The following is a 66,605-nucleotide window of genomic DNA, read 5'->3' on the forward strand; positions in this document are numbered from 1 at the left end:
TAACTCCAATCTGCCAGCCCGCAGGGCCGTGTTTTCTTGACTCCTCACCCATGGTGGTTTCACCCTCCTCCTCCTGAACCTTCTCCCCTGTGCTTCTTCCTCCAACTCTGGGGAAACCTCAACCCCACCTATGTGTCCTCTGCCTAGCTTTTGGCTATCTTTATTTACCAACCAGAACTAACCGGGGGAGGGGGGTCACAGGTCTACATGCAGACTCCAGGTCTTGGGGTCCCATGCTTAGCATTACAATAGACAGCAAGGCTGCTGGATGTTAACCAAGGAAGGAAGCAAAGGGATGTAGGGCTTGGAATTTCCTGCCGGGCAAAGTAGGAACAGCTGGGATACAGGATGCACCAAAGCGATGATAATCCCTGAGCCTGACTCCAAGGTTTCTGTGTCCAATTTAAACTCTCAAGTCCAATTTCCCTGGAGTCACGCTGGGGGAAAGCAAAGTGGTTTCCTGCCCTGGATCTAATCACAGCCCATTGTCAGGCCATATCTTCTACAATTATTCTGATGAGCTGGCAACGAAGGTCCTATTGCTACTTTTCAGATGGGAGGGGCTGAGGCCTGTGGAAGAGGACTGTCACTCCCAGCTCCTAGAACTGGAATCTGTCTGACTCCGTCCCTTGTCCCTCAGTGGAACCTTTCTACGGGGACCTAAGCTGTGAGGACTCCTCACAGTGTCTCTTTTCTCCAAGGCTAAGCTATTTCCTCTAGTGGCCATTAGCCAAAAAGACCTTGCCAATTCTGCCCACACATACCTCAAAGCCAATTCTCTACAGTAGGGGCTAGGACTCCCATCTAGAAAAATCCCAAAGCAGAATACTCTCAACTATCCCTGCTCAGCCTGACCATGCAGCATCTGCCCAGAATATAGACACATAGGGTGTTGTCCCCTAGCATCCTGGGAGCCTGTCTCAGCATTACAGGGATCACAGCCCAACAAAACCTTCCCAAGGGTTTCCAGGCTTTCAGCCTGTAGGATTCACACCTTTGTTCTAGTTAAGGTCTGTGCTAAGCTATTCTCATACATGTCCCAGTGTCTTCTGTGTATGGGATGTTCAGAGAAGGAAGACAGGGTGTTTGGGAGCTCTTATGGCCTGCCTGCAGTGTGTCACACATAGATCCACATGGCTCAGCACATGTGTTCAGTTGTGTGTGTGTGTGTGTGTGTGTGTTTTAGTGTTTTACTGCTGTGAACAGACACCATGATCAAGCCAAGTCTTATAAATGACAACATTTAATTGTGGCTGGCTTACAGGTTCAGAGGTTCAGTCCATTGTTACCAAGGCAGAAGCATGGCAGCATCCAGGCAGGCATGGTGCAGGAGGAGTTGAGGGTTCTACATCTTTATCCAAAGGAAGCCAGGAACAGACTGGGCATCCTCAGGCATCTAGGAGGAAGATCTCCAAGTCCTTCCCCACAGTGACACACTTCCTCCAACAAGGCCGCACCTTCTTAATAGTGCAACTCCCTGGGACGAGCATATACAATACAAACCATCACAGTGTGTTTTCACACACACATGCAGAGGCTAAAGGGATAACTTCAGGTGTCATTGTTCAGGTGTCATCCAATTGCTTTTCTGAGGCAGAGTATTTCAGCAGCCTGATAACCAGTGTGCCTGTGAAAGTAGCCTGTCTCCACCTCGCGCAATGCTAAGGTTACAGGTGTGAGGCACCAAGCCCTGCCTTTCACATGGGTTGTGGGGAACACATTTGTGAGTCAGGTGCTTTATCAATCGGGTCATCTACCCTGCCTGGGTTTGGGATACCTGTGGTATCCAGAGGGTAACAGCTTCTATGTATTTCCTCAGGAAACCTACTCCAAACCATCTCACCATACACCCTATGTTAGCCTTCACCGCAATGCCAACATTAGATTTTCTTCCTAACAGAAACTGAAGCATAGAAAACCAAAGTCACAAAGAGCCACAGTCTCCAGAATCAAGGACAAAATTCAAGCAAACTGACTCAGAACCCCAGGTTGCCCGCTGTTCTCTATAGCTCCAGAGTTTGTACACATCTAACCTTTTCGTGGTCTGACAAAGATTTTACATCCTAAACATCTAGGGCAATTCTACTGCCTCCTGTGTAGCTTTGGACAAGGATTGCTCCTGTAGGTGACTGGTTTGCTGATCTGTAGAGTAAGTTAGCAGCAGTAACCTCCCTGGGATTCTATGGGAACAAAATTCGATAGTCAGTTCCTTAAATACATGAAAGTAGGGATAACATTTGGTTAATGCTAACAAGCAAAATTATCTTTTCCAGTACTGAGTCTGAAGTGGAATAGAGGGAGTCCAGGGATCAGCCTAACAGAGTCATCTTGGAACACAGGAGTTTTCTAGAAATATTCCCATGATAAAATTTCACATCTCCTCCCCTCCAGGACAGGTTGAAAGCACTCATGGGATATGTGGGTGTGGGTGAGGTTAGCTCTGGGGATATGGAGAGTACAATACACACATTTCCAGGCAAGAATCTCAACTCAGTGCTGTCAAATCCTCCAGTTCTCAAGGGGACATATCAGGGTAAAAGTCTTATATTTAAAATGTTCACAGAATTAAATGTTTCAAGTATCATGTAAGTCACTACTATTACCGCTACTCTTACACACACGCACACTCATTCACAGACAGAGAGTCACACATACACAGTCACACATAGAGTCACACAAAGTCACACATAGTTACACACAAAGTCATGCACACAGTCACACACATAAACAGTCTCACATATACACAGTCACACACATAAACACAGTCTCTCATCCATACAATCACACACATAAACACAGTCTCTCTCAAACACACTTACAGTAACACACAGAGTCACACAGAAACACAGTCACACAGACACACAGTCACAGACTCAAATACACAGTCACACACATACACAAAGTCACACACACCTATACACAGTCACACAAACCTATACACAATCACACATAGTCACACACACACACACACACACACACACACACACACACACACACGAGTCACACACACAGAACTAATTATTCTCTTCACTCATCCTGTCTCTTGTCCAATGAAAACCTGCCTTGGGAATCCTGAGGATGGGGTAACCTACCTTGGGTAAGTCTGTGGTCACCTGCCTGCCACCCGCTCCCAACCCCACACTGATTTCATTCTTCCTAAATAGGTCGGTTGTGAAGCTGTACCCAATGTCCTCTTCTGACATTCTCTAGTGACTAAGACCCTTTGATGACTTAACGGTCACATGCTCTTTGCCCACACTGGCACATCACCTTTGGAGTGCTCCATTTGACAGAAGATAGAGTTAAGGCCCCAGGGGCAAGCTTACATAGCTAGTGGGCATCTGGGTCCAGATCTGACATTTCCAGGAGCATTTCTTTTGTTTTTTTTTAATCCCCGAGTGTATGGACCCCATCCTTGCAGAGCTAGACCACCTCACTCCCCCAGTAGCTCCAATTAGATGACTTGTCAGAAACTGTGTCTTTTAGGAGGCCGTCCCTGTGACTAATGTTGTCACTCTCTGTGGGTGACTCAGGGACAGGCCCTTCACCTTTGGATCTTCTGCCCAGACTCCCAGTTACCAGGAATCCTGCCTATTTCTTTATCTTGCAATTGACCTGGGCAGATGCCCCACCCCCTCACCTCCTTCCCCCATTACCCCTCTAGTGCCAGCTGTCCTGGCTGTAGAGAAAAAAAAAAACCCTGCTTCTCAGATGCCTTCTTTCCTTACCAGATTGGCAGCTGCCTCCAACGCTCCTGCTTCTGATGATGGGAGATACGTGCAGCCTCTCTGCTGGGTCCAATCGATGAAACAATTCAGGCCATGGGAGGAATGTTGGGAAACAGAGCTGACTTCCCAGGGGATGGAAGCCAGACTCCTGCCCCGGTGCTTGCAGCTTGAACACTGAAGCAAGTCAAGCCCTTCTTTAGGACCCAGTCGCTCTACCTATTAAGAGGAGTAGGAGGGTTACACAGAGGGTCTCAGCAGCAACTAGTATTAAAATCACTTTGAACTGTTAGCCCGCCGCAGATGATATATGTGTGTTCTAGGGAGAATGCCAGGCACCGGTGCTTCTAAAAATCTCCCTAGGCTACTCCAGTCTGAAGCCAGGGTGGAAAACCACGGAAGAGGATGGCACCCACAACACTACCCACAGCTGGTAGATGTCCTAGGGTGAAGGACACACATCTAAGTGGGCATAAAGCCAAAACTAAGATCAGACAGCATCTCCATGGTGCCGATCACAGACCGGGCAGGTGTCTGGGAGCTCCACCTGTGTCGACGTAATATACCTACATATTCATCTCCACAACATCCGCAGGAGATAGACGCCATGTTAGCGTCAATTTCATAGTTGTAGAAACTGGGGCACAAATGGTTGCTGTAGGTCTCACTGGTAGTAAGTGACACAGCTAGGCAGCCGGTGGGAGTGGGGGAGGGCGGGCAAGGCAGGAGGAAGAAGAGCAAGGTAGAATAAGTACACTTTGGAGGGTGAAGCAAGACTTCTCAGGGCTGAGGAATGTGCCCTCCAGGCAGATGCTGGGTCAGGAGGGGAATTAACCAAGAACTGAAATGAAGCTTGGGATCAACCACAGGGGAAGCACGTGCATGGGGTGGGGGCAGGGCGGTGATTCCATCAGCTCCCACCCCTCTCTCCCTTCCTGCTTTTTTTTTTTTTTTTAACCTCAGTACTTACTGATAACCTGTAATTACTTCTCTTGTTTAGTGCCCATCTCTGAGGGCATAGGCGTGTGTGTGTGTGTGTGTGTGTGTATATGTATATGTATGTATATCTGTGTGTAAGTATCTCTGTGTGTGTGAGTGTATGTATGTGTGTATATGTATATGTATGTATATCTCTGTGTAAGTATCTGTGTGTGTATGTATATGTATATTTATGTGTGTATATGTATATGTATGTATATCTGTGTTTAAGTATCTGTGTGTGTGTGTGTGTGTGTTAGAAGGCTACAGCAAGGTAGTGACATGTCCCCAAGGGAGTGACATGTCCCCGAAGCAAAGTCGCTGATCTACCCTGGGAAGAGAGAAGGGAGCACAGGTGGTAGGGCAGACATGAGCACCTCCCATCCACCTGGCCTTACTCAAGGCACAGGGACACCTACCCTGGGCTACAGAATGACACAGATCTCAAAAGGAGCGGTTGGAAGCAAAGACTATGGTTCATCGTACCTGTGAGTCCATATGTGGATTTCATGGTCTCTCTGAGCGTCGAGGTTCTTACTGTCCGCTGAGAATAACAAAAGACCATCTTCACAGAATGACTGGAGAGCTTAGAGGAGCTGGTGTGTACCAGGCACTCAGCAGAGAGAGGGATTGACTTAGAATCCCATCCTACCCTGCGCCTCCATCCCTGCCCAACCCATCCACACCCTCCACCCCTCCCCACCCCTCCCTATCCCACCCCACCCTTAGAAATGAGGAGCAGGAGAACCAAATGTCGAGATATGCTCACAAGAAGTTTCTGGAAGATTCCATGCCACCTAGGATGGGAGAGCAACTGCTCCTACCTGTTACCTTCCATAGTGTCTCCTCCACCCAGAAGAACCCATAGTCTCCAGAGAGCTGGCACCTCCGCCATGCCCCAGCCTTCGGGCACTCCGTCAAAGCTTTCCATCCGGGCCTTTCAGTGCTATTGTGGAGAGACTGTGGGCTGTGCGCGCCTGTCAATCAATGTGGAAGACAGCTCTACTTTACCACACCCCGGGACTCCAGCTCCACATCATGGGATAGCCCGGAGCCAAGCAGCCCTTGGTTGACTCACAGTCAGCTTTTCTTTTTGCTTTGTGTTTCTTTGCTTTGCTATAGAAACTTATCCGATGCGTTCTCGAACTGCAGCAAACACTAGGCCTCTTTGGCAATAGACTCTTGCACAGCTAAACCTGAAATGAGTAATACCAACCATATTCAATAGAGTCACATCACCTAACAGAAAGGGGGCTGGGGAGGTAGCTTAGACACTGAAGAGCCACACCCAAGGTTGTCCTCTTGGTTGTTTGTGTGCGTGGATGTGTGTGTGCGTGCGTGCGTGTGTGTGTGTGTGTGTGTGTGTGTGTGTGTGTGTGTGTATGCGTGTGTGTGTGTGCGCGCGCGCTCGCGTGCGCCCGCGCGTGTGTGCATGTGTATGCGTGTATACCTGTGCATATGTGTATGCATACTTTCTCACACATAAACATACTCTCCTGCACTCACACACACACACTCATAGGTACATTCACACACTCACACACACACACACTCAACAACAGTCTCATACTCACACCCATACCCACTCCTGTACTCTACACACACACACACACACACACACACACACACACCACACGCACGCGTGCACACACACACTTATACATACCCTCACACACATACACTCACACACTCTCCCACATACTCTCTCACCATACACATACATGCACACTCACACACATACCCATATACAGTCTTGCACACTCCTTACACATACTCATGCACACTCACATGCACACTCACAGACTCTCATACATACTCATACTTATACACACACACACACACACACACACACACACCTGAAATAAACAGACTTGAAGAGGATAATGGGATGGAAATGGTACACACACAGAGGGAGTGAGAGAGAGAGTTTGTTTTGCCTCGACCTCTCTCCCTCAACTCCTATTTCTACATTAAGGAATCTTTTATTTATTTATTTATTTATTTAGGTTTTTTGGATTTGTTTTTTTTTTTTCGAGACAGGGTTTCTCAGTGTAGCCCTGGCTGTTCTGGAACTCACTCTGTAGATCAGGCTGGCCTTGAACTCAGAATTCCACCTGCCTCTGCCTCCCAGAGTGCTGGGATTACAGCCATGCGCCACCACCGCCCGGCTACATTAAGGTATCTTAACAAAAGAGAATCCATGACTCCCACACTTAACTGTACAGAGTCTCTCCACCATTTGACACTCTCCACAGAGGTACTGTGTGAAGGTATCTGCTTAGTGGCTACGCATTCCTCACCCACTTTCTGAAAGAGCTTAACTTAGAGGAAATGTAGGGTGGTTGGACAGCATTTCCCCTCTCTTAGGAAAGTGAAGATTTCTCCAGTGCCCCTCCCCTCCCAGTATCCCTTTCTCCTTCATCTATGATAATACAGGCCCTTCATTTTAACTAGACTTATAGTCACTGAGAAAGAAAACAACGATGCCTTCTCTAGGCTGGTTCTGCCCCAGGTGACTACTTTTAGCCAATAAGTGAAGGGCAGAATCTTCACACGGGTTTCTAGAGAGTGCCTCTCTAGAGTGTTTGTCTCTCATTGTCCTGTTCATCTTTCTTCAGGCAGAGATGCGGATGTGACTCAAGTGGCTCCCTGGTTCGTGAGGTGATGATGAGGGATGGGGACAGAGTCAGTTCACATGTGACAGGTGCCGAAAAGGTCTCGTTTTCATGGGGTTTTGTGGGCATCGGACTAGCACTGGATAGACATCCCTGGACTTCGGGCAGTGGCAAGAAATCAGCTGTCCTCCAGTTTTCATGGGTGACCCTTTGCGTGATCGTTGTTCATAGACAAAGCTAATTATCATTCATCCAGGGTGAGCCTAGGGCTGCCATGCCAACAGAGCCATCTTCCTGGTATTCCTCTCCTCTCTCCGCATTATCCCAGGCTCTTTGTGCCCTGTCCCAAGCACAGACTCGGAGAGCTTCCTCAGGCTGCACACACCCAAGAACTGCAACTCCCAGTCCCAAAAAAGAAATTCCCAAAGCTGTTGCCCGGTGTCATAGTCACCAACTGGGCAGTCCAGCTCCTATTCTACCACAGTGGCTTCTGGGAGAAGCGGCCCTATGGTTATAGACCTCCTAGGTCTCTGTTTCCCAAGGAGCTCGCTTTCCACTTAAGGGACAAACAGTATGTATCATAAATGTTCAGGACTGAGAGAAATGGGCACCAGAATACCAGACAAAACCTTCTCGATGAGACCACTGAAAGCTTTGCCCATTTAAGGGTCATTCATATTGCGAATGATCCTGTGAATAGAGCTATTCTCACACATGCAAAGGGAGCATCGCAAGGACTGCCTGTCAGAATCAGCTAGGTTAGGCTGCCATCTAGGTTTGTGTCTCCTTCATATCCCTTTTTGAGAGCCGGGACTATAACATTGATAATCATAGCAGACAGCTCAGGACCCTGCCTGCAGATTAAATGCTTTGAAAGGCATTGACGTTTTGATGAGTTTTGAGGTCATTGGATATGAACTGTTCCCACAGGCTCATGCCTCGGGACGCACAGCTGGTAGGGTGTTTGGGGAGGTTATGGAGCCTTTAGGGGCTCTGCTGGAGGAAGCACGTTCCCAAGGGGGCGGGACTTGAGTGTTATGGGTGGAGTCACTTCCTGCTGAGCTCTCTGAACTTGCTGGTGTGTGCTTTATAGCACACAGCTGCCACTAGTTTCCATTGTCTTAGCCAGAGCCACTCCAACCACCTTAGAGGATGGCATCCCTGAACCGTGAACCAAAGCCTAACTCTGTTCCTTTGCTTTGCCTCTGCTAGGAAATGGGCGAAGCGATGAGAAACCAGCGACCACAGACGGAGAAAACTGGAAATGCCCGACAAACACGCCCAAGGACAACCACAACACGTTTTCTTCAGCACTGTGTACCAGGTCTTGGTGACACAGCCATAAACGATTGGATTAAAGTCCCCTCTCTCCTCCCTCCTACCACACCCATGCCAAAGGAGGGAGAGAGATAAACAGAATTAGAGGTGAGAAATAAAGATCTCAGTGTCAAGTACAGGAGAGAGACAGTTGCCGCCAACGGTTAGGGAGGCTCCCCAGAGCAGATGAAATGTAAAGGTCCGAATGAGTCGGGAGGCCCCGGGGGACACTGTTCCTGTCAATGGGAACAGATGCTGCAAAGGTCTCAGGCGAGAGCATTCTTGACTCTTCTGTCTGAGAGGCAGGAGGCCTCTGTGGCTAAAGAGCTAAGATAGTGGGAAACTTGGCAGCAGAGAATCAAACAAGGTTGCTAACTGAGAGCTTACTTGTGGCCTGCACAAAGCTTTACGGCACTGGCAGCCATTTTAATTAGCAGTTTGATTGCTTCTGGAGACTCAGGAGAGCCAGGGTTTCTCCCTTCCCCCATCTCCATTTCTACCCTTTAGGCTAGATGTTTGAACATAAGCATACTGAGGAGAAAGGAATGATTGAGAAACAGAGTAGACCACGCCCCCTCACCAGAGCAGGCCACGCCCCCTCCTCACCAGAAGGCCACACCCCTTCTTCCCTTTCTAGTGGGTTCTCCTTATTTGTAGCTCACCACTCTCCCAGTAGCAAGGTTTAAAATCCAAGTCCTTTGTATGATGGCTCTTTCTCAACCCTGGGATCCTTCCAGTGACTCTATACACATCCGGTTCCTTTATCTGCAGCTCAACCTGCTACCAGAACCACTGCAAACTCCCTCTGCTGGCTTCCTGGGAGTGGGACTCCCATAATACATACTCCCCAGTGTGTCAGTGATGGGGCTGCGGTCTCCTTCGTTTCCAAACATTTTCTGGCTCTTAAGCCAACTCAGGACAAAGTCAAATCGAGTTCCTGATTGGTTCCTCTGTAGGTCCATCAGGTCCATCGACCACGGTCCTCTTAACCATCATCCATGTTGCCAATGCCAGGCACTGTATTAGTCAGATTTTCATCACTATGACAAAACGCCTGAGACAACCTGTTAAGAAGAAAGGTTTCCGAGGCTTCAGCCCACTATTTGCCTTTGGGCCTGTAGCGTGGCAGCAAACTTGAGGTAGGGAAAACTGCTCACCTCAGTTTCTAAGAAGCAGAAATAGGCCAGAAAGGATAGGGTCTCAATATCCCCGCCAAGGCCATTCTCGAAATGATGATGGGGTGGGCAAGCGTCATGACCTCACTGTGCAGACCAAAGAGATCCAGGCTTGACGTTCACATAGACTGGGATTGAGAATCCACCAAATTAGTTTTCTCATCTGTAAAATGGGGGTTGCTCAGAAACCTTCCCTTCCATTCTACCCATTATGGATATTTCCGAGTGCTATGACTTGTTCATGCTATGCAGGGTGGGGCAAACCAAACCCAGAGAGCATCCGCTGCTCACACAGGCTCTGCTGTGCCCCGGCATGTTACCATCAAGAACCCAGATGGAAGGGACACCCAAGCATGGTGCTTATATGCCTGAGGTGCGGCAGGCTGCAGATTCTATTAGTGTCGTCTTTAAGGCTTCTGGGAAAGTGAAGAGAGGGAAGATAGAGACACAGGTCGCCCTGGACCTGGAGTGTCAGTGAAGGTGGAGCGCCCCAGGAGCCCCCACCCCAACCCCCGCTTCCCCAGAGAGTCCTGAGCCCCAGGGCTGTGCTGGAGCAAGAGGGAAAATGCTCACTGGAAACCTGGCCTTTGAGAGACTTTCCCACAGTCTTTGATGATAGTGCTGGGATTAAGGAATGGGAAGATGTCAGACAATTACCTTGTCAATGCCTGTGTGACTACAGCCCCTGTTTTTGCCTCGGGGGGGGGGGGAGGGCGGGTTGGGGGGTGGGGGTGGGGTCCAGATCTGGAATGCAGGATGATGTCACCTTCTCCCTCAACTGTCTCTTTGGAAGATTAACTGTGGTATTTCCCGTGTGAAAGTTTTAAGTAGCTGGCAGGCAGGTGAGACAATGTTTGCTCTGGGTCCTGGGATCTAGCATCCTAATGCACACACTCACATGTGTACACACACATTTATACACTCCACACATATGTCCATATGTACATGCACATACATTCATACACTTACATTTACACAGTCACAAACATATATATACATATAAAAATACACTTATACATACATACATACTCACACAAAAACACACTCATATACACACTCACACATGTACACACATTTAACACACATTTATATGCATTTATATACACATACATTTATATACACATACACAGTCACACACATGTATATGTACATAAAGACACACTCACATACACACATATACACTCACACAAAAATAAACATTTATATACTCACACATGTATATGAACACATAAAAACACTCATATACACATACACACACAAAAACTCACATTCATATACACACATGTTCACGTTTCTACATTCACACATACACACACACACACATATAAATATACACTCACACACATAAATACACTCACACACATATACACACAAAACACACACTCATAGGCACACACGTACACATATTTATACACTTACACATATATACACTCATACACGCACTCACACATTCATACACATGTGCACACACACATACACACACTCACACATTCATACACATGTGCACACATTTTCACACACACACATCCAGAGTTTCTCCTTTTCTGGAAGAACCAGCCCAGGCTTCCTCCCTCTCCAAAGCCTCTCTGAGTCTGACCCCATGTTTTTGGCTGGTCAGTGATGGCCTAAGGTGTCTACTGACCGCTTTTCCCACAAGTCATCTTACATCTCAGTCACCAGGCTTAGCAGCTGCCTCGCTTCTCAATATCCTCAGGCAGAAAGCTGACCTGACCCAGGATGCAGTAAGATTCCAGAAAAGCATGCCATGCCAGGTGGTGCAGAGGAGCACTAGGCCTGGGTGATATTTTCCCTTCATGGTTATTGTGAGCAGTCTACATCCCATTGGCTGTGTGACCTAGAGGAGGTGTCTTCACCTCTCTGGACTATGTTGAATAAATATGAAGGTGGATGTTGTGAGCAGGAGCGGTAACCCCAGCAAATAAGAAGGCTAAGGCGGGAAGATATCAAATTCCCACCCAATCTGAGCCACATAGAAAGACCCACACACAGGGACAGGAAACTAGGGCTTGGTATGTGGTCAGTGCTGCGCAAACACGAACTGCGACTCTTATTTCAGAGAGCATGACAGCTGGGTCAGAGCCAATGGCCTAGGCTGGAATCCCAGCTCTGCCACTGAAGGTCACACAGAGTTAGGCAAGGAGGAGGAGGAGGAGGAGGAGGAGGAGGAAAAGGAAGAAGAAGAAGAAGAAGAAGAAGAAGAAGAAGAAGAAGAAGAAGAAGAAGAAGAAGAAGAAGAAGAAGAAGAAGAAGAAGAAGAAGAAGGCCTCTTAGAGCACATCCTCGGAACAGACTCACCCATAAATCAATACAGCCCAGCGGCACATTAAACACACAACGCAAAGCCCGCCCAAATCCACAGGCACTCAGCCAGAGACAGTGCTGCCCCCATCCCACCCATCGTAGAGCCTCGCCTCTGCACCGGCATGGTCCATCACACAGGGTGACTCCCCGCATAATTAGCTGCAGGCTCACTCTGCCCCTCCCAGCTGCAGCCTGTTCCCAGCCGTGACGTCAGCTTAGGTCTTCTGGCATGATGAGCTCATTCTGTGTCTTATTGAGGCCACCCAGGTACTGGGGGGACAGTCAAGTTAGGATAGTGGGACCCTCTCTCTACCGGAACAAAAGCCAAGGGTCTCAGCCCACCCACTCAGTACAGATCTAAGATTCAAACAATTAGCTTTTCCACCAGGGTTCCTGGCACAGGACATCTGTGTGCACAGGCCACCAATTTCCTCATCTGCAAAATGGGTTGACACTACCTAACAAAGACGGCTGCGAACATTTCCTGCCATGCCTGCAGCTTGCCACAGTGAAAAGACACACAGGAGCAATCCCTCTCAGTAATTGTTATTTTGAATAAAGTACCTCCTATGAGGACGGCTTTCTATCAAAATGGTTTCTCAACTGGGACTCAAAGTTCCCGTAAAGAAAGCAGCATTGGGACTCCAATACTCTCAAAGGGAAAATGGCAAGTCCCAAGCTATCCACCTGCTGATGATTGGAACCCCAGGCCCAAGGCACCTGTAAGTTAAAATATTCTGAATTCATTTTCCTAGCAAGATGGAGGAACAGAAGTTTCTAGAAATGGCTCTTCCTGGAGCTGGGCTTTCAAATATATCCCACCTGGAGAACAGTGCATCTAGATATTTGTTATTATTCAGAATAAAGATATAAACCCAGCCTGGTGCTGCTGGTCTGTCGTCCAGCCTGCACAGGAGGCTGAAACGGGGAACTCGAAAGTTCAAGGCCAGCCTAAGCTGAGAGTGAGATCAAGGTCAGTCTAGAAAGATTCATGAGGTGCTATTTGAAAATAAATACAGAAATAAAAGAGACTGTTTACTTGCTTACATAAACCCACTTACACACACATCATTCATCACACACACACACACACTCACATCATACATACATCAACACATGTGTACAAACACACACACATCATACATATATCAACACATGTGTACAAACACACACACACACACACACACACACACACACACACACAATTATAGATTAGGATTCCCTCATGAGGAATAGCGTAGTTGGACAACATAGTACTATTTAGAAAGAACATCAAGGGAGGGCCATATTAGGTAATGAGGAAGGACAGAGCGTAGGCAACGGACACAAGTCATAAAAGACATTAGAAAACATCTTTTTTCCTAGTTTCCATCCCATCACAGATTTTTGCTGTTTGGTTCTGTGTGGTGGATCTGTAAATAAAGATGTGATTGATAGTTAAAGTGTAAAGCGCATAGGAACGCTCCAACATGGCTGTTCTGTTGTACGGGGTTCACAAAGGGGGTGGGGCTCCAGGGTGCTGTTGTTCTGTGTACGGGGCTCACAAAGTGGGGGCTCCAGGGCGTGGCTGTTCTGTGTACAGGGGTTCGCAGAGCTAGACAGCATTTGGGACCGGGCAGGTGTTCGAGTTCAACCCACTGTGTGATGTTTTTATTTGTGAATCCATCACGTTAAATGCTTTTACAGAAGGAAGAGGATTAGAGGTGCAGCTAGCTCTGTGGTGAAAAGCTTTCCGGAATGTAAAAGGCAGTCAATGCAAAGAAAAAGTTGTCTGATGACTTCTGTTAACTCTCCTGCTGAATGAGACAGTCGTAGGGCTCACGGCTATCCGTGCGCGGAGGGGCAGGGTTCCACCGGCTAATGTTTATGAAGCACTTAAGAGCAAACATGCAACCGATAAACTGAAAGTTGAAAGCTTGAAAGCACAGACTCCCCTGCGAAGTTTATAACGTCATGCATTCCTGATGACAGGTGCAGAGCAGGCTCCTCTCCTGCCCCATTCCATAGGTGGAAAACCGGCAGCTCAGGCATGCCTTGGAAACTCTCATAGAAACTCTCATAGAAACGGCAGGCATGCCGCTCATAGAAACGCTCCCCTTGACCAAACTTCAGGCAGACTCCTCCTTGGAGGCCCAGGGGTGCTTTCTCTTCACCCAGTTCTAACTAGAACAAGTCAGTTTAGCCACAACCCCCATCATTCCATGTATGATCAACCCCTCCCATGCCTGTTGGCTGCTTGTCCTCCCATGGCTTTCAAAGCAAGGTCTGATCACCCCAGTCTATCCGTCCAGGAATCCAGTTAGATCAGTTTATCTGGATTTCCCTCTGATCCCTGGATCCCCCTCGGTCATTTCCCACCCGTTGACCCCCATTCTGCCTCCAGGCTGTAAATCCCCAGTGGCTCAGGCTGTACTGGGAGTTGTGCCCGACCTGTTTTCTTACCCCAAGTCCTACCTATCCCAATAGATTCTGCCTGGCAACGTCCCTCTCTTCATAACTTCAACTGCCATTTTTAACAAAATCATTCTCAGAAGTCTGAGGCTGTAAGATTTGGGCCCTACTGTAAGTGGGATTCTGTGTGCTTCTCAATCCAATGAGAGGCTTGTCTCTCTTCTGCGAGTCCCTACAGCGGGAGGCAAGACAGAACACGCTCTGAGGATGGTATTTCCAGAGTGTGACCTGAGCCCTCAGCCAGGCAGAGGGTTATTAATAGTCTGGCTTTAGTGCCCTGTGGGGCACTGGTGCCTGGAGTGGACTCTGCGGGAGGCAGAGGGAGGGCGGGGCGGAGCAGAGCAGGAGCAGGAGGAGCAGGAGGAGGAGGAGGAGGAGCAGGAGCAGGAGCATGAGGAGGAGGAGAAGGAGGAGGAGGAGGAGGAGGAGGAGGAGGAGCAGGAGCAGGAGCAGGAGGAGGAGGAGGAGGAGGAGGAGGAGGAGGAGGAGGAGGAGGAGGAGTGCCTGACAGGCTGCCTGGATTCGGAGGCCAAGGCCACTCCCAGCTCCCCACCCGCTCCCTGAGCCCAGTTGTTCTCTCAGCGGGTTCATCTCAGCGGATTCTCAGGGGCGGGTTCATCACCTTCCAATACTCCGGTGACCAGAGGCACTTGCAAGACCCTCCCCCAGCCCCCAGCAGCAAATAAATAGAAGGCTCCCAGCCCAGAAGCCAGGAGAAGTTTCTAGGTGCGAGCCTCCCGAGCTTTATTAAACTCCTCGCTGCGCTTTCTCAAGACCTCAGCAGGCTTTGGCTGGGAGCCGCCGGGGACAGCCTGGGAGGAGGGCAGCCAGTGGCTTGCCTGGTGAGGTGGGACTGAGAGAGGCCCTCCGGGATTCTGCTGGGCCCGCTTAGGGGAGTCACCCTTGGGAGCCAGGACCCACCTGACTGCCTCCAAGTGTGGTCTAAATGTCACAAATCTAACAACACCCCATTAATCTTTGCAGATCACAGCTCATATTATCCAGGAGATTTGTGTTTTCTGGAGAGAGATAATGACCACCAAGCCTGAGCATGGACAGTGATCTCTAGCCTGGTCTCTAGAGTCCTTCCTTGCATGGGAAGTTTATAGCTGTGAAGCCCTACATGACCGTATAGTTATAAATTTCACTTTTTCATGGAAAAGACAAATTTTTAGCCTGAATGTTAAGAATCCTAATTACAATCTCAAAATTAATCCAGAATTAGTTCTCCTGTGATCTGAATCTGGAGGCTCAGAGATACAAGTTTCTGACCTGGATCTTGGCATGGAGATTTTGAAGCATAGTTTCTGTGAATTCCAGAAGATTAAGACAAGGAGATCTCTGAGTTTAAGATCATTTGGAATTAAAGTCACAGTAGCACATGGCTTTAATCTGGGCCACGCCCCCTGCTGGAGACTGACAGCCTTTAATCTGGGCCACGCCCCCTACTGGAGACTGACAGCCTTTAATCTGGGCCACGCCTCCTGCTGGAGACTGACAGCCTTAAATCTAGTCCAAGCCCCCTGCTGGAGACTGACAGACTTTAATCTTGGCACTCCCTCTCCTGGAGACTGACAGCCTTAAATCTGGGCCACACCCTCTCCTGGAGACCTACATAAGGACATTGGAAGGAGGCAGACACTCTTTTCTGCCTGCTTGCATCATGGGACTGAGAAACTGCTAGATCCTTGGACGTCCATCTAGAGCTACTTCTGACCATGGTTGGGGAGTTGGACTGCAGACTGTGAGTGCTCAAGAAACTCCCTAAATATATAGAGACTCCCCATGTGTTCTGTGACTCAGAAGAACCCTGACTAATAAAAGCATTGTGATGGGACAGTGGGGCACTGTGATGGGACAGTGGGGCACTGTGATGGGACAGTGGGGCACTGTGATGGGACAGTGGGGCATTGTGATGGGACAGTGGGGCACTGTGATGGGACAGTGGGGTATTGTGATGGGAGAGTGGGGCATTGTGATGGGACAGTGGGGCACTGTGATGGGACAGTGGGGTATTGTGATGGGAGAGTGGGGCATTGTGATGGGACAGTGGGGCACTGTGATGGGACAGTGGGGCACTGTGATGGGACAGTGGGGCCCTGTGTGGTACAATGGGGCATTGTGATGGTACAATAGGACACTGTGATGGGACAATGGGGCATTGTGATGGGAGAGTGGGGCATTGTGATGGGACAATGGGGAATTGTGATGGACAAGTGAGACATCGTGATGGGACAATGGGGCATTATGATGTGACAATGTGTCATTGTGATGGGACAATGGGGCATTATGATGTGACAATGTGTCATTGTGATCGGACAGTGGGAAATTGTGATGGGACAGTGGGGCACTGTGATGGGACAGTGGGGCATTGTGATGGGATAGTGGGGCACTATGATCAGAGAGTGGGACATTGGGATGAGACAGTGGGGCACTGTGATTGGACAGTGGGACACTGTGATGGGACAGTGGAACATTGTGATAGGACAAAATAACAGTATGCCAACACGGAACACAACAAAAGTGTTTACAAATGTGTAATGTTTCCAAGCTATGAAGACCCCTTGTGTATGGCTCTTGCATTAATAGCCTTCTGTTTCTCTGCATTCACAGCTGTGGTACTCTGTGTCTTTGTCAAGCACCATGACATTCCTATTGTGAGGGCCAATAACAGAATCCTCAGCTCCATATTACTCATTTCCCTCATGTTCTGTTTTCTGTGCTCCTTTTCCTTCATTGGCCATCCTAAAAAAGCAACGTGTATCTTGGGGCAAATTACATTTGGAATTGTGTTCACGGTGGCTGTTTCCATAGTTCTGGCCAAAACAGTCACTGTGGTTCTGGCTTTCAAAGTCACAGACCCCGGAAGAAGGTTGAGAAAATTCCTTGTATCTGGAACATCCAACTACATTATTCCCATATGATCCCTATTCCAATGTATTCTGTGTGCAATAAGGCTAGCAGTTTCTCCTCCCTTTGTTGATATTGATGAACACTCTGAGCATGGCCACATCATCATTGTGTGCAACAAGGTCTCAGTTACTTCATTCTACTGTGTCCTTGGATACTTGGCCTGCCTGGCACTTGGAAGCTTCACTGTTGCTTTCTTTGCAAGGAATCTGCCTGACACATTCAATGAAGCCAAGTACTTGACCTTCAGCCTGCTAGTGTTCTGCAGTGTCTGGGTCACCTTCCTCCCTGTCTACTATAGCACCAAAGGCAAGGTCATGGTTGCTGTGGAGATCTTCTCCATCTTAGCATCCAGTGCAGGGCTGCTTGGATGCATCTTTGTACTCAGGATCTACATCATTTTAATAAGACCAGACAGAAATTCTATCCAAAATGTCAGGGAGAAATCATATTTTTGAATAAATAATTCAGGAACTATTGGATTATAGTGCATGTATCTACTTTTGAAATCACTCTCACTGGCTCCTCTATTGATGACTAGAAGTATCATATCTGACAATCTTGTGTACATTCTCCATAAAATCTTTACCCCTTTACTTGCTTTGTTTACTCTGGAAGAAATAAAATTCTCAAATCCTTATTACAAATTCATTCATCATATTGCTTTTGCGGATATTTCCCCCCTTATAACTTCTAATAAAATTTGATAAGGCAGTTGAATCTATGCCCTTATATAGGAAGTGAGTTCCAGAACAGACATGTCTATAAGTAGAAACCATCTATCAAGTCAAATAAACAAATTAACTAAATAATTTACAAAGGTGAAATCAGATCACATTTTCTTACTTCCAGTAGGACCACATATATGATAGTGCACTGCCTATTTTTTCACCTAGTCTTCAATTTATTGGCCAGTAGTCTGAGGCAGAAAATGTCTTTTTCTTCTCACAAGTTCAAAATATTATATTGAACAATGGATAGAAGCTGTGGAACCCAGTGGTTGAATTATGGAATAGCTGGAATAGGCTGACGAATAGGGTGACCCATAGGAAGACCAACAATCTCAAACACCCCAGATAGCCAAGATCTCTCTCACATTATACCACTAACCACGCAGCATAAACCAGCTGACATGAGGCCCTCACATATATGGTATAGGATGGCCTGGTTTGGCGTCAGAAGGAGAAGACACATTGACCCCCTGAGAATTGTTAGGACCCAGGAATGGTTAAGGTCTGAGAGTTGTGAGGTGTGGATATCCTCTTGGAGATGGGAGAGGTGGTATGAGAAGAGGAAGTGTCAGGGGTAAAACAAGGAGGGGGGATAACAACATAAGTTAAAATAATAAAGACTGAAGAATTAAAATATACAGAATGAAACAAAGAAGATTGTAGATATGTGAACATGCTATTATAATGTAAGTATGGAAGAGATTGTTAAAACTACTGATATAGGCATGTAGCTATTTTTTTTTCTCAGAGCATGCCCTTGGTGTGCAGTTCTGACTGAGGTCCTTAACTCAGAAAATTCTGGGAGGATGGAATGGGAGCCACCTGCTCCCAAGACAGTGATATTCCCAAAAAGACATTTGAGTGTTTGTGATTGTATTAAATCCATAACATTCATCAACTCTGTCCTCATAATGGGATGAAGAATGGATCTAAAATGCATCAACATTAACAAATATTATCACTTCTCTAAGTAAGTCTTCATGCAAATATGCAAATATGATCATTAACAATGTCCCTTTAAGACCCATTCTTCAGTAACATCCACATTGTATTCATTGAAAATTCACGGAAGATGTCACTTCAAAAAGAAATATATATATATATATATATATATATATATATATATATATATATATATATATATATATATATATATATATATTCAAACTGGAGTTTAAAGGAAGTCTACACAACTTTATTATAATAACTGATCTCCTCTGAAATTACATTTATATTCCAACCTTGAATTTTAGTAACATTTACTTATTTTTTTCATATTTAATTTTGTGTCCCTAAATATTTTCTAGTCACCATATAAGTGCAGGAGATGGTAGAGAAGGGAAATTGGCAACAGGTCAACTGGACTGTAGTAGTTGGATGGTGGTATTCAAGATTCAATGTCTCTGTGTGATTAATGAAGAGGACAAATGATTACTTGTAACATTAAAAATAAACTGATAACGAAATGACTAAAGATGTTATTCATGAGCTAGATCCCACATTTTAAAAATTCACATGATTTTATATCTATGAATTTGTGGATAATTTTTGACTCATGATTTATAGAATGTGAAGAATCTTATATTTTATATTTTAATACACATACAGTTGCTGCAATGTTATGAGGTAAAATGTTATTGCACAGTTAGTCAAAATTATTAAAATTATGTTGTCAACTACAGAACCAGTAGTACTCAAAAGATTATTTGTTTACAAAAATTGCTCCCTACATAAAAAAGGGAGATTGGTAGATTTAGCTTGTAATCATTTAAAAAGAAATCAATGTCTTTAAAGGACACCTGTGGCCAGCCATGGCTAAGCAGCTATATCCATTAACACTAAATATGATAAAGTGAACCCATCACCAGGATTATATAATAAGTGAGATTACATAACCCTAGGAGGTGTCTGCTGAAATCCATACATTTTCACATAATACTTGCTCAAAATTATTATGAAATGAATTATAAAATTATTTCTAATAAAATGAGTCATAATCAACCCATTTAGAACAATAAATTTAACAAAATTTCAACAAAATGTTTATATTATTTTACTTATGTGTATGTGTGTGCTATAGGTACACAGGTGCTTGTAAGTGCATACAAGTGTAGCTGCAAGTGAGAGGCATTCATTGACCCTTCAGTTAGACACAGAGACAGCTCTGAAAAACCTGACATGGATAGAGGAACAGAACTCAGATGTTCAGAATGGGCAGTACATTCTCTGCACAGTTGAACTGAATGCCCAGGCACATAAAAACATTAACCTATAATTGCTTTCCAAAAATGCATTTCATAGAGAAAAATAAACAACACGATGGAAGCACATCTTCACTCTCTGCACATATCCCAAGATTCAGTCCAATTGAAATAATGTTTCTCTTTTTTCCTGTTTTAATTTTCTTACTTTAATCCTTTGTTTTATAGGCCAGATTTTATTTCCCCTCGCGGCCTACCTGCTGACTGTTCCACATCCAATAACTTCTCCCCTTCTCCACAAGGTGGCGCCACCCCACCCACATCCCTCACCCTACCAAACCTCCCCACTTCCTGGGGCCTCCAGTCTCTTGAGGAATAGGTGTGCCTTCTCTGACTGAGTCAGACCTGTTAGTCCTCTGCTGTATATGTGTTGTGGGCCTCATATCAGCTGGCATGTACTGCCTGGTTGATGTTCCAGTGTCTGAGAGATCTAGGCGTTCCAGTTTACTTGAGACTGCTGGTCCTGGAAAATAATACACATGAAATTAAAGACATATTAACGATTTCTAAATTAATTGATTGGTAAGTAGAAGTTTTCTGGTAAAATTGAATAGTTCCATGGAAAATATTTCTGATTAAATTAAAGAAATATAGAGAAAAAACTAAACTACACGGCAGTGGTAAGTAGAAATAATTTCAAATTGTCAATTTTAAAACATTTTCTCAGGATATTTCTTCAATTTTATCAGAATTATTTTACATGTACCTTTCATTTTATCAGAAAATGTGTGTCCTTCCTCCTTCAAATTATTTAGAAATGTGTTTTAAATAAACAAATTTTTCGCTATTATTATCCATGAAAATGGTCACTTTTAACACTTAAAAATACTTTCCTTGTTAACCTTCAATTTTTTCATATAATGATTTTTCTTTCTTTTTCAATTAATTTAGTAAAATATTTATGCCTACATTTTTATCAGTATAATTTTCCAAGAAAATTGACAATTTTAACAGGATTTTCTACATATTTCTTCCATTTTATCAGACACACTCTCCATGGAAATGTTGCATTTTGATATAAAATGTTTATTATTTCACTTTCAATCAATTTACTAATGCTTTTTGTCTACAATTTAATCTGCATAATTTTTCATGAAAATCTTTAAATTTATCATAATTTTTTTCTTTTTTGAATTAATTTAGCAATGATTTTTATTTTTACCATTTTATATGTATACTTTTCCTTGAATTCAGAAATTTTAACGTGTTTTTGATCTATTTCATCAAATTTATCTGAAATATTTTCCATGTAAATCTCTACCTGTGTCAGTTAATATTTACAATTCCACTTTCAATTAATTTAGAAATATTTTTATGCCTTTCATTTTATCTGTATAATTTTCTATGATATTCTTCTATTTTAACATGTTTTCCTATAAATGTCTTCAACTTATCATAAGTATTTTCTAGATAAATCTTCAATTGTATAATAAAGTGATTCTACTTCATTTATCAACTAATTTAGCAACGTTTTTTTATGTATACCATTTTATCTGTATAATTTCCCGAGACAATAGTGTATTTTAATTTGTTTTTCGATGTATTTCATTTTTTTCTGATTTTATTTCCATCTAATTCTGTAATAGTGTCAGTAAATACTTATAAATCTACTTTCAATTAATTTAGAAATATTTTTATGCCTACCATTTTATCTGTATGATATTCCATGATAATCTTCAATTTTAATTTTTCCTGATATTTCTTCAATTTTTCTTCAGTTTTCATAAATATTTTTGATGTAACTTTTCTATTATTTTAGCCATGATTTTATGTATACCATTTTATCTGAATAATGTGCCATGAAAATCATCAGTTTTTCTGTGCATTTCTTCAATTTTATCTGAAATATTTTCCACTTAAATCATCCATTTTATCAAAAAATGTATATTTCCTCCTTCAATTAATTTGGAAATATTTTCAATTCAACCAATATATCCATATTATTTTGCATAATAATCTTAATTTTATCAGAAAATGCTTATAATTCCACTTTCAATTAAGTTAGAAATGTTTTTGATGTCAAACAATTTATTGATATTATTTTCCATGAAAATCGTCAAATTTAATACCTTTTTCTAGTTTACCAAGCATACTTTCTACATAAATAATCTATTTTTTCACAAAATATTTCTACTTCATTTCCAATTAATTTAGAAAAGTTTTTATGCCTACCATTTTATCTGAAAAAATTTCAATGAAAAACATCCATTTTAACATGTATTTCTATGTTTTTTCAATTTATTAAAAATATTATCTATGTATCTTTAGCTTTATGAGAAAACGCTTTACTTCCCCTTTCAATTATATAAGCAATGTTTTTATGTCTACCATTTATTTGCATAATTTTCCCTGAAAGTTGTGAAATTTAATGTATCTTTCTATATATTTCTTTAATTTTGTCAGAAATGTTTTCCACGTAAATCTCTAATTGTGTCAGGAAATATTTATAATTACACTTTTAGTTAATTTAGAAATATTTTATGAGTACAAATATAATTGTATAATTTTCTATGATAAGCTTCAATTTTTAACATGTTTTCCTGTGTTTTTCATCACTTTTATTTTTCATGTTTCTTCAAATCTATCAGAAAATATTTATACTTTCTTCCTCAATTATTGTCCAGATATCAACCAATTGATCTATATTATTTTCCATTATAATCTTAAATTTCAATATTGTTCTCTATATTTCTTCAGTTTATCAGAAATGCTTCCCTTTGCATTTTCAAGTTTATCAGAAAATGTTTATAATTTGCTATCAATTAACTTAGAATAGTTTATATCATCCAATTGATCTGTATTATTGTTCAAGAAAATCGCAAAACTTAACACTATTTCCTATATTTTCTTCAATTTTTTCCAGAATAATATCCATGTAAATCTTTAGTTTTGACACAAAATATTTCTAATTCCACTTTCAGTTAATTTAGTAATGTTTTATGTCTACAATTTTATGTGTATAATTTTTCATGAAAATTTTAGATTTAAATATGATTTTCTATTAATTTCTTCAATTGTGTCAAATTTTCCATGTAAATCTTCTTTTTTTATCACAAAACATTCCTACTTCATTTTTCAGTTAATTTAGCCATATATTTTATGTCTACCAAATAATCTGTATAATTTTGCATGAAAATTGTCACTTTTAACATGTTTTTATATTTATTTTTTCACTTTTATCAAAAATATATGCCATGTAAATATTCAATTTTATCAAAAATGTTAATAATTCCTCTTCAAATTAATTTGGAAATGTTTCTATGCCTGCCATTTTATTTGTATAGTTTTCTGTGAAAATTGTGATTTTTAATGTGATGTCTATATATTTCTTCTATTTGATCAGAACTATTTTCCATGTAAATCTCTAGTTGTGTCAGTAATATTTATAATTTGACTCTTGATTGATTAAGAAATATTTATGTGCCTGCAATTTTATCTGTATAATTTTCCATGATTATCTTAAATTTAAAAAAAATTCTTTATACTTCTTCAATTTTGTCATATTTTCCATGTAAATCTTCTATTTTATTACAAAATATTTGTACTTAATTTGGCAATTAATTTAGAAATGATTTTAGGCCGACTATTTTATCTGTATAATTTTCAATGAAATTTCTCAATTTTAAAGTTTTAGAGTTTCATTAGGGGAGGGATGTGGACACTGACATGCTTTGTAGCAACAAAAGATTGGCTCATCCACTAGGATTTCTTATCTTATTTCCCAGTAAAGGACAGAGTGGAAGTGTGGGTAAAAGTAGCAGGGGTTTGGGTTGTGGGGATCTGTGGGTTCTGAAGGTTACATCTACAAGAAAGGAACAATTTGACTTCAGAACTTAGGAACTGGCTACAAAGAGATGACAGGATATCAGGTCCAGGCAAGAACAAAACACTTCCTTTAAGCCACCATCATTTCAATCATCCTTTCCCACTCTAGGACACACGTGAGTTCCATGTCTACAGGAGTGAAACAGCCTAGGTCAGTTGTCAGATAGGATGTGGACATGGCCACTCCCTCTGCAACAGCAGCCTCTGGGGTTTGACAGTTCAGAGATGCTTGACTTAGAAGGGGCCTGGAACTCCACACACTCTGGTTGCTCAGATGAGATCTGCTTACCTGGGTTCTGTAGGTGGGTAAATTATTTTGTTTTGTATTTGTTTGTATTATCTCTGTGTGTCCTTGGTTGTCCTGGCTGATTTTTCTCTAGAACCTTTTTTTAAAAAACAAAATCCCCTGGCAGGGATTGCAGCCATCATTTAAAGGGGCAGGAGCTTGCTTCCATGAAAATCCTTCTACTTGCTCATGAGAGTCCTGCCTACTTCTCTCTATGTTCTTGATGGATGGCTTTCAAGATATTGCCTTGACTGTCAGAGGAGACTTTAGAACTTTAGACTTTAGACTTTAGAACCTTGCAAGAGGTCCTAAAGACTGTTAGGATCACAGAAGACCGAATGCATTTTCACCACAGGATTAGCATGAATCTATCATGACCAGGCCCACAATGCAATTGATTGAAACAAAAAGCATCTAGATAGAATAATGTCTTTGAATGCTTGTATGTCCTGTCTGTCTTTCTTTGTGGAGTTCGTGGAAAGTCATGTATGAGAGACTTTGCCAGAAATAAATTAATAAATAAATAAAATAAATAAATAAGTAAATAACCCCCTTAAAGAAATGCAGGAGAACACAGGTAAACAGTGTCTGCTTTCAAAGACACCACGTGAAAAAGTTGCTCAGGTGAGGAAGGATGGAGAACTATTCTGCACATCAGGATGAGTTTTCCTTTTACTTTATAGATTGTTAGGTGCTTGATGTGGGAATGTTAGGGTGGTAGTAGCTGTGCTGGGAATGGTATCTGAGCTGCATCCCACAGGTCTGTATCTCTATGTGTAATGTGTATGTTTTGCCTGCATGAACTTATATTCACTACACACACAGGATTTCAGATGTGGGAATAGGACTGAATAAATGTTGAGTTCCACAGAGCTGGAAGGATAAGAGCCTACAGGTTGGTAGCAGGAACGAATCCTAGTGCTCTAAAAGCATAGCAAGGGCTCTAATCTGTTGGACAATCTATTTTGCCTCTAAGGTGTCCAATTTTGAGGTAGGATACACAACAGAAAGCACAGTACTCAATCGTATATGAATAGTAAATGAGTTTGCTCTATAGGCTGGCATCATCTGGACAACACAACCTAAAACACATTATGCATGTGCTTGTGTAACAAAACAGTCCTGAGGTGCTGAGTCAGAGCTACAATGCTGAGGAAACAGTTTTGACATGGAGCTGTATCCAGAGTCAATGAACCAGAAGATGCAGAATGAATTCCCTCCATAGAGGACTTCATTGCAAAAATCATGCCATTGTCTTTTTTTTTTTTTTTTTTGGTGGGGGATTTTGATTTTTTGAGACAGGGTTTCTCTCTGTTGCCCTGGATGTCCTGGAACTCACTCTGTAGACCAGGCTGGCCCCAAACTCAGAAATCCTCCTGCCTATGCCTCCCATGTGCTGGTATTAAAGGCGTGCACCACCACTGCCCGGCCACGCCATTGTCTTAAAAAACACTAGTAGCCCCTTCTCCATTTTTGTCCCTGCAGTTCTTTTCTATAACTGGGGGGCTGGGGTGCAAGCCAAGGCTAGATTATAAATCAAGAAATAAAATAATATAATAATGATAATAACAACAACAATAATAGGACACTGTTAGCACATGGAGAACATCAATCCCCAGTGGGTTTGAGGCATAACAAACCTGCTTATCCTGTCTCTACCTTTCTGTGGGTGAAGTGACCTGGAAGACAGACGGCCCTCAGGAGATGGATAGAGTATGCATTCTACTTGTGTGAATAAGTTGTATTGTGGGACCACACTTTCACAGATAAAACTATTCAACATTATGGAAGAGCAAGAAGATAGACTATGGTCATAGTAAGTCTTATGATAGCCCATGTCTGGGAAAAATGATACTTTTAACAACTCCCCCACACCCCATTTCTAGAGTGTGTGTGACTTCAGGGTCTAGTGTAGGAATGACACTGAGTCCACAATCACATCATATCACATCACAAGGAAGGTTCTGGACAGATGTTGGTTTTCAAGAGCCACTCACAATTAGTTTGACAATTCTGCGTACATACCAAGGAGCCAAAGAGTGGGAAGCAAAGAGTAAAATACAATGTCTTAATTGACTTTAATGCTACCAATATGTCTTACATGATAATTTCTTTGATCATATATCATGATGTCATAGGATAATATGAACATAAACCTAAAACTGAGGTCAGTGACTCAGTAGCACATGAGAGGAGAACATTCATAAATTGGCCATATATTTACAACATGGGGAAGTCACTGGCGATTCTGTCCCGATGGGGGCACATTTAGAAACGCAGTACCGTCTTTCTGATTCTACAAGACACCTGATGTTATTATCTTATTCTTCATTTCAAGTGACCCTTGTGGTCTCCATACACAGAACACCATTTTGATTCCAATGGATTTGAAACCACAAAGTTCCGGAACCCCATGATGAACGTACTTCCTCAGATATCATGTCCTAGCATCTAGAATCAACCTCTTCTTTACCGCCAGCAATGGCAAAGTCTGGTCTTCATATCATAGATGCAGCGACTCCAACAATAACGGCAGGTTTCTGAAGCAAATGTGATTGTCTTGGGCTGCCTTCTGGCCCTGAGAATGTCCATGAGATTTTGACACAGTTTGGAAAATCTGTCCACTATAAGATAACCCTCGTGATCATAGCACTCTAGTGGGGCAGGGTACTGCTCAACAACCAGCTTGCTTTGATTGGCCATGCATTGCAGAAGGTCCTTTATTACAGCAGTGGAGAAGTCATTCTCATAGAAATTGACAGAGGTGAGCTGTGAGCACTGGCCCAGAGCAGGCAAAAGGATTTTGAGCTGAGAGTCATTCATCCTGCAGTTCTCTAACTGCAGGGTTTGCAGAGTTTCAGATTCATTCTCTAGGGGAATTCAGAGACTCTTGGAACAGGACTTGGGAAGCACTACATCATCGAAGTGCAGGTGTTTCAGTTGATAGAGCCTCTGACACACTGACGTGTGTTTCAAGTCTGACTTGGAGAGTTGGCAGACAGTCATAGACAAGGACTCCAAGGGACTCTTCAGGCATCTAGAGAAAGAACAAGAAAAATTTTCTGACTCATGGTGCTGGAGGACTCTAGTAAGATTGATACTGACACAGAGAATCCACATATGTAGAGTCAATCTATGCTTATGTTGAAGGTCTACCCTGGGGAAACAGCATGTTGGTGTCTCCTCATAGCATTGTTTACTGAAGCATATTACACTCAGGTAGGGTGGGATCAGACCGCATGTCTGCAACAACCCTTCCTCACTCTGTCAGAGAACTAGAGTTTGCACCATCACACTAGGAGAGCACACCTAGAAAGAACTAGCACAGAAGGGTTCTGGCAATATCTTGGCCTATGTCCTGCAGACTTTATCCATGTCCCGGCAATCTCCACAGTTTTTATCCCTGATCACAGTGTTTCACCTCTGACACTGATGACCCCCACCACAGTGTCACAGATTTCCCGTCTACTTAGTCAAAACTTGTGTTCAAATCTTTATGGAGAAGTAGAGGCTGACTGACTCCAATAGAGGAACAAACGGATTCCTGTTCTCACAAATCTTTGTAGAGGGTAGTTGTGGAGCCTCCCCATATCTGTCCTTTTACCTTGAATCAGTTTTGCCTGGATCCCAAAGGGTAATATGGAAAGCACACTTACAGCATCTGACCCACACAATGGACATGCTTACAAGACAGCTTTCTCAATATTCCTTACCCCAGCCAATACTCTTCAACATAAGTGGGGACCGAATCAAGTGAGCTCCATTAAGAAGGAAACAGTCCACACATTGATAGTGTAATAAGTGCATCACGGTAACATCCTCTATGACCGTCACACCTGAGATGCCCACAAATGACTGGAGTAAAGGGAAAGGTTGTTGCTATAACAGAAACAGATCACTATCCTTCCTTACCTGAACAACAGTTTCATGTTGTCACTGGAAAAGTAGCCACCATTCATGGAGAGGTGTTGGAGATAGTTGAGTTTGGAGAACTGAGAAAGGAGTTTGGCAGCACATCTGCAAAATGAAGCACACCACTAACTGAGATCCTCAATCTTATTTCCCTTAGATGGAATTTGCGAAGATTTCTCATCAGGCCAAAGCAAGGTGCAAAGCAACCTAGAAAGGATAGGTCCTGTTTTGTGTATATTTCCAATTCCTCAATATAGTTTGGCTGAAAAATGTTCAAGATCTCCCTGATAATCTCCACTGGGAAGTGACAAATCTTCATCTTCAGACAGCATAGCCTCAAAGAGTCTTTTCTCTGCTGGGCCCATTGTAGTAAGCATGTTTGATGTTGTTGCAGAGAGAAGTCAAGGCTCAGGTCAGTGACCACCTTCAAACACTGCCTCAGTGCATATCTAGGAATGTGCTTTGCAACTTGTTTCTCATTCCCAGTCTTTGCTGAGCAGACTTCATCCTTTCTTCCAGCCCATACATCCCAAAAATCCTGGTGCACATCTCTCAAGTCCAGGACTTGAAGCTTCCTGCTTCTGTGAAAGATAAAGGCAAAGTTTCATAATGTAAAATGAACCAACATGGAGTTAGCCTGGATCCCACATGTCTAAGATCAGCTCCATCACAGTACTTCACACCAGGCAGGCAAGGAGCTGCATCTGGAGACGTGACCCACATCCCTTCATTCATTTGCTCTTGACTTGTGTCTATTCCATATCTAGTGCCTGTAGGAAAGGCACAGAAAGGCTCATCCTAACATGGTTCCTTGTACCCTGAGCTGTCCTGACCTATGACTATCATTTAGGTCAGTTTTCAAATTGAATAGTATTTCCACATATCCCCATGTCAATGGCATCATTATCCCCTGTGCTGTTTCCCCCATTCTTCCTGCCCTAATGTTTGTCTTACCACTATCCCCATGATTAACCATTTAGCCTCCTTGGGCCTTGCTTACCTGGGACTAACATTCTGTGTCAGCACTATATCTATGCCATCCAGCTTGCAAGTCCTCCACATCAGGGGTTTTCATCAGCGCCCCCACAGGGAGGCAGGTAAAGGGCCAGGCTGCCACCATTGCCTTCAATATCTGTGTGTGTCTTCCATTGAAGGCCTCTAGGAAGAGTGGTGGGGAAAGCACAGTGGGCAGGTAGACCAGATCAGAGGAGTTTATGGCATCTTTCCTCAGCAGCACATCCAGTGCCAGCTACTGGAGTGTGGGAGGGTTGTAGGTGCTCATCCTGCTAGATATTCAGTCAGAAGCAACCTGGTGAAGCATTTAGGAGACATAATTTCAGGCTAAGTTTTCAGAAGTCCTATTTCTCACATATTGCATGAACCAGAAATATAGAGCCCATGCTCTGGCAATAATGGAGAACACAGTCTGCCCAATTATACAGTCCTGTGGTCTCCAAGCCACAAATTAATCACCCTCAGCATGTGGATTCTCTTTTAAGCACCCACAGTAGAAAAAGTTATCCACTGTTGCATGGAATATCAACCCATGCTTCTCTTAATCTCATGTCTAGTATAAAGCAAAGGTTCAGACTGGACAAAGTCTTGTGTCAGGAAAAAGGACACTGAACATCTTTGCAGGCCCTGAAAAAAATATTCTGCTTATGTCGCAGATGCAACCAGGCTTATTGTCCTTGCAATAGATTGATCCCTCCAGGGAAGGGCTAAGGAGATCCTATGAGATGCCTGTATGTATGTATCACTTAACTCTTTGAAGGCCAGGGTGAGAAATCTGGGCTATATTATATTGTTTTGGGAAATGAGGTAAAATTCATAGCCACCTGGATATATAATCAGACCACATCTAAAATGTAAAACCTATGCCAGGTGGTTCTGGCACATGCCTTTAATCCCAGTACTTGGGAGGCAGAAGCAGGCAGATATCTGAGTTAGAGGCCAGCCAGGGCTACACAGAGAAACCCTGTCTCAAAAAACCAAAACAAATAAATATAAATTAATTAATTAATTAATTAAAGAAGTAAATAAAAATAAATACATAAATACATAAAATGCAAAACCTAACTAAAACCTGCAACTTTCCCCAGAGATTTGAAAAGCCATGCTATTGAATGAGAGCGCCTGCTCATGTGAGTCTTAGAGGAGAAGCCAAGTTTACATAGGCTACAGGGAGGGGAGTTTCCCATGACAAGTTAGAGTTCAGACAAAGAAAGAGATGAGACATTATACCTATCAGTACTTCCAAATGTTTGTTTATACTTTAAAATATGTTATTGCCTAGAAAAGATGCTTCCGTTCAGTTGGCTCTCCTTCCAATCTTGAATGGAACTCATTATGTAGCCCAGGCTTACTGTCACACACTATGCTCCTGTGTGTGGTTAGCAGCCTTGGATTTTCTTTTTTTCCTCCACTATACATGCCTAGAGCCCTTTGCTTTTAGAACTCTGCGTAGATGCCAAACAAGCCTCTAAAACAACATAACTGAAGCCCTTTAGAGGAAGAGTTGGGAGAATTTCACACCAGTCTAATCTATAAAGTATATTTCATGCTAGTTCAGGTTCAGGAAAATCAAGTAAAGTAGGATTTTAGGGGCTGGAGAGATGGCTCAGTGGTTAAGAGCACTGCTCTTCTGGAGGTCATGAGTTCAAATCTCAGCAACCTTATGGTGGATCACAACCATCTGTAATGAGATCTGATGCCCTCTTTTGATGAGTCTGAAGACAGCTACAGAGTACTCACATATAATAAATAAATCTTTAAAAAAATAGTATTTTAAATGTCTTCATTGAAGTTATTCCATAGTGGGGTCTGTTTCCACTACACAAATGCTCTTCCATTCAGCAAAAATTCCAGATAATCTACTTCTTTTTATTTTATTTCATGTAATGATGAGGTGTCTTCTTGTAGCCAAGTCTTGCCTGCATTGTGATATTTTGCACCCAGTACATTCATTTGGTTTCCAGGTGTGGTTGCTATATACATTTTTTTTACATTCCTGGATATTTACATACATACACACATACATATCTTACACAATGTCTAATCATCTGGACAACAATGAAGCAACCACATTTCCACAGCTTTACATCCTGGGTGAGCTGTGGCTTCAGGGACACAAGCCAAAAGCCAGAATTTCCGGCTTGTGTTCCTGAAACCTTCTCAAGTGTAATTTGTAAGGTCTACTTTAGAAGAAATTCTAGTTCATATACTTGCAAAACCATAATCTGTGAAACATAGTTTAAGAGACTACAGACAGATTAAATTATAAAGATGAACCTAACTGAAATTCCAGATAAAGTCTAGAAAACTGGATGAAACCAGAAGGACCAAGAGTTCCAGCCCTCCTATGGAGCTCTGAGGGATTAAACCACCAATCAAGAGCACACATGGAGGGACCCATGGCTCCAGCTGCATATACAGCAGAGGATGGCCTTGTTGGACATCAATGGGAGGAGAGGTGCTGGATCCTGTGAAGGCTCAGTGTCCCAGTGTGTGTGTGTGTGGGGGGAGAGGGGAATGACAGACCAGGGAAGCAGAAGTGAGTGGGTTGGCCAGCAGGGGGAGGGGAATGGATAGGGGACTTTCAGAGGAGAAAAGAGGAAAGGGAATAGCCTTTGAAATGTAAATAAACACCAGGCAGTGGTGGCACATGCCTTTAATCTCAGCACTTGGGAGGCAGAAGCAGTGGCAGAGGCAGGCAGATTTCTGAGTTCAAGGGCAGCCTGGTCTATAGAGTGAGCTCCAGGACAGCCAGGACTACACAGAGAAACCCTGTCTCGAAAAACCAAAATAAATTTTTAAAAAAGTAAATAAACAAAATATCTAAAATATCTTGTAATAAAAAAAGAGTTCAAGCCCAGATTCTTCAATGACATTCTATCTTTAAAACCTCAGCAATTCCCATGTAATCCGATTTCTCATTAAAACTGAAGTCTATCCTATTTAAACAATATACACTGGAAATGAAGTTATAGCTAGATCATGATAAGGCTAGGCCAGCTTGCAGGAAACCTCCTTATGGAGGTAAATTTTTTACCTGATATGGACACTGGCTCCAGGGTTCCTACTCCCAGCAGGACCAGGCAGTGATCCAAGCTTGAGGACACTGACATCTCTTTGCCTTCCTCTGAGCCTTTTATACAGTTTTCTTCTCTCACCTCCCCATAGCCCTACCTTCCTCACACAAGCTTCTTCTTTCTCATTGGTCCATTGAATCCCCACCCACTCAATCCTGTTAAAGAATTCCCCCACCCCCCACCCCAAGACAGGGTTTCCCCCTGTAGCCCTGGCTGTTCTGGAACTCACTTTGTAGACCAGGCTGGCCTCAAACTCAGAAATCTGCGTGCCTCTGCCTCACAAGTGCTGGGATTAAAGGGGTGTGCCACCACTGCCTGGCTTTTTTGTTTGTTTGTTTGTTTTTGTAAAGATTCACATTTCCTGCTGTTGGTTGATTGAATCAGAGTTTCTGATTCAGTCCTCCAAGGAGGATCTTCTTGTGTGAAATCAAAAACACAGAATTAAAAAGTCCAGATTCCTCTGTCTGCTTGACTGACTTGTGTTAGTTCATATCTACACTTGTTTATATATGGATATAATTACTCTATGTGGTTTTAATGTCTCTGTTTGTGCATTTGTTTCAGTGTATTCATTACTGTGAACATGTACTTGACTGTGTAGGGAGTTGTATTTTAGCAAAAGTTTAAATACCGAGGTTTTCTCTCAAAACAACAAGACCACAATAATTAAAAGCCAAATACAAAACAAAGAAAGGAAGAAACAAAACCCATATGCTCATGTTGATGACGTGAAAGTGTTGCAGTTGGTTGCATGAACCTGCAAGCCTTGCTACAGAGAAGTTTAGTTGGGATAATGTTTGGTCAAGGACTTTAGAACCATCATGATCAAGATGGGTACTTAGTTATAAGTGTGAAAACCAAGATCAAAGCATTATGAGATGGAAGTCAAAGAAATAATAAGGCTCTAACAACACAGCTGTGCAATCCCTGCACGTGGTACACACCATTGAACTCTAGCAGTAACAGCAGGAACATGTCTATGAGTTTCAGGGCAGCCTGATCCAGACAGTGAGAACAAATTTCTTTAGCCATGCATAGAGGTACACCCCTTTAATCATAGCACTCAGAAGGCAAATGGAGGTAGATCTCTTTGAGTTCCTAGCCAGGATGCTCTAGAGAGAGGATTCAAGGACCCCCCAGAGCTGTACAAGGTGATACTATTTTAGGGATGACAGGGGCCTGGGGGCTGGCAGGCAAAGCTTTAATAAGCACCCATGCATTCTCAGTATTTGGTGCCTACCTTTGATTCTAGTAGTCCAAAAGCAAACACAGGAGGATCTCTGTGGGTTTCAGGCCAACTGGATCCACACAGTGAGAACTTGTCCAACAATATCAAATTCCAAACACAAAACAGTGGTACCTTTCTCGAAGAAAACTGTAGAAACCTCAGTTCATCAAATGGACCTTGAGAACCTATTTAACCAGTGACCCTAGACAGGTTTAGAGTTAAAAGTACTGGTTCCAAACTCGAAGACCACAGTTGTATTTCTAGATCCCAGGAAGATAACACATCTGAAAGGTTTTCTCCCACCTCCACATGTGCACCATGACAAATGGCCCAATCACCAGTAATTAGAAATCAAAACTTGCTGGGAATTTGGTACCTGCCTTTAATCCTAGAACTTGTGAGGCAGAGGCAGGCAAATCTCTATGAAATATGGATCCCCTGTGTATTATCTTGGGTTCTCTAGAGTCAGAGAATGTATGGGCAGACTCTATATAGTTAGAAAATTTGTCGATGACTTACAGTCTGTAATTCAACTCTCCCAAAATGGGCAGCAGCAGCTGTGGATGGAAGTCCAAGGATCTAGCAGTTGCTCAGTCCCACAAGGCAAGCAGGCAAGGAAGAGTGAGTAAATCTTCCTTCTTCCAATGTCCTTATATATCTGAAGTAGAGGGTATAGCCCGGATTAAAGGCTGTAGGTCTCCAACAGAGTGTGTGGACAAGATTAAAGGCATGTGGGTCTCCTGCAGACGGTGTGGCTTAGATTAAAGGCATGCACCTCTATGCCTTTAATCCCAGATGACCTTGAACTGGGAGATCTACTTGTCTTAATCATCTGGAATTCATAGCCTGGACACCCCTTCATTGAAGGGGTTCTGCATCTGTAAACTGGCTCAAGACTGTAAATGGATTCACTGGCTGAGGTTGCCTTTTGCCATGATCCAATGCAGCCTTTCTATTATTTGAGGATTTTTCTGCTTATACAGATCAAACAGATATGCAGTAGGTTTCCTATGTATTTCATCCCTGGAAACACCATGATTGATTAGCCAGCACCAAAGGTTCAAACGACTTATATCATTATAAATTCCACCTCTCTGCCCATTACAGGGTATGTTATTATAAACATTGTTTTGTTTACGCTGTCCATTATAATAACTACGATCACCTTGTCTCTGGCAATTCAATGCTGCCACCTGGCCCTTGTTCACTCGGGGCCAAATTAAACCCATTGAATTTAATTCATCTAATTGAGCAGCAGCATCTCCAACCCTAAGTTCTGGCACAAGGAAAAGGGCAAGAACAAAACTCTTTAAATGTGCTGGTGCCCCTCTCACCAGTTTGGGTCTTATAGGACTGGTGAAGGGCATATCTTCAGGACCTTCCCACTGTGGAGGATTGGGGTTTACACAACGTATCCACTCTAACATTGAAATTTCCCTAAGCCTTAAAATACCTTCATCAACACTAAGCCAAGGGATATCAGGCATCTCCAACTCCTTTTCAGTAGGCCATCAAACAAGCTTTTGACACCTTTTTTTTAACTGTGCGAACTTCCATGTTAAAACTAGAATCTCCACTCAGAGGGCCCATGCCAATAAACTCAGCCTGCTCTACTTTTATGTTCCTTTCACCATTATTCCACACTCTTAAAATCCATCCCCATGCATATTACCCAGACTTCTGCTTGAATGAATTAGCAAACTCATTAAGCTCCTTATTAGTATAGTGTATTTCCTCATGGACTACACTTTCTATCTCCCCTTTAGGGGCCTGCTTTGCCTTGAGTCTGGTTATAGGTCTAGAAGAAACTATTGGTGGGCCCTGAGAAACATCAGTATTTTCAGCAAAAGTCACTGCTAGTTTATCAGACTCTGAGGGATTAATATCCTCAAGTGGAGAAGGCATTATTTCAAGGGGTGGGGCTGAGGGTACTACTTCTTCAGGTGGAGCAAATTCTTAAAAATCTGAAGATTCAAAGTTCTCAATTTCAACAGGGTCTTCCCACACATCCCCATCCCAAGTTATAGGATCCCATTCTTTGCCAATTAATGCCCTTACTTTAACTGCTGACACCTTCTGAGGTTGAGACTTAAATTTTCGCTGTAATTCAGCCAACCTTATAATGAGGACTTCAGTTTGATTTTCTGCTACTTGAGGTCTATGGCTGCTAGAGAGTAGATTCTTTTCAAGGGCACACTTAGCAACTTTTAGATTGTTTACTTGAGTCTGGAGTTCTTCAATTTTATCACACAACTCCTTCCTTTCCTTCATTGTTTTTCCCCCCGAGATGCTAAGAGCAACCAGCCAGCAAAATCATTTTCTGATTTTTTTTCCCCAACTTGGAGAAAGTATTGTATATCACCAAATCACCTAATTCATCAAGATAATCAATGGCATTAGCTTCTTTAATCTTAAGATATAGTTTCATCCATGGGTCTTCAATATTCCCCGAGCTCCCAGGAGGGAGAGAATCTGGAGAAGTTTCAGTAGTTGAAGGTGATATTGGATCAACCAACCAACTCCAAAATTTTGAAACATTCATCCTTATACTTCTGCTTCTCTAGAACCACTCCCAGTACCAACTTAGTTTGGGTTCTCTAGAGTCACAGAACATATGGATAGTCTTTATATAGTTAGGGAATTTGTCAATGACTTACAGTCTATAGTCCAACTCCCCAACAATGATCAGCAGCAGCTGTGGATGGAAGTCCAAGGATCTAGCAGTTTCTCAGTCCCACGAGGCAAGCAGGTAAGGAAGAGTGAGAGAGAATCTTCTTTCTTCCAATGTCCTTATATATCTCCATCAGAGGGTGTAGTCCAGATTAAAGGCTGTAGGTCTCCAAGAGAGGGTGTGGCCCAGATTATTAGCTTGTGGGTCTCCAGCAGAGGGTGTGGCCCAGATTAAAGGCATGTGCATCCATACCGTTAATCCCAAATGATCTTGAACTCGGAGATCTCCTTGTCTTAGCCGCTATGATTCAAGTTCTCCATGCCAAGATCCAGGTCAGAAACTTATATCTCTGAGCCTCCAAATTAGGTTCATAGGTGAGCCTTCCAATTCTAGTCTGTAGTTCATTCCAGATATAGTCAAGTTGACAACCAGGAATAGCCACTAAAATATCCAAGATTATTTTATAGTTTCTTATTCAACTGTACTGTAATTTAGTTAAAGGGTGGCATTGAGAGATAGAACTACGTATCAATTTACATGTATAGAAAATTTTTCATATCATATCTAGTGTCTTACATCTATGAATTCTTAAATTATATTTATCTCTAAAGATCCCTCATTAATTATGATTATTTCAAGACATTTATTTAGAAATTTAGTATGTCTCATAGTAAAAACTTTATTGCAATTGAAATTTTAAGTTTCAAATATCTCCCTTAATGATTATTATGCCTTGTTTTAGAATACCAGCAAGAAGTTATGAGCTTTTTCTGGTAATGATTTTTGCTACTGATGAGATCAACAAGAATCCTTATCTTTTACCCAATATGTCTTTGATGTTCTCCATCATTGTTGGTTTGTGCCAAGATACATTGGGAGTTCTGGATATATTATATTCACAACAAAACAATAGCATGGATTTTATTAATTATATCTGTTTAAAATATGAAATTTGTGATGTAGACATTAGAGGACCATCTTGGAAAACGCCCTTAAAACTTGCCGTTCATTCTAGGACACCAAAGGTAAGAATGTATGACACTGAATAAATCAACAACATTAAATTCCATTTAAATGTGCCAACAATAAAAATTTTAAAGCATGAATTTATGAGTGTTCTGCTACAAATACACACAGACAGACACAGACAGACACAATATATATCACTGTATAAACATATCACAATATAGATAGATAGATAGATAGATAGATAGACAGATAGTTATAAAGGAATTAAACAATCAGGTCATAAATGTACAGGACAAACAGTTGAAACTGTGTTCTAGAAAATTCAGACTTGTTAGGAACAGACTAGAATATAAATGGAATAATACATGCTATTTAGAATAAAATCATACTCTACTTGAGAGGAGTTTGGAAAGGTGTGCAACATTATTTGTATATAATTCCAAAGATTCTAATAATCATATTCCACATGCAGATATTTCATCTACTCTTTTACATCCTTTAGGTTTTCTTTGGACCATTTAATCCTAACCTAAGTGACCATGACCAGTTTCCTTATGTCCACCAGGTAGCCTCCAAGGACACACATTTGTCCCTTGGCATGGTCACCTTGATGCTTCATTTTAGATGGACTTGGATAGGACTGGTCATCTCAGATGATGACCAGGGCATTCAGTTTCTCTCAGATTTAAGAGAAGAAATGCAAAGTCATGAAATCTGTTTAGCTTTTGTAAATGTGATTCCAGAAACCTTGCAGACATACCTGACAGAGTCTTTGATATATGATAAGCAAATTATGGCATCTTCAGCAAAGGTTGTTATCATTTATGGTGAAATGAACTCCACTTTAGAAGTCAGCTTTGGACGATGGGAATATTTAGGTGCTCAGAGAATCTGGATCACAACTTCACAATGGGATGTTATCACAAATAAAAAGGAATTCAGTCTTGATTTCTTCCATGGGACTGTCACTTTGGCACATCAAGGTAGTGACATGACTAAATTTAGGAATTTTATGCAAACTGTGGATACTAACAAATACCCAATATACATTTCTGAGTCTATACTGTGTTGGAATTATTTCAATTGTTCAATCTCTAAAAACAGAAATAATATGGAACATTTCAAATTCAACAACACATTGGAATGGATAGCACTGCACAAATATGACATGGCCCTGAGTGAAGAAGGTTACAATTTATATAATGCTGTTTACACTGTGGCCCACACCTACCATGAACTAATTCTTCAACAAGTACAACACAAATACTATACAAATACAGATACCAGCAGAATACAAAGGAATATTTACTGACTGTCAGCAGGTTAAGTTTCTTATATTTCATTATGCGTAGCTACGTCAATATGATCTTTAAAATGGACCCAGAGAAACACATGTACATTTGTTAGAGATTATTCTCTCAGCAGAAATATTTCTACACTACAAAACTCCCTAATTAATCTTTTACATGGATGAACATCATGCACATGGAAAACATTTAATAGGAAACAATCTTATTTTAAGATATCAGAGAGTTCTGTGAAAACACATCTCAACATTTCATCAAATTTTTTCAAAAGTCAAAATAATACCCAAGGGTTATATAATAAAGACTTATGTGATGACTAGAGTAGAATATTTTTCTAAAGAGTGATTTCTCCAGAATCAGTACATGTGCTGAATCTAATAGTTACTCATTTAAATTAACAATGATTTACAAAGCCACAAATGATTAAGACTGTACACATTATTAAGTTTATTTTTATCTCATATTTGTTTATTGACTATACATGAAAGGTCAACAGACATTCTTTATTTTCACACATATTCAGAATTCCTGTTCATTTGCTCATTCATGGCTACATTTTTAAAAATGTATTTTTGACTAACATGGACACACACATGCACTCATACACATTCACTCACACCATGTTACTTGTTATATGGTAATCATTTTTCTAGACCATTTAAACATGGATTATTAATATGAAGTATATGAATTTTCAGATATAAATGAGTTATTACTCCCGTATTTTACTACACAGGATCACTTCAATGCAGCTGTTTTTGTGAAAGTCATAAGAAATTGGGGGAAATTCTCAATTTGGCTCTCCCTTTATTGATATGCATATGTAAACATCTAATGAAGGATTTCATTTAGGTGTCTTCCTTGCTGAAGACCAGGGTATTTGTTAACCCTGTTGGAGAATTGGTTAACATGAACCATAGGGAATATCAGTGTACAGAATATGACATTTTCATCATTTGGAATTTTCCACAAGGCTTTGGATTAAAAGTGAAAATAGGAAGCTATTATCCTTGCATCCCACAGATGCAACAACTTCATATATCTAAAGATGTGGAGTGGGCCACAGGAGAAACTTTGGTTGGTATTCTACAATTTTTAGCTTTTTTCAAGATATTTAATTTTTAAATATGAGGCAGTCAAGTAATATCTCTGTGGTTAAGACCAATTGCTACTCTTGCAAAAGAACATTCTCAGTTATAAGCATCAGAATGTGATCACTCCTAACTTCATGTAAATCTGGTGTTAGGGATCAAAGGCCTCTGGATTCCATGTTTGTACCCAAATGCCAATTTACCCCTTGCCCGTCCACTGTCACTGCCCGGAGCACAGAGAGGGTTTGCACTCCATCCCCCTGCAAACTTTCCTGAGCGGTTAGCCCGTGTCTTGCCAGGCCTCTCCAAACTCACAGACTTCATCTGCGGAGACGACAAGAGGACAGCGTGGAGTTACTCCAGCGCTCAAAAAAAAAAAAAAAAAAACAAAAAAAAACACACAAACAAACAACAACAAAAAAAAAAAAACCCCCGCAGCATGGAGCACTATCTTCATCTGAATGCGCAAGTGAAGGCGGTTCCATTCCACAATGCTCTGAGCCCGGGAAGCTCAGCAATCTGAGCTGACCAATGCGCACATTCAAACTCCCAGCCCACTTTCATTCACAAAAAATTAAAGACAGGAAATGACAACAGTCCAGGAGGCTGGATGCAGGGCGGGGCGCTGTGGTGATGTCAGGGGTGGTGCCAGCAGTTGCTGGGTGACGGACAGGGACGCCAACATGGCGCCTGCCAGGGGCTGAGGTTCACAATCACAGGGTGGTGGCAGGGCTCGGTGGACGTCAGGGGGCATGGCCAGAGGTTGCTGGGTGACAGTCAGGGAATCCAACATGGCTGAAAAAAGCACATGAAACAAAATAAAAGAGCAAAAGGGAATGAGGGGATGAAAATATGTGTGGCCATTATGGACGAAGTATGGAGGTTCTTCATAACCTCAAAAAATAGGACTGTCCTATCCAGCTACATCAATCCTATGTATATACCCAAAAGAATCCAAAAACAGCATTACCACAAAAGGTACCTGCGCGCATAATACTTACTGAAATTCTATTCACTATTAAAGATGCAAGTCAGCTTAAATGTCCATCAATAGATGAAGCCAAATAAAATGTAATTATGTTTACAAAATGGAATTTTATTCAGCTATAAAGGATACAATGGCTTAAAGGGCAAAGTACTTGTCATACAAGACCAACAGCAATTTTAATAAGCAGAATCAACATGAAAGTGAAAGAAGAAAATCAACTTGACAAACTTGTTCTCTGACTTCTACAGGCACTCTGTAGTACAACTGTGCAAACACTTACTCATAAAATATCACAGTTTCAAAAAAGTAATAATTTAACATTTTAAAAAAGGAGTGAAATATGTAACTTGCAAGATAATAAGGAAATAGAACCCATCATATGTTGAGTGAAATAAGCTAAACTAAGATAAATATTTAATGTTTTGTCTTATAAATCTCTCAAGACTTTATTATGCATGTATTTGTGCACATAAGTATATTTGCATGTGTTTGTATATCATGAATATAGAAGGAATACTATTTGAGAAGTGGAAGGAAACAAGCAGTAGGGGAGAGGAAAGAGAACAATAGAAGTGGTCATAGTGCAAGTGCAAAAACCAAAACAACTTAACAATGAGCAAAGCCATAAAAAAAAAGCACACATTAAGATTGTTTTCATGGGACTGGAGAGATGGCTCAGCAGTGAAGAGCATTGACTGCTCTTCTGAAGGTCCTGAGTTCAAATTCCAGCAACCACAAGGTGGTTCCCAACCATCTGTAATGAAATCTGATGCCCTCTCTTCTAGTGTGTATGAAGACAGCTATAGTGTACTTAGATATAATAAATAAATCTTTTTTTTAAAAAGATTGCTTTTATGTTAGCTCAGTGGGCTCATGCTAACATACATAAAGGCAAAACACACATACACATAAATTTAAGCCCAAAAAAAAAAAAAAACCCTCAGCTGGGAGGTAGTGATGCAAACCTCTATTTGCAGTACTTGGGAGTCAAAAACAGGCCTATATCTTGAGTTCCAGGCCAGCCTGGTCTACAGAGGGAGTACCAGGACAACCAGGGCTACACAGAGAAACGAACACTGTCTTGGGGGTAGGGGAAAGGAGATTGTTTCTATGCAAGAGAAAAGTGAAGGTGAAGATGATTTACACGTTTTCTGAAAACAAGTGGTAATTTGCCCCACAGATTTATAGACACAATCAATATGGACACTGCTGAACACTGCATGAAGAACAGTTGTTCAGTATCTTCATAGTTCTAAAAGACAAAAGATAAGTTGCAAAGCAAGCCATGAATTATTTGAGAAGATTAAAAATTATACCTGGAGGCTAAGAGGATGGTTCCACACTTGACTTATAAGCACCAGAACCTAAGTTTGATCCCAGAACCCACAAAGAATTACCAGGGTTACAAAACGGCACATAGTTAGTTGTAATCCCAGTCTTGAAGAGGCCGAATCCCTGTGGCTCTCTGATCACCTATCTCAAAGGAAATAGAAAGTGTCCTGAAGACAACATATAAGGTTGTTCTCTGGCCTTCACATGCACACATATGCACTGGTATGTTATGTGTACATACACATATACACTTTTTTTAAAATAAAAAAAAATATTTTTTGAGACAGGGTCTCTGGCTGGCCTTGAACTCAAGAGATCCACCAGCCTCTGCCTCTGAAATGTTGGGATTAAAAGGATATACCATCATCCCCAGCCTTAAGATATTTTTAAAATAATCCATAAGGGGGACTGGACAGATGGCACATTGGTCCTTGCTGCTCTTGCATAGTATACAGCACACACATGGAAGCTCACAATCACTTGTAACTCCAATTCAAGGGAACCCAATGCTCTTTTCTGGCTTTCTTAAGACACTAGGCCTACACATGGTACGTATGTATACATATATACACACATACATGCAGGCAAACCCTCATTGTTAACAAATAATTCTTAATATATAATTAACTTTTAGAAACCTACAGGTAAACACTGTAGCACAGAAAGACCTATAATTCCAGCAACTAGCAAGCCTGATGGAGAATACCTAGGCTTCAAATCCAATCTGGGCTACAGAGTGAATTCAAAGCCAGTTTTGGCGTTAGAAAAGAGGAGGAAGGAAGGAAGGAAGGAAGGAAAGAAGGAAGGAAGGAAGGAAGGAAGGAAGGAAGGAAGGAAGGAAGGAAGGAAGGAAGGAAGGAAGGAAGGAAGGAAAAGAAAAGAGAGAGAAAGAAAGAAAGAAAGGAAAGAAAGAAAGAAAGAAAGAAAGAAAGAAAGAAAGAAAGAAAGAAAGAAAGAAAGAAAGAAAGAAAGAAAGGAAGGAAGGAAGGAAGGAAGGAAGGAAGGAAGGAAGGAAGGAAGGAAGGAAGGAAGAAAGAAAGAAAGGAAGAAAGGGGAAAGACAGAATGCCCCTCTAGCTCTTGCAAACTTGCCTAGCATGTTTAAGGACATAAGTTCAACCCCTGGTACCACAAAGCAAACAAATCTACAAGAATATTTAAAAGTCAGTGATAAAGCAGTTTACACAGTTAGCACAACTGTAATAGACTTCCCAGCTAACTATAGAAAACAATTATTAAACATGAAAATATTTAAAAAATAAATTTGGGGAATCTGGAGAGATGGTTCAGCAGTTAAGAGCACTGACTGCTCTTCCAGAGGTCCTGAGTTCAATTCCCAGCAACCACAGGGTGGCTTACAATTATGTGTAATGGGATCTGATACCCTCTTCTGTTGTGTCTGAAGACAGCTACAATGTGCTCATATATTAATTAATTAGCTAATTAATTAATACGTCTATCTTTTTTAAAAAAAGGTGAATTTGAAGTAGTGAGATGGCTCAGTAGACTGCCACCAAGTCTGATGATCTGAATTCAAGCCCTGAAACCATTACATGGTAGAAGGAAGAGTACCAATTTCCACAAGTTGTCCTCTAACCTCCACATGAGCACATTAAACACACAATAAAAACATTGGGGTGGTTTAAACTAAAATGTCCCCAGCAGGCTCATGTATTTGAATACTTGGTTACCAGCTGTTGTTGCCATTTTGAAGATGTTATGAAAACTTTATGAGGTTTGACTTTGCTAAAAGAAGTCTATCACTAAGAGATAATTCCTATTTTGGCCATGTGCTGCTATGTTCCACAGCCCCACACCCTTGACATTATATTCTTCTGGAACCACAGTCAAAATAAATTCTTCTCTAAGTTGCATTTGGCCAAGGTATTTTATCACAGCGAAAGAAAACTAATACATGGATAAATATAACAAAAAAATTTAAATGAATTTACAATCCCAACAAAAAATTTACAAAGTCTTCTAGTGGAAACACATGTGGAAATAAACATAGTCTAAGAATTTGAATAGGCCACCATAAACCAAGTTAGAGTAAGAAAGGAAAAAACTTGCACAACTTTTTTAAAAAGTAAAGGACTTTCTGTGCCTCTATTCTCTTATGGGGTGTAACCAAATTTCTTTGACAAACCAAACCCGTCCTCTAAGATTTTACTCTATCTCAATCCTATTCATCCTCTACTGATCTGGACTCCTGACATTCTCACGTTGCCTCACAGTTTCTTCCATCATTAAACCCTTCCAAATTGGAGGGCAACTCTTCAAGACATGGAATGAGACAAAAGAAAGTGAAACCATATGATTTAAGACAGGACATTTATAGCGAAGTTAAACATTGTATGCAGCAAGGATACTCCTTAAATTGTGGGAGTAAACTACTCAAAACACCTTCAAGAAGTCCTTGAAACTCATTAGATTCACTAGGCTCCTCTTTTCCCAAGCATATGTATAAGGTAAAGACTGCTGAGAGTTACTCTCACACATTCTGAGTTACCTAGAAGAGGCAGACACCAGCTAAAATGAATGCCCCCAGGGGGAGGGAGACGACGACTAGAAAGGACACCCCCAAATTGCTGAACTGCTATCAGGTTATACAATGAAGCCCAGGTTTACAATTTTCATGAGCTGTCACCCGTCTGGGTAGGCTTTACTGATATAGTGTCTTCTGAGTCATTTCTGCTTTATCACTGACTTTTAATTTAAATATTCTTGTAGGTTTGTTTGCTTTGTGGTCATTTTTGAGCCCCCCATAAAATTTTTTTTTAAAAGCTAGGGTGGTAGTTCATGCCTGTAATCTCAGAACTCAGGAGGCTAAGACAGAAAGATCTCCAAGCCAAAGCTGAGAGCTACAAATTAAGTTTTGGGCCAGCCTAAGCAAAGACTTTCTTTATATTTATGTGAATATATCTATGTGAGTTCCTCCTGTAGCTTCTATGGCACTTCTCCCTATGTAAAATGTTCATTTTTTTTAAGATTTATTTATTTATTATATGTAAGTACACTGTAGCTGTCTTCAGAAGACACTCCATAAGAGGGCATTGAATCCAATTACAGATGGTTGTGAACCACCATGTGTTTGCTGGTATTTGAACTCAGGGCCTCAGGAAGAGCAGTCAGTGCTCTTAACCACTGAGCCATCTCACCAGTCCCAGAAAGGTTCATTTTAATCTCATTGATAAAGACATTGAAAGCAGAAATAACTTCACATGGATACAAACATTAAATTCCCCTAACTTGCAAGCCATTCTTTACAGAGTGAGGAAATCAAAGCCTCCATTAGAATAATGGTGGTTACTCTGGCTGTCCTGCTAAGAAACAAAGCTAGAGTATTACAATGCTGAGCAAACTTAGAAACACATTTTATAAATTAATTTTTAAATAAAAGTAAATAAATACATATTTTTAAGTAAACAAGTAAATTATAGGATACTCTTTCAACATATTTGGGTATCTATTAAAAGTACTTTAATACCTTGTGGGTATTGTTTAAAAGCCTTCCCTGAATTGAATGATTCAGTAAGCATGATAATGGTAAGTGTGCAGTGACCTAACAAATATTAACTAACAAAAGATACAACAATGTCTAAGATCCTGTTCTAAATTCATTGTCCTGTTCCCTGACCATAAGAGGTGCAGGTGAAAAAAACAGAAGCAAAGGAAGCTGACCTGTAAAACCTTTCTAAAGCAATCAAAACTTTTAAAGCCTATCTTCTTGACTTAGAAATGGCTATTCCTAGAAGAGAAATAACTGGAACATAAAATTATTTTCGCTGGAAAAATTCAATAATAATTCAAGTAATTTTAATTACAACTTTAAAAACTCAAAATGAAAGAAATATTATAGTACCAGGATATGAAAAATAATTACATACCTATTTAGTATACTTTGAAAGAGTAGATGCTGGCATGAGAAAATTTAATTGTTTGAAGAATGAAATATGGCAAATATATCATCTATCTCTTTAAAAAACAGAAAGTGGGGTTGCAGAGATGGCTCAGTTGTCAAGATCACTTGCTGCTCTTGCAGAGAACCTGGGTTCAGTTCCCAGCATTGGCATAGTGGCTAACAAGCATCTGTAACTTCAACTCCAGGTCATCTGACAGCCTCTTCTGACTTACTTGAACTCCAGGCACACAGGTGTACAGACATACATTCAGGCAAAGCATTCATGTATGCAAAATAACAAATCTTCAAAACATTTTAATAGGAAAACAAAAACTAAATTCTTCAAGTGTATACATAAAAAAAAAAAAAAAAAACCCTTTGACCTAATATTCTAGTCTATTATTCAAGAGTTCCAAAGTGCCAATATGAACCTAAGCCAATAAAAATTCTTAAATTTTTTTCAAAAACTACATAGTTTGCCCATGGTTCTGAAGGATGGAGACAGATGGAAGAACATGAACTGGTCAGCAAAGTGTAGGGAGCAAAATCCTCACAGAGGGGCTGAGGCGAAGGAGGAAGGCTAAATCTTCTGGGCAGAACCCCAGAGAGGCGCCAAGTCAGTGACCGATGAACAAGGAAGGTCAGTAGTGAGAAGTGGGACTGAAAACATCTGTCATAGCAAGAAGTCAAGAGAGAATGTCTAAAGTTGATAAACCAAAAACACAGACACTATAAACATATCATTTAGAAGCATGGAGTTAAATCCCCAGGAAATCTGAACCAAAAATATTTTATGAAAGCAGTTGTCCCTAGGGAGCAGCAACAACTCTTTAGTAGCAGTTTATTAGTAGAATTTTAGGTATTTAATTTTTAAGCTTTTATTATTTGTAATTTACATTTTATTCATTTTGTCTGAATATACAACCATAATTTTACTTATTAAGTCAGGGCTATAACTTATTTGACAGTGTTAGTCACCAACAAGATGTGGAATCAAACAAATCTACCGTAATTTGACCAGAATTACTTTCTCCTAACAGAAACAAAAAATAGTATTGTTAGTAAATGTATCGTTTCAGTTATAAAACATTTGCTTATATGTGTATACTAAAATGCTAGCCAAAATACCTTCCTGTTATTTTGTTTTGTTTATTTTATGAGACAGGGTGTCTGTGTGTATCTCTGGCTGTTCTAGAACTTGTTCTACAGACCAAGCTGACCTCAAATCCAGAGATCTGCCTATCTCTGCTTTCCCGAGTGCTGGGAAGACTTCCACTTCCACCTAACCTACCTTACTGTTTCTATGATCAATTTAGCAGCCAGAGAAACCCCTATAAACCTAAATCGTGTTGCTGTTCATATGGAAGCCTAATCTCACTTGGTGAGGGCCTTAAAAAGTCCTTCAGAATTTACCAGTATCTCACTCCCACCTTCTGTCTCTGGGTTCAGCTACTCTATCATTTTCCTGCAACATTCTCATCTATATCCCCGTTGCAGATGCTGCACTTGTGGTACCCTTCACACATTCACATTCACTCCCTCACCAAGCATTCTTAAATGTCACCCTAACTTTAATTATGACTCCCATGTTCTTAGGAAATGTAAACTTTTCCTTTCCACTTAGTATTCTACTACATTTTATTGATTGTGTTTCACTCCTTTACTTCACCTAGAATGCTAGTTCTGAAGGAACATGAATTTTTGTTTATTAAAGCCCCAGGATCTATTATCTATGGCAATAAGTGTTTGACAAGCTAATGGTTGGTTAAAAACAAAACAAACAAACAAACAAACAAACAAACCCAGAAACATCACAGGAAGCAGTCACAATATTGATAATTAAGCAAAATAGTTTAGAATCCTTAAGAGATTCTGAGATGTATATTTGCACCTCAGGGGGAAGAAGACAGAGAGAAAATTAACACAAACTTGCTCATGAGAGGACCTGCTCCATTAACAAGTGAAATGGCCTTTTTTATTCAAAGTCAGAGTAATAATCTCACACATTAACAACAACTAGTCACAGTCCCATTGTCCACTACAGCCTTCAAGTCTGAATAAAGATCAGGAGCACATTGTTCACCATCTTCAGTTTCCCACCCAGAACAAACACAAAGAACAAATTGGTACTCTGGAGAAATTCTTACAAAAGAACTTTTCATTGTGGTACACATGAGTGATAGAGAATACATCAGTCATAACGTCAAAGAATTTCATCTATTCTGCATGGTAACTTACACAATAAAAAATAACCTTTATAGACTTTTAATGACTATAAGTAAAAAGTAATTAATCATAAGTAAAAAGTAATTAATCATCCTTTATTGATACACAGAAACATACACAACAAACAGAATTCTACTATGTGCAAGCAGTTTATACATCTTCAGAAAGAATTATGATTGAGCTTTTACCAAATCTCAAGTCATTAACAAAACACAAAATCTGACACAAAGACTTAATCAAAATCATTTGTTTTTGTGTTCACAGAGAATAGATTTTGACATGGCTACTCTACAACTGTTTTGAACCCATCTTCTCAAAAACAACATAGCTTCACCTTTTGACATTACAAGTACTAAAAGCATTTGTAAATAGAAGGTAAATTGAAAATCCTGCTCACATACATACATAACAAAACTGAATGAAGTGGTGAAGCCACTATCAAAATGAAACTAACAAACAAAACAAATCCACATTATAAGTAGTAGTCCTAATACTGAAGAGAACAAACTTAGTAAAGATTATCAAGAAAATAACATATCAGAACAGATCAAAGGAAGCATTTAGTAAATAATGAAATGGAGCCGGAAATGAAGATGGGCAATTATATAACTAATGCTTAAGAAAGAATTCCAAAAATTAAAGCATATAAGATATCTAAGAAATTTTCCTGAACCCACCAATCGAGATGGCTTACCACTAACAGGAAAAATGTAATAGAGAATCACACCAAGAGCGAGATAAAAAAGAGAGTCTAATAAAGTTACCGAACTTCAAGGATAAAGAAAGAAATCTGCCAATACTCAGGCAGAAGTAGGTCACCTACAAAGGGAAAAAAAAAAAGTCAGGCTGGTCCCAGACTTCCCTATAGTAACCCTATAGGCCAATAGATAGGGGAACAGTCTGTTGGGTTTTAAGGAAAAAGAAGTGTAGCTCCAATTCTGACTTTTAATTTAAATATTAAAATATTGTCAGACAAAACATCCCTTCACTTGAAAGCCATGAATAGTACTTCAAAGCTAAGAATGCTGAGAATATTGCCTTCATGCAACCGCTCTCAGAAAAGATACTTGATAAATATAATAGACTGAAGTGTATTAAGGCTTCGGCTTTTCAGTAACAACAGGTTACTGTACAGGTCAAGTACAAACAGCAAAGGACCATCATTCTAAAATGCACTCAATTTCACGTTTTAGCTTATTTGAAATCAGCATCCATATTACAACTGATGATGTCATGGTTTGACAACATTTATCCATGTTAGCAGTTTATTACATGTTGGCTTTATTAATGGAAAATAAAACATTAAAACATTGATGGTATCCTAAACAAAATGAAATAAAGTATTTTTGTAAGATGAGAAGAACAATGAGAGCAAATTAAAAAGTAATTTTAAAAGATGATAAAAAACCAGGCAGAAACACAAGCAACAACAACAAAAAATGACTAATATTACAGAAGTAAACCCACATTATGTGAACCAGTAAAAGCATTTTAAATTGGGTCCCCCCCCAAAAAAAAAAAACGAAAAAACAAAAAAAACTAATCCTGATCCATCTACATGGATCCATCTACAGGGTCTACATGAGACAAACCTAAAAAGGTGACTTTAAGAAGTTAAAAGTAAAGGTTAGACAAAAAAAATGTATCAGGCTGATATAAACATTTTTGAAACTCATTAAAGAAAAAAAACATTGAGAGCCAAAAGACAGAGTTACTTTTTCTAGTGATCAAACTCCAGCCAGACATCGTGACCAACACCTCTAATCCCAGACTTCTAGAAGGTAGAAGCAAATAGATTCAGAGTTCAAGGCCAGCCAGGGATACAACATGGTAAAACTTCCAACATTTTTTAAGACCCACAATCTAAGTCCTTTCAACTGATCATAAATTAAAATTAAGTGCTGAGCATTCAATTAAATGTTAGAAAATAAAAAGGCTAAAAAACAGAATAAAGGAATTTCAAGATGTCTTAAATTACTTAGAGAACAGATGCCTCCATAATTTTAACTCTCACTGGAGCTGAAGCCAGTGAGAAGTCTAGGCAGGTAAGGGTGTTTTGTTGCTAAACTTTGGGACTTGAGTTCAAAACCGAGAACTGATTTCCACTACACATGTGCCCATGGTACATATTAGCTCACATACACACAAACCTACGCAAAATAAATGTGTAATTAAAAGCAACATGTGACAGCACACACCTTGAATCCCAGTGCTCTGGAGGCATAAGTAGGCTGATCTCTTTGGGGCCATCTCAGTCTAACAAAGGAAATACCAGGCCAGCCAAGCCTACATAGTTAAGACTCAGTGTTTCAAAACAATAAAGGAGCTATATTTGATGGCTCAATATTTGAGATGGCTCAATATTTGAGAGCACTAGTTTTTCTTCCATAGGACCCAGGTTCCATTCACAGCACCCACACGGTTGTCTGTAGTTCCAGTTTCCAGAGAATCTGACACTCTCACACAGGCATACATGCAGGGGGAAAAAAATCTAGGTGAGGTGGTACACACCCTTGATCCTAGCACTCAGGAGGAAGAGACAGGTAGATCTCTGAGTTAGAAGCCAGCCTGGTCTTGAGTAAATTCCAGGACAGCCAGAACAACTCAGAGAAATCCTGTCTCAAAAAAATAAGTGTTTTTTTTTTTTTTAAGTTAAAGTTCATCATTAGCTACATAGTGGGTTGAAAGTCAGTCTGAGCTATATGAGACCCTATTTCATATATTGATAAATAGAAAATACAAATATCAACTTATTGCCCATCAATTTGATATTGTAAGGGTGGAGTGTTTACTGAATCATGAGAGCTAGAAGTTCAGATCATAGTCACTCACATAACAAGCCAGGTATCCTGCACACACATGTAACTTACCCCAGCTTCAAAAGAATCACTGAAGCTTACTGACTTACACCCTGGCCAAAAAACATGAGCTCTAAGTCCAAGGCCTTTTTGGAATAAGTGTGGTCTCATTAGAGGAGTGTGTCGCTAGGGGTTTGGCTTTGAAGTTTCAAATGCTCAAACAAGACTCAGTGTTTTTCTCTTTCTGCTGCCTGCCAATCCACATGTAGAACTCTCAACAACACTTAACACTATGTCTACATGCCTGCCTGCAAACATGCGTCCCAACATGACAATAGATTAAACAAGCTCCAATTAAATGCTTTTTTTTTATAAATAGTTGCCATGGTAATGGTATTTCTTCACAGCAACAGAAAACTGACACAGGCATACAATGACAGACACACACACGTGCACACACACACACACCCCTCTTTAAAAATTCTGTGAGTAAACAGTGTGTAAGAGCATCTGACGCGCAAACATGAGAACCGATGTTTAAGTCCCCAACACCAACAAAAAAGCCAGGCAAGAGCCAAATGTATCTGAAACCTGAGTGTGGAGTAGAGACAGATAGGTCTAAGAAGCAAGCTGGCCAGATAGCCTAGGCAAAAGAAGAGATTTGTTGGGCTGGGTAGCACACATCTTTAATTGTAGCACAGCAAAGACAGGCAGGTAGCTATTTGTGAAAATCTAGACCAACTTGATTTGCACAGAAAGTTTCAGCTAAGTGAGGGCTACACGGTGAGAACCTGTCCCCTCCCATCATAAGAAAGAGAGAGGGGGAGGGAGGGAGGGAGGGAGGGAGGGAGGGAAGAGAACAAAAGAAAAAAAAGAGAAAGAAAAAGAAAAAGAAAAAAACCTCTTCATGCCTGTGGTACATTTTCACTTTGCTATTTGGTCCTTGTGCTGATTAAGTTTTTAAAAAAAAATATTTTAAAACTTTCTTTCTTTAAGGACTGTCTTAAAGTTTGGTTTGATACTGCAATTTTTTGAGGAAAATATTTGCTTTGATTCACACAGTTTGAAGGCATAACATGAATTAAGATTTAAAAAAAAAAGTCAGTGGCAAGAGTCTAAGGTGAGGAAGACACAGTGGGAAGAATCTAAGGCAACTGGTCATACATACAGTGTCTACCACAGTCAAGAAATAGAACAGAGAAACATTAATGCTATAGTTCCTACAATTCTTTAATAAAATTTTTATTCACAGTATCTCCTTCTATACTTAAACTTTTTACAGTCTATGTTCCTGAGCTTTTCAAGCATGTTCTCTTCCATAATTTTATTAAAGTACATTTTATATATGTTTGTGCTTCACTTTCAACTTTTCCTTTACATAAACCATAAATTTTTTTTGAGACAATGTTACTGAATACTCTTGGCTAGCTTGAACCTTGAAATGTAGACCATTTCCTTCTGCCTTTCAAGTGCTGGTTAACTTACAAACTTGAAAGAACTCATTGGGGGATTGAGATATATACGCTGCTTTGAAATTTTTCCTTTATTTGTATTTAATTTTAACTTGAACTATTTATATCCTGTACAGACAGATACTACGCTTTCCTATCTAAAAGAGCACACTGTTAACTGAAATATTGCCTACAAATGTAGTCTCCTCATTAATATTGGCATTGTAATTTTTTTGTCTTCCTTACAGCCCTTCCCTTATATTAATGTTTTTGTAGACTACAGGATCCATTTAACTCATTTACAATAAATACTGTTTTTCAAATGTTGACTATTTTTATTAACAAATGAAGTATTTTGGAAAGCATTAATTCATTAAAATAATTTAGTTCTGTGGGTATACTTAAAATACTATATTTTACTAAAGATTGTTTGCTTAAATTATTTATGTTTACTTGTGTCCACCTGTGAACATGCAACTTTGAGTGTGTGGAGGTCAGAGGACAACTTGTGGAAGTTAGTTCCCTCCTTCTACCATGAAGGTTCGAACAAGCTATGATTTAAACACTATAAGGCTTGGTGACAAGTAAGTGCCTTTATCTACTGATCCATTGGTCCCTCAAATAGCATTTCACATATCTTTAACTACTTTTAAGTTATTGGCCTTTGATTCAAATCCAATTCTTCTCTAATTGTCCTCTTTAAGTTTCCAACCTCTCTGTGGTTTTTTTTTTTTTTTTTTTTTTTTTGGTTTTTTTGAGACAAGGTTTCTCTGTATAGCCCTGGCTGTCCTGGAACTCATTTTGTAGACCAGGCTGGCCTTGAACTCAGAAATCCGCCTGCCTCTGCCTCCCAGAGTGCTGGGATTACAGGCGTGTGCCACCACTGCCCGGCTATTCTCTGTATTCTAAAAAGAGGTTTTGACCCTAGATCTTCTTTACAAATCTACCTTAGACCTATCACTTCTTTCCCAATAACCCAACAGAAACCTCACTAAGATCTATCTGATTCTCCTTTAACCACTATCTCTCTAAAATATGTCCTGAACTTATACACTAAACTGATACTGAGTTTAACTTTCTACATGTTTTAAAAAAGACATTTAAAATTTTTATATGTAAGAGTGTTTTGCCTGCATGTATGTCGGAATAACACATGCTTATCTGGTACCAGAGGAGCCCAGAAAACGGTGTCAGATCCCTTGGGACCAGACTTACAGACAATTGTGAGCTATCCTGTATGTAGGTGGTACTGAGAATGAGGCTAAGTCATCTGGAAGAACAGCCAGTGCTCTGAACAACTGAGCCATCTCTCCAGTCTCTTAAAAAAAACCTTATTTTTATGATGTTTAATTATGGGAATGGAGTGAGAGGTGTAAGTGCAAGTCCCCAGAGAGTCTAGAAGAAACTATCAAATCCCCTCAATCTAGACTTACAGGCAATTATAAGCCATCTCATGTGGGTGTTGGCAAACTGAATTCCAGTCCTCTGAAATAGTAAGCACTCATAACTGCTGAGCCAAGTATCCAGTCCCTAATTTTCCAATCCTAGTTTAAAATAGGAATGAGTGCACGTATTCAAAGTCAGGGAGACTCTAGATAGACTTCCCAAGTATTTCCTGTTTCCAACTCTACAAAACGTATGTGACCTGCTCCAGCTTTACAATCAATCCTACAACTATAATTACAACTTTTTTTGTTGGTGGTGGTATTGTTTTTGTTTTTTGGACTTGGTTTTTTTGAGACAGGGTTTCTCTGTATAGCCCTGACTGTCCTGGAACTCACTCTGTAGACCAGGCTGGCCTCGAACTCAGAAATCCACCTGCCTCTGGCTCCCAGAGTGCTGGGATTACAGGCGTGCGCCACACCGCCCGGCTTATAATTAACTCAACTTATATGTAATTTCTCTACTACTTATTTCTATTCAATACTGATAAGGAATTCAACTTTCTATTACACAGTTACAATTTCACTATAAGAACCTTTATTTAGATATTGAACACTAAACATCCTTTAAGGCCTTAAAAATCATCTGTTTCAGATTAAAACTATAAAACTCTGTCTTTCTGGGATATGCTTTAATAGTCTAGGTAGGTGGAACCTGTGGAGGCTAACACCTTGGGAAAGAAAAGATGACTTACCTACAAGTTTTGAACTCATTTACCTAACTTGAATGAATACTCAGTATTTCTGGAGTATTACAAGGGTGAGTAAAATAAACTAGCTATAGGAATCACATTGTAACTTCACAAGCAATACATAAAAAACTTGCACAATTTAAAAACCAATTCTTACAGTTATCTCTCCAAGTGATAGCTGTAGTAACTGAAGAAATCACTAAGTAATTAATTCTTGTGTTCAATAATGACTTTACAAATATTAACAAAGAGGAAGAATGGCTCAGCAGTAAAGAGCAGCAAGTGCCTTATTCTGACCCCTGTGGATGGGCAAACACACAAACATATAAATATTTTAAAATTTATTTGTATTGTTCTTATTTATGTACATGACCAAGACATGTATATGCAGGTATCCAAGGAGGAGAGAGGAAGGTGCCAGATCTCTTAGGACTGAGTTACAGATAGTTCTGAACTGCCTGGCCCTGGTGCTGGAGTGCAAAAGAAGCAAGCCTTCTTAATTATTTAGTCATCTCCCTAGCCCCATAAAAATAAATCTTGGGGGAAAAACAAATATTGACTAATTCTCATGAAAAGTCTCTATTCTTGTCCTAAACGGTTTCCACATTCTACATATTTAATCTTCCTGAGTCTCATATACTAACTACACCACCATCTTTCTTGTTTCAGATGAACTGATCATACTTAAACTGATCATAGCTAAATAAAGCTTCCAACACAGGCATTGATTAGAATCCCATCTTAAATTTTCTCAAAAAAAAAAAAAAAAAAAAAAAAAAAAAAAAAAAAAAAACTTCCAGTTCCCTCCTGTGTCAACCATTCCTTCTCCACTAAATTCAATCTCAATATTAAATATGCTAACAATTCTGCAATTTTACCAAAACAAAAATGAAACACCCTAACTTCAGGTGCTTCCTTTTGCCCTTTGAGGTACAATTTAAACAGTTGTTTTCATTTCCTATACTCACTTTCCTTTCATTCTCCCAAGCTCAGACCAAGCTTTGGCCCACTTCACTGAAACTGCCACCCTCAAAGTAACATTCATCTCCAGTGGCAACCTCACCCTACCTTACCTGACCTCTATGTGAAACTTCCTTTGCTTTTCTGTGACTCTTAAAAAACTAGTGCACAAAGATTTAAGTTCTTTGTATCTACTACTTATTTCCTTATTGAACCATTTAGCCTCAAGAGGGGAGAGAGAGAGAGAGAGAGAGAGAGAGAGAGAGAGAGAGTAAAAGCCAACATTCACCCCACTAATACCAAGACCCCATGTGCCCCAGGCAATGTAAGTCCCTCTGCCCACTTCAGAGCTTCTGTGCTGGTTCTTCTCTCCACCAAGAAAGCTAGTCCCTCAGACAGTCAACATGCTACCCCCAACCCATCCACATCACCAATCTTCTCACTCATCACTAATAGGTTAGAATTCCTAACTTAGGGCTGGAGAGATGGCTCAGTGGTTAAGAGCACTGACTGCTCTTCCAAAGGTCCTGAGTTCAAATCCCAGCAACCACATGGTGACTCACAACCACCCGTAACGAGATCTGACGCCCTCTTCTGGAGTGTTTGAAAACAGCTAGTGTACTTACATATAATAATAAATAAATCTTTAAAATAAAAGAATTTCTAACTTAGTTGTCTAGCTCATTATCTCTCTTATGCTAGCAAGAATTTTATGCTGTTCATTCTTTGACTTACTTTATGTTGCTATTCTTAGAAGTATGCACTCAAATTATTTGGTAAATTTGGAATTAAATCTAAAGCTTTCATTTTATATATCAGAAGTTTAATGCTAGCAAGTCAAAATTTTACATGATCCTATGACTTAAAATATTGAGACTATAACCAGGGCAAGCCCTCTTGGCCTACATAGGAAAAAGAGATAATTTCACTACTGTTTTTCAAACTTTTATTTTTGCAGGTGGGGAGGGGGATCCCACGAGTAAATTTCTCTTCAACTGCAACAGATAGCCTTTTGTTGCTAGAGTAGCTACCTCTGGGTGGGGGGGGCAAATGATTATCAGGATTTAAAAAAAAACTAGGGAAAACAAATGTTAAAACTCCACTGGGTTTCTAAAATAACACTAATGCTTTAAGACGGGGCCAAGTCACTATTCAAAAGTAAAGTAGATTTGTTAATGTGAGGAATTAATAAGAAAGAACAAATATAACAAGAAACCCAATCAAGAAATATTTTCTTTTGGGGGAGTCGGTTTTTTTCAAGACAGGGTTTCTCTGTATAGCCCTGGCTGTCTTGGCACTCACTCTGTAGACCAGGCTGGCCTCGAACTCAGAAATCCACCTGCCTCTGCCTTCCAAGTGCTGGGATTAAAGGTGTGCGCCATCACCACCATATTTTCTTAATTTCTTAAATCAATTAGTGTCTCTCTCTCTCTCTCTCTCTCTGTGTGTGTGTGTGTGTGTGTGTGAGTGAGTGAGTGAGTGAATGCCACTAGAAAAGGAATTTTTTGCAGTATAAAGTGCATACTACATGAGTCCTTTTCCTTTTTCACAATTTCACAAATTGAGTTCATTCCTAACCATACATCTAAATAACCTAAGCATATGATTTTCCTTTCCTAATTTTTTGTTTTTCAAGATAGGGTTTCTCTGTGTATCCCAGTCTGTCCTAGAACTTGGCCTGTAAAGCAGGCTGTCCTTGAACTCAGAAATCTGTCTGCTTCTGCCTTACCACCACCCAGTAACAGATTTTTATTAATGTAAAAGAAAGAGAGAGAGAGAGAGCGAGCAAAACACAAAACAAAAAAAAACAAAAAAACAGGGCTAGAGAAATGGCTCAGAGGTTAAGAGCACTGACTGCTCTTGCAGAGGTCCTGAGTTCAATTCCCAGCAACCACTGTGGCTCACAACCATCTGTTATGGGATCCAATGCCCCTTTCTGGTGTGTCTGAAGACAGCTACAGCGTACTTATATAAAAAACAGACATACAAACTTTTTGCTCAAATGAAGTATTTGGCAGGTCTTCTTTATGAGTTGCCAGCATCGCAGCTCTTAGTAAAGGGTTATTTGAACACAGGGATAAGGAAGCATTACAACTTAAGTGACTCCAGGCTACAGTATGAATACACCAAATAAAAGGATGGTTTGTATTATGGGTAAATAGAACAGGACAATTTGCGAGTTCATCCTAATATTCAGAAAGGTGTACAATTTAAAACTCAAAAATAGTCTTCTCTGCAATTGTCCATTAACTTTCACATATTGAGGTTTATTTCAGGTAAATGCAACATCTGAAAGCAATGTGATGCTTCAGACTATTACATGATAATGATCTTAGTTCAGAATCCCAGCACTCAATGTAACACCCGGGTGTGCAGTATACTCCTGCAATCTCTGTACAAATAGAATCAGTAGAATCCCTGTAGTTGCTGGGCAACTTTTCTAGCTAATCATAATCAGCAAGTTCCAGGTTCAGTGGAAAATACCATCTTAAAAATAAAAAAAAAATAGTAGAAAAAAATTTTAAAAGCTGGATATAGTGGTACATGCCTTTAATCCCAGCACTTGGTTCACTGAGGCAGCTGGGACTCTTGAGTTCAAGACTAGGCTGGTTTACAACAAAGAAATGAAGGTCCAGGTCAGTAGGGGCTACAGAGAATTCCTGCCTCCTCTAAAAAAAAGGAGGAGGAGGAAAAGAATCAACAAAAAAAGAAAGTGGGAGAGAAAATTAGAATTAGGAGTACTGGGTACTCTATCAGGGAACCTAGGTTGAATCCCAACACATGGCTGCTTACAACTATAATTTAATCCAGAGGATACCCTTTTTTCTGGCTCTTAGGCAGGAGGCAGAGGAGTAGTTCATAGAGGCACACAAGCAGGCAAAACACTCACACATACAGAATAAAAGTAAACAGTTAAAAAGTAAAATGAACTAAGCATAGTGGATTGCACCTTTAATGCTAACCCTCAGGAGGCCTAGAAAAGTGGATCTATCTCTGAGTTCAAAGCCAAATGGTGCTTGAACATACTGAGTTCAGGACAGTTAGGGCTACTAAGTGAGACATTGTCTTCTTTTTTTTTTTAAAGTGGGGTTGGGGGTGTGCTAAATAAAGTATTAAGTGACAGATGAAGATATTTAACCTGACACTGAAATCTGCCTATACATACATGCACATAAACACGTACACCGAAACACTTGGTTCTTTACTATGCCCTCAGATAACTTGATTCTAAAACATCTTAAGATGTTTAAGGGTGTTGTGCTGTTAATAACTTTATTGTTATATTAATAATAAGTCATTGTGCTTCAAATCCCAGGAATTATTCTTTCATCTGCCCATATTGTCTCAGTATAATCTGCCCAATATGAAGTCTTTCAAGCTACCAGTACAGTGATGGTTAATTATTTGCTTGCTTTTACTATGACAAGGTGTTCTAAATATTTCCAGCCCTGGACTTATAGTCATTGCTCTAGGTAGTACTGTTTTTTTCAGTGGGGAAAAAAATCAATATATTGTTGTACTTTGTAACCTATTCTCTTGAAATTGTTTTTTTTTTTCTTTTTTGGGGGAGGGTGGGGAAGAAGGGGGAGGAAGGGTATGTGTATTGGGTGTTTTGCCTGCTTTTGTGTCTGTTCACCAAAAGCCTGCATTGCCCATAGAGGGCAGAAGAGGACATCAGATCCTCTGAAATTGGAGTCACACAATTGTTATATCCTATGTAGGTGCTGGGAACCAAAACCAGGTTCTCTGCAAGAGTAACAAGTGCTCTTAACCACTAAACCATTTCTCCAGCAAATTTATTTCTTCTCTTTATTCCAGTCAATATAAAACACCCAGCTAACTAATAAGACAGCTTTGCACAAAACTAATCTACCCCATTCTAATAAAGACTATCCCAGATTAAGGAGGTAGAAAAATAAAAGGCAAAACTCAGAAGAAAATACTTTAACTTGGAAAGACAAAGTAAAGCTTCTTTTCTTTCTGAAGCCATCATGCCATCCAGACTAAGGAAGATCCAAAAATTACCACAATTTAAAACTCAGATAAGCGTTGTTAGGTGCACTTAATATGGATACTAAAGATCAAGCTTCAACTTGCAAACATGCGCATTAAAAAATTGAATCAGTTAACAAACAAATTATTTCATTATTAAAGTGGCATGAGACATTTGGTGTTCTCCCAAAGAACCTAGGTTCTGTTCCCAGCACCCATTTCAAGGTTGTTCACAACAGTCTGTAACTCCAGCTCCAGAGAATCTGACACCATCGTTTTTGGCATGTAAGACATCTGCACCCATGTAGTGTACATAGACATAACCAAAAATAAATCTTTCCCAAAAAATGTCTTATGCAATCTGACACAATCCAGGTATCCAGAGGGGACAGGTAAAGTGACAATACTAAACAGCCAGACACAAATACAATAAAGTGCCAGATTTAATGGTATATGCCTTTAATTCCAGCCCTTGAGACACAGAGACAGAGGCAGACAAAGGCTGATGATGTCTATGTGTTCCAGACCAGCCACCTAAGGATAGTTAAACCCTGTTTTAAATTTAAAAAAAAAAAAAGGAAAAAAATTAAATCCTGGCCCCCAAGAGTATTTAGTATCCATTCCTTTATTATTTTCCTTACTTTTCTTTAACTGTATAGTTCGCTGAAGTATATAAACACTGTGTCTGGTTAATCTTATTATATAATTTTTAAATTTTATTTGCAATATTTTATCATACAAATCATGTACTATAATAAAATCATAAAATTAAAAAATAGTTGGGCATATCATTATATATACATGCCATAATATTCAGTAAAGATGCCATTTAAAATAAATATAAAGAATGAACGTTTTCAATCTAAGTCTTGACCAAAGTCTAGTGGCCTAAAAGTTTAAGGGTTGCTTAACTTGGATTTTAATTCTATTCAACTGTCATTTTATAATAAGAGATATAGTAGGGTTTTTTTTTTATTTGTTTTGGTTTTTGAGACAGGGTCTCTTTATATAGCCATGGCTGTCATGAAACTCCCTATGTCAATCAGGCTGGCCTCAAACTCAGAGATCCTTCTGCCTCTGCCTGTCAAGTGCTGGAATTAAAGAAAGGCATGTGCCACCATCCCTGGCCCTCTTTTTTAAAGAGTTATTTATTTTACACACACACACACACACACACACACACACACACACACAGTTGCTGTCTTCAGACATACCAGAAGAGGGCATCAAGATCCCTATTACAGATGGTTGTGAGCCACAATGTAGTTGTTGGGAATTGAACTCAGGACCTCTGGAAGAGCAGTCAGCCATTTCTCCAGCCCTCTCTTGGACACTTAAAAAGAGATTTAAAGAATTAAGTAGGCAGGTCTAGGACAGAGTACTTGCCTAGGAAGCACAAAGTCTTCTGTAACAATGCACAATAAATACATAGTAAATAACAGTTTCTTCAGTCATAGCACCAACAAGCATTTGGTATTACATTGCTAGTGCTTGGAAAAACAAACAAACAAACAAACATCTCCAGATTTACCAAGACTTGTTTATGCCTCTAATAGTCACCTATTATACAACTCTCATCTTACAGGGGAATATCTCTTGCTGATCTTCAAAGCATGACAGCAGAGATGGCTTCAGTATGTTGACACACAAGTAAAAATAGAACAGATTTCAGGGACTCAAAATGAAAAAGGCAGAGGAAGAATATAACAAAACCACAAAATGGAGATGACTCTTCACATAATTTGCATTTAAAGTGCTGAATAACTCAACTGTACCTTTTAAATAAGTTTTACTAAAAGTAACACCTATTACTGATATTTCAACAATATAGAGTTCAGAATTGCTTGTCAATACAACTTTTACTTTTACTTTTAATTACATTATTTTTATGTGTGCTTGTACATGTGCAGCATACCACAGTCAGAGGACAACTTGCAGGAATAGTCTCTCCTCCTATCATCAAGTAGGTTCAGGGGATCAAACTCAAATCATCAGATATAGTTACAAATGCCTTTACCTGCTAAGTCATCTCATTAGTTCAACACAATTTAGTTTTTATAAATTGATTTTATACCATTAATCTGAAGACTAATTTTAACTCTCATGGATGCTTTCTACTTTCTCAAAGGCTTTACATGAATTTTTTATACTAATTCAATAAACACTAAATATTAATAATGCTAGTTCACAATAAGTATATATACTAAATACATGAATTAGACAGCCAATCATGCTCAGGTCCCACTGTTCATCATAGATGAATTGCTGCAGTAAGTTTTCATATGTAAAGCTTGCAGTTTTGACAAGAACCAAAGTGAATACAATGAGGAAGATAAGGAAGCAGAGGTGAAGGAGAAGGAGAAACAAAAATGTCTGAGGGAGGGCTGGAGAGATGGCTCAGCAGTTAAGAGCACCGACTACTCTTCCACAGGTCCTGAGCTCAATTCCCAGCAACCACACGGTGGTTCACAACCATCTGTAATGAAATCTGATGCCCTTTTCTGGTGTGTCTGAAGAGAGTGACAGTGTACTCACATACATAAAATAAATAAATCTTTAAAAAAGAAGATTTAAAAAAGAATGTTTGAGGAAAAAAAAAACACTGAGAATGCTAATTTGACTAGAAATTCTATTATCCAAAAGATTGCTTAGGTGGTGGAGAGATGGTTCAGTGTTAATAGCACTAACTGACCTTTCAAATAACCACAATTCAATTCCCAGCACCCGTAACTAGCTATGTAATTCCAGTACCAGAGAATCTGATGACCACTTTTGGACTCCAAGAGTGAATATAAAACTTATTTACAATATAATGTGCCAGTAGCCCAAAACAAGTATTCCTTTTCTAACATCCCCAAAAGAGATTAAAATTAAACGGATTCTTTTAAATGACATTTTGTTCTGTTTTGTTTTGTTTTGTTTTGTTTTTCAAGACAGGGTTTCTCTGTACCTGAAACTGGAAATCTACCTGCCTCTACCTCCCAAGTGCTAGGATTAAAGGCATGCACCACCACTGTCAGGCAAAATTAAACAGATTCTTATCACTACAATTCATTTAGCAAATATTTACTTAGTATCTACAATATGCCAAGTTCTACAAATACATTGTAATAAAATGTAGTAGTTATTAATGCTGCTGTTAACAGCTAAGGTTATCTTACTGGGCCTCAACATAATTGTGACTAGGTGTGTGGCTAACATAACACTGAGACTAGATGCAATTAACACCGTAAAACTCACAATGCATCAAAATCATTTGTAGTCAAGAGTATTTAAATTACTGTGCAGGAGCTTCCAGAAAGCTCTACCAACATTTCAGATGATGGTTACTCTGTTACTCAGTAATATCATGGATTAGAGATGCTTGCCAACTTTAACAAATAAAGAATCCCCTGTGTTTGAAGCCATTGAGATCTTAAGGTTATTTGAGGTTTCTCAAAACTTTTTGGTTTTTTGTTTGTTTGTTTGTTTTTGTTTTTCTGTTTTTATTTTTTGTTTTTTTGAGATAGGTTTTTTCCGTGTAGCCCTGGCTGTCCTGAAACTCTGTAGACCAGGCTGGCCAGGAACTCAGAAATCTGCCTGCCTCTGCCTCCCAAGTGCTGGGATTAAAGGTGTGCACCACCACAACCACCACCACCACCACCACCACCACCCAGCTTGCCTTTTTGATTTTTAAAGTTTGTAAGTCCCACACCCTTTCCTGAGCATTTATAAGTAGTTACCAATTGCTGGAGGAGGGCTTCATGAAGTTCCACCCCCTCTCTGAGGATTCATAGGCAGTTAGTGGTTGCTGGAGAATGGTGAGACATTTTCTTCAGTGGTGTAACCACTGGTAAGATATCTATGCTCCTGTAAGTAACACTGGTACATACATACAAATATACATACATACATACATACAGACAGACAGACAGACAGACAGATAATACAAGGTGCTGAAGAGATGACTCTGCAGTTAAAAATGCAGGCTGTTCTTCCAAAGGATCCCGGTTCAATTCCCAGAACTTCCGAGGCAGCTCACAATTGTCTGTAACTTCAGTTCCAGGGTACCCAACACCCCCACAGAGACATATATGCAGTAAAAGTACAATGCAAGGCAGAAGCAGGTGAATCTATTTAGTTTGAGGACAGTCTGGTCTACAAGAGCGAGTTCCATGACAGCCACAGATACACCTAGTATCAGTTAATTAACTAATTAATTAATTTTAAGAAGGCTCAACACAAGGCTATGTGAAAGTTACAAGGTTACCTATGACTAGGTATCTGACTTCTGACTGGTTAAGACACCCTAATACATCATTCTATTTAATTTTTAGAAAATGGTCATTCAGCTGGGCAGTGGTGGCACAAGCCTTGAATCACAGCACTTAGGAGGCAGAGGCAGGTAGATTTCTCAGTTCGAGGCCAGCCTGGTCTACACAGTTAGTTCCAGGACAGCCAGGGCTACACAGAGAAACCCTATCTCGAAAAAAACAAAAAGAAAGAAAGAAAGAAAATGATCATTCAAACCCACAGAAAACTTTCTAAATTCTGTTCAACTAACTTAGTGATTGATTATTCCCTTCCTGTTCTTGGTACAACCTTATTATATATAGCAATGTCATATTTTTTAAAGCAATGTCTTAAAGTAATTCCAAGTACTTTGAAAGTAAATAAACCCAAGTTAAGGAACATAGATACAAAGCTACAAATACAATCTTTTGGGAGTGGTGGCTCATGTCTGAAATCCTAGAACTGGAGAGGGTAAGGCAGACAGGAAGATAGGAAAGACTTCAAGAACAATCTAGGCTACATGGTGTTTTGTTTGTTTGTTTGTTTGTTTTTGGTTTTTTGTTTGTTTGTTTTTTTGAAACAACAAACGGGGTTTCTCTGTATAGCCCTGGCTGTCCTGGAGCTTACTCTGTAGACCAGGCTGGCCTTGATCTCAGAAATTCGCCTGCCTCTGCCTCCCAGAGAGCTGGAATTACAGGCGTGCGCTGCCGCCACCACCACCACAGGGCTCTACATAGTGTTTCTAAAAGTCACTTTTATAGGTGGGAAATTTTGCTCAGTTGTTAAAGAGTACTAGCTGCTCTTGCAGAGGACCCAGGTTCTGTTCCTACCACCCACATGGGCTGCACACAATCATTTAATGCAAGCAAACCAAACACTTGTAAATATCAAGTAAATTTTTAAAGGGTTCTGGGGGCTGGAAAAGTAGTTCATCAATTAAGAGTCCAGGCTACTCCTCCTGAGGACCCAGGTTTGATTGCCAGCACCCACTTGACAGTTCAGAACCATCTCCAATCCCAGACGATCTGAGCCTTCTTCAGGCCTCAGCAGCACCAGACATGCCTATGGTACACGTACATGCAGGCACCTACACACCAGAGCACAATTTTGTTTCGACACCTTTTGCTTTGTTTCAAGACAGGATGTCTCTGTGTAACCCTGGCATTCCTAATACTCACTCTGTAGATCAAGCTGGCTTCAAACTCAGATTTTCCTGCCTCTGCCTTCTGAGTGCTAGGATTAAGACATGTGCCACAACCACCCAATTTATTTGGGTCCTTATGGCAGGTTAGGTATACAGCTTTCTGTCTTCTGGGGAAGAGGGGAGTTTAAGAGACTCCAAAACATGATACTTAAATTGTTGCCACAAGAGAGAAATAACAGGAAAGCAATAAGCAAGTGGTTTTCAAAAACTATCTTTTGGTCTCTCCACCAAAAGCATGTGGACTGTGATTGTTTCGAACAGATATTTATGTTAAACTAATAGAAATTCATGAAGCTTTCCATATTTTTACGGATTTGTATTCAGCTATAATGAAAAATGAAATTATGGATTTCACAGGAAAAATAGAGAAAATTAAAGTATATTGAGTTAACCCAGACACAGAAAGATAAATAGTACACTTTCATATGTAAATCTTAGTTTCTAGTTGTTAAATATGTGAATTTAAATGAAAGCAAGATGAGAGGCAATAGGAAACAGATATGAAAGCAGATGGACTGATGGGAATAGACAGGTTGATAGCGATATGGGTAAGAATCAGCCAAAACTAAGTATATATTAAAATTGCTGTAAGGAAACCTATTACTTTAGAAGCTAATTTTTAAATTAATACTTTTAAAACAGTATGTCACAGATCATATTGGTGCCAGTAGAGCCCAGAAGAGGGCAGCAGGTCTCTTTGAACAGGAGTTACAGACAGTTGTAAGCCTCCCTCCCCTACCATGGGTACTGGAAATGTGGAGTCCTCTATGTAAGTACCTTTAACTATTGAGTCATTTCTCCCATCCTTTTTAAGTAATATTTTCTTAAACATGTGGACAATATTGATAAAAGTAAATGGTTTTCAGACTGCAGTCTTTATCCAAACACATCCACATATCTCTAGACTACAAAAAATAATTGGTATACAAGAATATGGATTAGTTTAAGCCTTTGGCCAATTCTTTGGGGGGGGGAAGTGGGGGAGGAAAAGAGGGAGGGATGGAGGGATAAAAAGAAAAGAAAAGCTAAACTCATCTTGGCAAAGCTGAATATGGCAGCAAATCTCAAACTGGGGTAGTGGTGGTACACGCCTGTAATCCCAGCACTCTGGGAGGCAGAGGCAGGCAGATTTCTGAGTTTGAGGCCAGTCTGGTCTACAGAGTGAGTTCCAGGACAGCCAGGGCTATACAGAGAAGAAACCCTGTCTCAAAAAAACCAAAACTAAAACAAAACAAAACAAAACAAAACAAAAAACAAAAAACAAAAAAACAAAACCAAAACCAAAAACAAAAAAAAAAAAAGAACGAAATCTCAAACTGCATTTACTGCCAAGGATCTATAAAGCAGTTATATATTATCTAACTGACCTACTTAAAGTAAACTTAGGGTAAACATCTTCTTGAAATGAAGTCTTAGGATACTTAGGTATCACTTAGTAACAAAGGATACTTTCAAGAGCTTAGTGTTCTGCATTGGCTGGTG

General features: G+C 40.2%; 1 pseudogene; it reads right to left on the bottom strand.

Moving 5' to 3' along the window:
- Window positions 1-26,650: 26,650 nt before the first annotated feature.
- On the bottom strand, window positions 26,651-36,625 carry LOC127669149 (PRAME family member 7-like; annotated as a pseudogene).
- Between the last annotated feature and the right edge of the window lie 29,980 nt (window positions 36,626-66,605).

Source organism: Apodemus sylvaticus, chromosome 19 (assembly GCF_947179515.1).
Source record: "Apodemus sylvaticus chromosome 19, mApoSyl1.1, whole genome shotgun sequence".
In the NCBI taxonomy this organism is placed as follows: domain Eukaryota; kingdom Metazoa; phylum Chordata; class Mammalia; order Rodentia; family Muridae; genus Apodemus; species Apodemus sylvaticus.